The sequence below is a fragment of the Salminus brasiliensis genome, chromosome 2, assembly GCF_030463535.1.
Source record: "Salminus brasiliensis chromosome 2, fSalBra1.hap2, whole genome shotgun sequence".
Lineage (NCBI taxonomy): Eukaryota > Metazoa > Chordata > Actinopteri > Characiformes > Bryconidae > Salminus > Salminus brasiliensis.
The window spans coordinates 16,679,861-16,751,949 of NC_132879.1; the positions used below are offsets into that span (position 1 = coordinate 16,679,861).

A 72,089-nucleotide genomic window follows, 5' to 3' on the forward strand; every position below is an offset into this window, starting at 1 on the left:
AGAGCATAGTTCTTGTGAGCTAGTCTGAAGATCAAAGCTTGGGTCCAGCTTTCCCCTGGACATCTCCAGTGAGTATGTGGATTTGTTCAACTTCATCACCAGCTCACCCAATTTAACACCATCATGCACTCATTTACCAAACCAGGTGTTGGATGATAACTAATACTTATACTAATAATACTAATAATAAATAATACTAGACTCCCATGAGGAGAGCTCTGGGGGTGTTTTAATAAACACAGTGATGTCAAATCATGATTATGTTAATTGCACAGGCACCTTTTTATATTGTATTCTTTTTGGCGGGTTTGGTCTTTATCCATATCCATATATTTTACCCAATTTTCCTCTCCAGTTATTGCCAATTAACCAATCCACATGTTAGTACTCTCCCCCCTCACATGTAATGCCCCTGTCAGTGAGAGGGGGAAGACTAACACATGCCTCCCCTGGCACATGCGCAACCAGACACCGCTTCTTTCGAACTGCACCAGGTAACCAGTGTGCTGAGAGAAAAACACTGGGTACCCAGCGCTGCTGCATCAGTTAACAGACGCCCGTGCCGACCAGCATCACACTGAAGTGATGTACGGGGGGAGAGAGAACCTGCTCTCCTCAAGGCCAATTGTGCACCCTCGCACTCTGGCTGCTGGTGGCAGGCCGCATGCCCTGGGAATCCAACCAGCTCCGTAGTCAGCACAAATAAACTTTGATTTGAATTGAAAATCACAACATGCTTCTCTCACCACTGTGAATCACTTTGAATGATTCATTTTTTGCAATACAGAGATGACAGCACATACACCCGTGCCATAGAACCGGTATGAGAAGCCCACCTGGACATCCACGCATTTGAGGGCACCAGTACTTTGTTTATCTTTGTTTATCTAATCTAGGAGCTAATTTCTCTTCATGACTGAGGTTCTAGAAGAACCCTGTGTGTTTAACTCCATACAGTCTGGTGCTGCACTGACTGGCATTGTAAACACAGGAGCATGATAGTGACGGTCCTAACAAAAGATGAATGTATCTGAATCTGTTTGTGTGGATCTATGTGTGTGTGTGTGTGCTTTGTGTTAGTGCATGCGTGGGTGTGTGGAAAGGGTTGTGTGACAGGTGGATCTTCAGCAGGAGGGGCAAGCATGGGTCAACCCCATCTGGGGACCAGAACCTCGAAAGTGCACACAAACACACATGCACGCACACAACACACACACACATACAGAGGGAAAGAAACACTGTGAGAGCATCTGACACCCTCCACCCCCACAATCAGCACAGACAGAGAGGGAGAGAGAGAGAGAGAGAGAGAGAGAGAGAGAGAGAGAGAGAGAATGAACGAATGAATGGATGAATAAATGAATGGGTGAAAATAAGAGGTAATTAATTGACAAATGGAGAGTTAGACACACAGGACAAGAGACAGACAGAATAGTTTGTGTCTGTGTGTGTGTGTGTGTGTGTGTGTATGTGTGTGCAGTTGATGTTGCTGGGAGATGGACAAATTGAGTTGTGTGAAGAGAGCAGGTTGGAGGGTTTTCACAATTACACACAGACAGAACACCGAACATGACAAACGACCATCATTCAAATAGCATAGAGCTCTCTCTCTCTCTCTCTCTCTCTCTCTCTCTCTCACACACACACACACACACACATACACACAAACACATTCAATTCAATTAAAGCGTAAAGTATCACACTAAAATAAGAGAAGTTACTCTAAAGGTGCTCCAAATGGTTTTTTAAGCGATACCGTAGAAGAACCAGTTTTGGTTCCATAAATAATAATGTGGAAGTGTAAAGAACCTTCAAACCTTCTTTGTTTCACCAGAGCTTCATTTTCTTTCCTTCATCCTTTCTTTCTATACCTCTTTCTCTTTCTGATGAATGCTGACCACAGGCATCGTAACAATGAGGCAAGCAGAGCACCTGAACCCCAGACTGGTACCAGACTTACGCTTTTGCTGCCCTAATGTTTATGCAAATAAAATATCTACATTCGCTGTAAATAACTGTGCAAACATACTGGAATACTTGGCCAGAGTCAGGTAGGTATCTTTAGAATACTGGGGAAATTCATGATGATCACATACATACATACATACATACATTACATACTACTATTTACCAAAGATATGCACTAGCAGTACATAGTACGCTTTTTCTAACAGGTCCACTAATAGCACAGGATAACCAGGGTAGTAGACGGAAGGGGAGGTGCGGTGATTGCAGAAGTTCATTTAAGAAATGGTGTGAAGGTGCTTCTGAACATTTTTAAAAGTTTGTTGGGCAAAAGCATAAGATTGTGTTGAGTTTTACATACTCAGAAAAACGTAGTATTATGAACTCTAAAAGGGGTTCTTTGCCTTTGATATTATCAGGAAGAGCAACAACTTATCATCATCTGAAGACCTTTTGTAGATGCAAACCCTGTTCTGCAACCCTGGTCCTTGATGACTCTCTGCCTTGCATACTTTTTAGTAATTTAGAACCTCTGCCTGAGTTAAGTGTGTTAGAGCATGAAACCACAAAATAGACAGGACAGGGGGTCATCCAGGATCAGGGGTGGGAACCACTGCTATATGGCACTTTTTAAGGAAGGATACTGTAAAGTACCAAAAAGAGTCATTTAGTACTATATAGAATCAGTTTTGTTTAGTGTGTGAATGCAAAGCATTGTAGGAATTTGGGCCTCCTGTAATGCTAACAGCAACCTCAGCAGAAGCTAAACAATAGTAATGTGATGAAGAGAGATAATGGTGGGCAATATGCAAAAAATATTACATTATACATAATACAAATACATAAAAAATCATGATATAAAATATATATCCCAACATTTCTCTCATTTTTTCTGATGTAAAATTGAAATGGACAAAACCCAGCAGTAAAATGGTAGTACTGCATTATAAAAGGGTGTGCAAAGATAGCAATAATATAGAGAAGGAAATCAAACAGTTTATAAATACAATAACAATAATAATCAGATAATGACATAATGGGCTCAGATCTATTTCAGCTCATTTCCAAACAGTGTATGCAGTTACTATATGCTTAATTAACAGGTCTAAATCTGCATTTTTAATGACACAGTCATCAAGTGTTGTAGAAGTAGTGATGATATCCATGACACATACTGAAGAGCACATTGTGACCTAATTTATCCTAATAGCGATAATATGTCATGACATGGAACACCCCTAAAGCGAGAGTCTGAATTAGCGCTTGTGATAGACTGAAATGGCAAACAATTTGTGGGGGGGGTATGTCCTGAGGCAAGACAGGTGGGTTTTGGTTGGTTGGTTAGCTGGTGTCTGTGGCCCAGCAGGCCGGATGGAGCAGGGCTGTGGAGTGCAAGTGCTGCCAGGGCCTGGTGCAGTGAGGCTGGGGGCAGCTGGTGGATTCCACCCCTCCCACCAAACCCCCCACTGCCAGCCCACAGGAGGGGTGAGGAGGTTAAGAGCTAACGGAGACACTAACTGGATAATCGGCTTTTATTAAGTGACCTATGCTCCTCAGAGAGAGAGAGAGAGAGCGAGAGACTGAGAATGTGTGAGGGAGCGAGCAGGTGAGCAATACACTTCCCTGAATGCAAACAGAGTCATACATTTGCACACACGAAAAAAAAACAAAAAAAAACTGACCAATAGGAATTCTCCAAACTGACTTGAAATAATAAAAAAAAATATATTGACTTCCATTGAAAGGTAAGTAGGCTTTTTTCCATCTCCTGTAAAGTTGACATTTGGATATTTTTAGGTGTGACAGCAACAATATATGGTGTATATTTCTGAATCCTATTAAATCCAATGAATCCATGTTTTGTGAGTCTGCACACAGAAGGCAATAAACATAATTAGAAGCATTAGCACTATTTAAGACATACTGTAGAAAGGTCCATAGTGCCCGCCGATTGCAAACTCTGTTTCTTTTCTTTCACTCACAAACACACACATACACACACACACACACACACACACACACACACACACACACACACACATCTAAACTTTGTGTCCTGCTGGTCTTTATTATCCACTACATTCTCCTTTGTTGGATTTCAGTCATTTGCATTTATCATCTTTCATCCTTTTTGTTCTGGCCATTCAAACCCTGCAGTTACTAACCACCCCTCTTTGTTCGTAAGTATGTGAACCAGCCATGCATTCAACCATCAAACAGATCCTCTCTCTCTCTCTCTCTCTCTCTCTCTCTCTCGCTCTCTTGCTCGCTTGCTCACTTACTCACTTTCTCCCTCGCTCTCTTTCCCCTCTCTCACTTTCAATTCAATCCATTGCCCTCAAGGTGTTTGGAAAGGCAAAGGCAATTACATTCTTACATTGCAAAAATAAGGTATGATAAAAATTCAGTCTCATCTAAGAACTTCTCAGTCCAGCTCATACTGTTGAGTTCTTTCATAACTCAAAAAAACTTTCTCAGAAAAATTGATTTTTTACAATTAAAAAAGTAAATGCCTCCTCAATAGAAAGAAGCCTCGTTATCTTTTATTTTTTTTATTTATTTTTTTTTACCCTCTATCCCTGTACACTATACACTGGGAAATAGCTTATTGATGTGTTCTTATTGGGGGGTTTATATTGAAAAAGTCCTCACTCCCTTTGTTGGTAGTAGACGCTTACACTGACCAGTTGGTAAAAACTAAACACTCTTTATTTACAGCACTTGATTGAGTTCTGAGCTTCTGAATTAGAATCATCTGGCTTTGATTAGAGCTGGTATAAAAATCTGCAGAATGTTTCCTGAAAGAAATGTATTGCAATCATTTATTAACCTGAAGTTTATACTTTGAGCTTTGAGAAAGTTTCCTTCCCAGCTTGTCTTGTAGATTTTCAATAGGACTGAGCAAGGGCATCACTGAAGGTTTATGGATAGCAGGATCCAAAGGCTTGCTCCCTGCTAAGATGGCCTTCTGAGCTGCCTCCTCTCTTAAAGAGACTCTGTATCATCTACAGGTTGGGGAGTTAAGGTACATGAAATGCATAATGAATGACACTATTAACTCACTAATTAACATCTATGGCTACAGATGTGACTTAGCTGGTAGCACCCTCACTATCTGTGGAGTTGATAAAACTAGTTGGCCATGCAAATCTAATGCTAGCTAGCTTGCTAAAAGCATATAAACTGGGTAAAAAACTCAATATATTTACTGTATCTATACTGGTCATAACTTTCCACAGAAAAATATACATATAGATACCTGAATATTAATGTATGACAATTATGACCAATATAGAAACAGTAATATACAGACAGATATCTTCACTCTGTAACTACCTCCTGTTTTACTGTTTCGCTCAGTATATGATTTATAAGACTTTTAAAAACAATCTTTTGACCATCATATTGTTGTTAGTTGTTGTCCAATGTCTCTCCAGTCTCTATCTCAGCAATCCCCAGGTCCTAGCACCCTGTATCTCTGTATAATAAGTGCATGCCAATTTATAGTATGTGCTATCTCTGTAAGGCTGGTGCAGCCAAATAATGAGACAAGTATTTAAATGACCAATGTGCATTTATTTAAAGTTGAGGAAAAAACATGATTGGGTGGGAGTGGGGGTGGTTTGTGGTTGCATTGTACATCAAAATAAATTACAGACTTGCTGAGTCACTACAAAACTTTTTTCCTAACTCAAACACACACGCATGTACAATCGCGCTTGGATAAAGCCAGTGTTTAAATCAATTGAATCCGGAGCTACTAAAGCATACCCAGGTCTTTTCACAGCAGCCAAAAACACACACAACATTTGAGGATTTATGTTTTTGGTTGTTGTTGTGTTTGAGTATTAAAAATGAAGAAAGCTGCTGTTTTATCTCAGTATGACCGTTTTTGTGGAGCAGCGAATTGTTTTCATGGCAGGGTGTCCTTTAACCCCTCCTTTTACATTTATGGCATTTAGCTGACGCTCTTATCCAGAGCGACTTACAAGGTTACTGGTATTACAGAGGTGGGCCAACATAGTGTTAGGAGTCTTGCCCAAGGACTCTTATTAGTGTAGCGCAGCATAGTCACCCAGACCGGGAACCGAACCCTGAACTCCAACATGGTGTTGTTGTAACTCAATGGCAGGTGGTGGTGTTATCTGTTGCGCCACACCAACCACCTTTTCACCCCTCATTGCTCCCTAGCAGCTCAACACAATGTTCCCCACACAGAGAATTGTGTCCTAGTTCATTTGATAACACAGTTACAAGAAAATATGGAAATATCTATATATATGAAATATCTATATCTATGCTGATTTCCATATTTGTATAAGAAAGAAACATATTTTAATGTAGTTAATATAAAAAGATTTCTATTGAAAATTGTTTTTTCGTTTGTTTGTTTTAGTTTTTTTGGTGCTGCTGTTTCAGCTGTTAATTATCAGGTACTTTATTATTTGTATTATTTTTATGTGAAACTATAAAAAATAATGCTGATGATTTCAATGTATTCTGCTACACACACTTTCCTCTTCTTTTTTGGTATAAATATCAGGTTTTGCCCAAATATGGATTTGACAATTTTCTTTCCAAAGTATTGTATGAAAAACACTACCGACACACTTGGGCTCTTTTAGGGATTCGAACAACTGCTGGGTTTTGATCAGTGTTGTTTTTTTTTTTTATTATTATCTGATAAGTAAACACTGGAATTTTATACCATTTTGCACTGAATAACATTCGTTTTGAATTAATACATAATAAAAGCTGAATGCAAATGTGCTCCTCTTGCACTGTGAGTAGGGCAGAATTCCTTATTTTCTATCCGTTGCATTCTTGCTTTTTGGTGCAGGCTCGAACTGTTTGCTCTGTTTTTTCGCTTCGGGGCTACTATTAATCTCTTTCTCAGTCATCTAAGGTTTCTAAAGTGTAAATCTTAATAAAAACATGCTAGGTGCTTTTTAAAATGCGCTATTACTTACCGCCCTCAATTCATATTACTGTGCCTTTGCTGCAGTTCGGAAGGTATAAACCCCGCTGCTCATACCCTCTATCACTTTACTCTGGTTCCCCTCGCTCTCTCTCGCTCGCTCTCTCTCTCTCTCTCTCTCACACACACACACACACACACACTTTCTCTGCTCTCTCTCTCTCTCTCTCGCTCACTGTGGTGTGGAGCCCACGCGCGTCTGTCTCCTGCGTCTGGAGGAGGAAAAAAAAAAGTTGGAAAATTGATAACAGCTCAGACACGCGCAATAAAGGCTGAGCCCGCGGGCCTCCAGCCGCAGCCGCCATTATGGAAATGCGGGGCTAATTTCCCAGACAAATCGCTCCCTTTTATTCCTTTATTCTCCCGTTTTATCCGTCCCGCTCTCTCCGGAGAACAGAGCTTTTAATGTGAGGCTGCAGTGATGGATCTGCCCCGCTCCCGCAGCGCGTCGTGCGTCTGAAGCGCTGATTTCCCCCCTCTTTACACACACCCTGAAAAATATCACCAATAAAAGAATATAAATAAAGAAATAAACACAATAAAACACCCAGGCTTTGCGGAGAGCAGTTATTAATAGAGGTCTACCAGTAACATTAAAACAACAGTAACGGTGCAGTAAAGTGAGGAAAGCTGAATAAAGTTCTGCCTTTAGGGCTCGTTTTCTGAGAGGTTTTATCACAATGCAGGAATACGTTGTTTATACAAGTAACTGCATCAGCAGACCATCAACAGCATGAACCAACCAACCAATCAGTCATTTTACACAGGGATGATTCATCCTGGACAACTTTTAATGTGTATGCCTGTTTTACTGTTAGGACAAACGCCATGACTATCCATAATATTACAAATAAAGGTGCTGTAGAGGACTGAGAGTTCGGACGATGCCATAAAAGATCCACAAACGTCCTCAAAGAACCGTGTGTGTAATCGAGATGTGCGAGTGTAAAGAAGCTTATTTTAATGTAAATGATTGTTACCAATTTATCTACCAACAAATCTCTATACAGCAATGGCTCTTTGTGGAATTGCACATCCATACACTAAGACAGTTCATTAAATATAGGTACTTATATATAACACATACTGGTCATTATTTGGCTATTTAATAATAAATCATTGCCCTTGTTGTCCTTAAAATAAAAATAGAAAAATATTGTACTCTCACGTACATAGGCCACGATTAATTTCCCCCGAAATGTATTGCATTTATATGAATAAATGTTGCAAACGTAGTAATTAAACGTAGTAATTAAAAACGATACGTGAGAGAAAGAGAAATAAAGAGAAATAAGGCCACAGCGGTAGTGTGTATAAAACCAGCAAAATAACCCATCAAACGAAAAAGCAAATTGGAGGAAACAACAGTTCACACAAATGTGAAAAAGTCTGGACTTTATCCCTGAGGGAATGGTGGTGCATATGGCGCAGAAAGGCGGCCAAAGGGGCATTAAGCGGAGTGAGGCACTGGCACAGAGAGTGTCCAAACAGCACTGACCAGTCAATTATGCTCAATAACCTGTAAAAGAATCAGTGGAGATTTCACACACTGGCACTTCCACACACACACACTGACACAGAGATAACACGCACAGATTGTTATTGTTTTTTAATCGAATTGAAAATTAAAATTCACTAGGCAAAATGATCAGTGTCAAACTTCTCTAAACAAAACAAGCTGAAAAATTGGGAAAGAATCGTTTGTAAATTTACTCCAGATTAGTGTCCATATTATATTATTAAAGTAATTGGTGTTCTCTAATTATAAACGTGTTGGAATGGAATGTAGTGTTCGTGGGCAGATAAAACCTACAGATAGAGATGCTGGTGCATGGCAAGGCTCTCAGATCAACGACTAGTTTTTGTTGAGCCCAACCCAACACAGATAGTGAGATCTGTGCTGATCTCTCGTGGTTTCTGAGTGAAGAGGCTCTGCGTTACCTATTGATTAACAATGTCACGCCTAATAACTTTAACTGCAGTAAGTAGGTTAGTTAGTTAGTAGTTAGTAAATAAGACTACAAAAACAACAAAGAACCAAAGGAAGAAAGAAAAAGCTGTCCCGCCTTTTTACCATTTCTGTGTAAAATATGTAGGTGTGAAAAATATGTAAAGCTTTAAAGAAGATGATGTTGTTGAGGTTCTTTACCAAGTTATAAGGTTCTTCATATGCCGTGTGCTTTTAGGGGGGTCCACTATACGACTTCGTTCCGTTTTGCGCTTTGTTTTATGCGCTGTTGATTAGGATGATTCTAAATATGCAAAATAAAAAAATAACAAATAAGCCATTTACAAGTGCTGAAACACAGGATTAGCCGTGCTGTGCCACGTCCCCGCAGTTGTACAGCGTCTATTTCAGCACATCTTTAATATTGACCAATAGCAAGGAAAAGGTTTTAACATCTTCTACCAATGAAGACACTAGTTGGTTACTTTGAGCTGCAGAACGTGCTTTATTTTTCCCACCGGTTTTCAGAGAGCAGTTACAAACCTCGCCCTTCTGGGTTGGTATTGGCTAACAGTTCGTCCTCGGAAGCTGTCCGTCTGATACAAGCCAATCCACGCATAAATGGGCGGTGCTTTCCGGAATACGGGTGGGGGAAAAGCAGGGTTGTGATGTGAGGGGAAAACTACAATTTTTGAGAAGAGCAGTCTCGAGCTCTTCGAGGTGTGACAGGACACGCGTTACAGCAGGAGGACATTCAACATCATGAGGGGATCAAACACGATGGCCATCAAGGCTCTGAAATCACCGCAGATTCAGTCCCATTTTGCGTGATTAGACTTAATTCACCAACCGCGGGTAACATGGAAAGCGCCCAGAGCCCGAGGCCGGAGCCGTCCTGTAAAAACGCGCACGAGCCCATCCGCTTCGGGATCGACCAGATACTGGGCTCCTCGGACAGCGCCCCGGAGAGCCCCACCGGGACCACCGCAGCGCCCTTCTCTGTCCTGTCCAACCCCAGGATCTCCCTTGCGGGCTCTCTTGGGGGTTCAATGGTGTACGGGGCAAGCAGGGCGGTGGGTCACCGAGGGGTGATTAGGGTACCCGCTCACAGGCCGCTGACCGTCGCCTCCATCCCTATGGGCGCAGCAGCAGCAGCAGCAGCGGGGTTTGGGGCGCTCTGCTTCCCCTGGGTGGATCATAGCCGCAGATTCACCACCAAAGACAGGCTGGCAGGTACAGTATACCTCAGGACTCAGTGAAACTTCTTTTAAAAGTAATGCAGTTTAGTGTTTGAGGACAAAATATGGCTCAGGGTAAAACGTTTTCATTTAAACGAATTCAGATCAATCCAGATACAAGTTTAATAAATCAGTAAAGATCGTCTAACATTATGCAGTGCAATAGAAGTAAAAAAAAATCGTTATATAAAAAGTATAAATGCATATCAAACTTAAGCAAGACAATTAAACGTACAAGTAGCAAATAATGTCATACGCGATAATAAAATTCATCACGTGATAATACGTACTTTCACGTGGTCATACTATTTTTCCCATTTTTACTTTTCTGTAAGAGCGTCGTAAAAATGTATATAAAATAGAAAAACAAATGTTTAAAATATTTGGAATGGTTATATTGATAAAGAAATAGTTATATTAATAACATGCTATTGATGTGTGATAAATGATAATACAAGAATAAAGCAGTTTATCTAATAATAATAATGAACAACAACAACAACAACAACAATAATAATAATAATAATAATAATAATAATAATAATAATATGTATTGAGCAGGAAAGACTGGGATACAATAGGCTCTGGCCTTTAAATTGCTTTCTGCAGTGCTCCTCTGTCTGTGTGACATCTAACATTGCTGAGGTTACATGTCCTCGCTGGGTTTGGGTGACTATTACAGTTTTTTAGACCGTGCTGCTCTTTACCAAATCACTTCCATATAAACCCACTTTTACAGTGTGGAGCAGCAGAAGCCCACTGGAGTACTATAAGCAATCTACTGTCAAACACGAACCGATTCTTCTCAACTTATGTCACACTTATAGGCAACAGAAACCTGTGTTCAAGAATATCTATTGAAATGCAGACGTTTTTGTTCAGGAAGTGTTTACGAAATTACTATTGTGTTTTATATGAAATACCAATAACAGGTCTGGATGATGATTGAAAAAGAGCGCAATGTGAAATAATTATAGTTTTATTAAATATTCAATCCAAATAATTTTACCGTCAACTCACATGGGCTCGTTAGTAGTGGGATTAAAATAATTTTAATTATTGATTATTTTCTTTTTTTATCCTGGTTGCGGTTAGTAGCACCTCCTACAGGCCGTTCTACTGTTTCATATATATATATATGTGTGTGTGTGTGTGTGTGTGTGTGTGTGTGTGTGTGTGTGTGAATGAATTTGTATTTAGTATTCTTTCTTTCTTTCAGTGGCCAGAATTGTCTCACCTTTTTTCATCCACACTAACGCCATGCCTCGGTCATTCATTCTCCATCTTTTGCTTTGCCAGATTGCCTGGATGAGAAATTCCATTGATTCTATTATTATTCCATTCTAATGAGAAGTTTTATATAGGACTTTTCAACAAACCTTCAAAAAGTTCTATTGTTCTATTCAAGTTCTATTCAAAAGCACTATTGTTACAATTCAACGATTCTTCAGCACCATTTAGAATTCGCTAAGACTGTTGCCCTTGTTATATATATATATATATATGTGTGTGTGTGTGTGTGTGTGTGTGTGTGTGTATATGTATATATAGGCTATATTTGTTTGTTTAGAGGTTTAAAGCGAGATTTATGCCTTTTGCGTTCTTTCTTGGTTTATTTCATACAGTTCTGCTTATGACAGCAGCATGCAGAATACACGTCTCTCTGCACGCAGGATGTCTATTTTCATAAAAGACAGAAATCCAACACAGTGACTGTTCTATGCTCTATAGACTGGTGGTGAAGACCAGCATGCCTGCTTTAAATCAGACAGACTGTCAAAGACAGTGTTCTGTTTAGGTAAGTGTGTAAGGGGCCGTGGGCCTGCTTCTCACGTGACTTCCTCGAATTAGAATAAGTTAGAAAGGGGCAGCTATTAATCATGAGGGTCCTGTTATTTGACCATGCTTTCAAAATGTGTCCTCACAGTCCCTCTTTAAATAACAACAATCCACTGTATTTTAAGAATATTTTATTTCATTTCAGCAAAAAATAAAGAAGACTGTCTAAAAAGCTCATTTTAAACTTGGGTCCAGAAGCCAGCTTAGGCTTCATTGAACATATTGGACAATAACTGAATCATAACTAGACACAGTGGCGTAGGCTTTTTTACAGTCCCGTGCTTACAGTGTGTTTGAGGCACTGGTGGATGTCTTCCCTCGCCAGAAGTTTATCTCCTGCTTCAGCGAGTCCACTGAGTACGGCATGCTGCTTGCGCGGCTTCTCCTCGCGCCCCCGTGTCCATCGCTTTTGCGGTGCGTCTGAGGGTCGGAAAGTCGGCCGACGATGTTCTCGGCTCCCTCCGCGCCATTCGTCTCGCTACGGCACTGGCACTTGCACTGGCCCTGGTACAGCCCACCGAACATCACAAAGCCCCCCAGCACCTCCGTGATGCCGCCTGTGTAGCCCAGCACTATGCAGTATCCCACACGGATGTCGCTGGACGGCGAGTTGATGTAGGTCAGGATATGGTGATACCATGCCACGGGGATGATGGCCAGAACCCCGGAACTGAAGATGAGGAGGCCCCCGAGTCCTCCTACCGACCACCTCGGCTTGTCCGTCCAGCAGTGGGTCCCAATAGTGACCACGGCCAGGCCGATGAGGGTCACGATCAGACTGGCTACCATCATCCTCCGGGCCACCTCAATGATTTGGTTGTTGAAGTACTCGTTGTCCTCATGGTTGCACAGGACGTCCCGAGACGCCGTGAAGGACTTGCAGATGTCCCATATACCCTGGTGAAGCACCAGGTCCTGAGGATGCCCGCTGATGTTGTGGATGGTGCGCCAGTTTGGAGCCACCGTGCTGGTCAGGTCCAGGATCCAGCCACAGGGAACAAAGACCAAGCCTAGCAGAAGAACTCGAGGAGTTCGCATGGTGGACTTCAGAATATTCATGGTAAGAAGAGATTGCGTTTTGAAGGCTTGTTTCTGAAACTTGGAGAGGGTGGATCCCTCAAACTCCCACGGTTGAAGGCCATCACGTGGTCAGCTATTCAAAAGGCATCAATACGGCCTCGGGTTTCGATAGCGTTGTATTACAATCCACGATGAATGCTTTTGGCATCAAAGGAGCCTAATGGAAGTATACAAGTCTAGAATGTGACAAACATGTATTTTAACCTGATTAATGAAACAGTGTGGGTGCAAAGACAATCAACTTAATTTCAGTGGGTTTCAATTTCATATCTAGAACCCACCGGCTGCTCTCCGACGCGTGACTTCTTAGCCATCCAGGTCCTCAGAGCTTTGGCTGCCACACCACCTCTCCTCTTCTGCTTATAGGTTTCATCCTCATGGGGCTTCTACTTTCAGGATTTTAATATGAAGTTTTCACTCTTTTTCCATTGTAAGCCTCACTGTTCATTTTTACTGAAGTAGTTGGCAGGCTGCCACTTGCACTCCCCAAATCATAGGTACGAAATGCAGGAGACATTAAATTAATTTATATTAGAATTCGTCATCGGATTTGTTAAACGGCTGAATCGCCATCTTTTATAATTTCATAGTGCGGATTAATCTGACTTTTCTCTATATGAAAATGTTTATTTGTCCATTTTGAATGTGAGAAGACAGTAATAAGCACAGAAAGTGTATTCATATAAATATTATTACAGTTAAAATCTTAACCATCGAATTGTTTTAAACGCAATTACGTAGGCGTCAGTATATGTCAGAGATGTTCGTATATCTGTAAAATATTGTAAATAATATTGCTATATTTTATTTCATGCTATTTTTGATATTGCTGTTTAGGTTTTATTTTTACATTCTTCAATTTTACATGTTTTCTTATTATTTCGTTTTGTCGCGACTTTGAGATCAATCTCGTTTTTTTTTTTTTTTGTTAGCTTGTTTACTGGAGTTTTTTATTTTGAGAATTTGAAGGGGACTTTGAGTACAGATGATGTAGATATACATGTCTAATAAATAAAATCACATGTTAATGTTAATGTCACAATGTTAATCGTCCAGTACTGATTTTCTCTGATAGTGCTACGTAGTGACTTTAAGTCTGTAATGGTGTGGCTCAAAATAAACGATCTCTCAAGTAGAAGTGATATCGGACCAACTTATTAAAAGCAACAACACAACGCTTCCTTTGTATAGTTACGTTGTAGTTTTTTTTGTGCACACACGAATCCATTAAATCATCATAATAAAATGCTAATTTATCCTTATGTAACTGCTGATGTCATTATAAAGTGCGTTTTCTTGCGTTTTCTTGCGTTTCTTCCTCTCAGTTCCAGCTCTCCTCCCTCTGAGTCTCACCCGTAGGGTTGGTCACCCGTACCAGAACCGTACTCCGCCCAAACGAAAGAAACCGCGCACTTCCTTTAGCCGTGTGCAGATCTGTGAGTTGGAGAAGCGCTTCCACAGGCAGAAGTACCTGGCCAGCGCAGAGCGCGCGGCTCTGGCCAAGAGCCTAAAAATGACCGACGCTCAGGTCAAAACATGGTTCCAGAACCGCAGAACCAAATGGAGGTGAGTGGACACAGTGTGAGGGAGAAGTCGTTTTTATCCTGAACACTATCCATCTACCTGTTTGTCTGTCTGTCTTGTTCATTCATCCATTCATTCACGTATGAACTTCGAATCCTTTCTGTACCTCTACAGGCGACAGACGGCTGAGGAGAGGGAGGCTGAGCGACAGCAGGCCAATCGGATGCTGCTCCAGTTGCAGGCTGATGTGCTGCAGAAGTCCATCAGTGAATCCGTGTCCGTAGATCCCCTGTGTGTGCATAACTCGTCCCTGTACGCCCTGCAGAACCTGCAGCCGTGGGCTCAGGATAAACCAGGGAAACTGGCCACCGCTACTTCACTAGCCTAGAGTCTTTGGGGATGTGTAACACAGGTTTTGTACAGTCTACATGTGGTTTAAGGATGAGCAAATCTGCACAGATTACTCAAACACATTGAATTCAGTATTTACATTACACTTCAGTGACACAAGAGTGCAATTAAGGGGTTATTAAGATATTTGAATTACATTAGAATGTTAATGAAGACAATTTTTGCACCTATTGTGGAGTCAGCTCCCCCTACTAAAATAGAAACCACGGAGATCAGTCATTTCTTGAGGATTTGAGTTAAGTTGCACCAATATTCTACTCATAAAACATAGCATTTGTGACTGGGTCATGGTTTGTTAATTGGGTCATGAATCAGCAGTGAATGTATTAGTAGCATTATGTGGCGAGTGTAAGCTGTGCAGACCTTTCACAAAATACAGATATTGAAGATAGGGTAAAAAAACTGCCAACACAACAGGGTTTACTTTCCTAAGGAGATGATACTAAGGGACAGTGTCCAGACGGTCTGACACAGAAATGTCATCTTCATGCACTGTTTTGTTTGCTTGCAAAGTCTCCTGTTGCAGTGTCGTTGGCACAGTGTTTGGACTGGAACATCCAGTTACATGCTTGAATTTTGATATAAATGGGAATAGTGTGCATTTCTACAATACCGTGTTGAAGGGGAGGCTCACCATATATTTATAAAATCTGACCTATGTTTACTTCCTCTGTGACTAATCAGCAGATGAAAGAATGTTGCATATGAGCCTGTGTGAGCTTCTTTTAGTAGCAGTGTCAGGTTCCTAAATGCTCATTGTCTTTGATGTACAGGAAAATATGGTTTGGCTTTCAACATTTTAATTACAAATCCCTGCATAACTTTGTTCTTTTATCTCTTAAAAAAAGTCTTTACAAGCTTTGTTTTATCTTTTATCAAATTGCTAATGCTAAGTCATGGATTTAATATCTAAATTAGATCCACTTAAAATGTTTGAGAAGATTAGGTGAAACCCTCCTCCTTCAACTCTTTATCATATTTTCTTATTAAAGGACAAATGCTCTCAACGTTGTAAATCAGTTATCGTGATGCAGGTTGAGCCTAATCATTGGCTAAATTGTAGTGTTATATTTTTAATCTTGCTTCTCAGAGTAACTACTGGTCTAGAATCTACTCCTGTCAGTAAAGTCAACTGAAAAAGGTGTGGATTCTAATAGTAGATCAGCACATACTCTGAGAAGCCTTGTGAATATAGGTCCTGAATTCTGTGAATAGAAACAAGGCCTATATTCTAAATGCTTAGTAAATGGGTGGAAAATGTCTATTAGAAAATCTTCGTAATGTAAATACAGTGGTCTGTAAAGGTTTGGGGAGCCCTGGTCAACATTTCTGTTATTCAGAATAGCTAAGTGAGTAAAAGATGGCATATTTTCCAAAAGGCACACAGTTACACATATATTAAAGAAGTGTGTGAAGAAACTATTTGTAGCAAGATCTACTTTTTTACTCTCATCTTCTACAGTTTAAAAAGGAAAAAGAAAGCTGTAGGCACCTGCATGACCCATTTGTCCATCTTGCATGCACTGCTCTTTTGAATACAGATTTTTGAGTATGTTTAGGTCAGGGGCAACAGGGGCCATGGCTATCAGGATCATTATCCTGCTGTAGAAGTTTTATGTCTTATTGCCTTCAGCTTTTTAAAATATTGTTTTTGTCTTTTCCTGGAATTTGCTAGTATTTAAAGCATGATCTATCCACCCCATGTCTTTCATGAAATTATGCACCATTTTTCTCAAAACAGTACCTTTTCATTGTGGCCACATACATTGTCAGTCCACAAGGCAATATCCCAAGGCTTTCACCAGGCCTAAAGTTTCCATGGTTATATTTGTGCAGGTACCGCTGCACAGTCCACTGGAGTCTGCTAATTTTTCCTCAAGATCTTTTACAGCCAGACAGGGGTTTTGAATTTCCTTTCTAGAAATCTTACAAGCAGTTCTCTTAGAAGGTTGTGTTCATCTTTCAGACCTCAACTTGACCTACATCATTCCTGTTAACTGTCATTTCTTATTACATTAAGAACTGATTAAACAGATACCTGATGCTTTCTTCCCAAAGCCTCCTGCTTTGTGGGCATCAATTATTTCATTATTGTACAGTAGAGTGCTAGACAGCAGCTCTGAGGAGCCCTTGGGTGCTGATTGTTGGGACTATGGAGTCAGAGTATTTATTAAGCTGTGGAATTTGCATCACCTGGCCTTTCAAGACATAGCCCTAATAAGCTAAATATATGCATTCTGAGAGCTCAAATCTCTTGGGGTGTTTTTTCACAAGCATTTTGCACAAAATTGTGCAAAACAAAAAGAATACTCCAATCTCTGTTTAAATTGTTAAACAGAGTGTTTAATATTTAACTTTAATGCATTTTGGTGATTAGTTCATCTTCTGCTCACAGACCTATTGGCAGGAACAGACAGAACCAGAGGTGCCCAAACTTTTGCATGCCACTGTAATATTGATCATAATATCTGTTCTAAGATGTTTTGACAAATGTTGTCTTTCTTGATCTGTTTATAATTTAAGCAAAATGGGTGTAAAATATATAACACAATCAGCATTTTTCTTTGAAATTTTTTATTGTTAAATATCATTTTTTACAGCAACAAGAAAGTATGTTTCCTGTGTCTGTCTGCCTGCTCGTCTGTCTGTCTGTCTGTCTGTCTGTCTTATTTTTATCAACCTGTTTGCTTCAACAATCAAAAAAAAAACAAAGCACAAAGTCGAGCAACTAATTGACGCATCACTTTTGCACAGATTATACTGCGCAATTATTCTGCTTGAAAATAATGAACAGAGAGGTAAATATGGCCCATGAGGTGTTTCCTCTTCATCTCTCTGAAGATTCTGGTCACAGTGAGTGGAGGTATGGCTGTGTGAGTAGCGCACAGTGCTCAACCAAGTTGCTTTTCTGTACACTGTCAAAACTGGAGGAGCCAAAATGGATTTTTTTATATTATTAAAAAGACAATTTAAGATTTACTTAAACACTTTCCATAGATGGTATTTTAGAGAACAATTATTGTAGGCAAGGTGTGTGATTGTGGAAAGCCTCAAGTTCTCAGCAATTGGTAATGAACCAATATTATATTATCTTAAGGTCCTTTAAACCTTTAACTGGTTTTCATTCTCAGATGTCTTTTACAAACATGGTTCCTTAGGGAATCAAAAAATGGCCCTTCTATGGTAGTAATCCTAAAATATTTTATGGCAACTTTTTTAGCAGTGTACAATCACAACTCTCCTCTAAGAACATGATTTTTAAAACCAGTCATTAAGGTCATCCATATAGCACATGTTATTGCTCTGCTCTAGCTCCAAACACACAACTAGGGGATCTCCAGAAGATCTACCTTTCTGCAGGTTTCTGTAGGTTTCACATATCTAACTCAGCTTATTCAGCCAACCAAGCGCTTCTGAAGTTAGTAATTAGATCAGGAAGAAGTTAAGGTTGGTTCTGAAATCTGCATGAAGGTAGATCTCCAAGATCTTACAAGATCTCCACAGGCGTGGTGACCCCTAGTTAAAGAATACTAAATGCTAGTAGAGTTGTGTTGTGAGCTGGGTTAGAAGAAGTACATGAACCACCGGATAAAGACTAATAAAAATATTAACCACTACTCTTACATACTTCAAAATTGATATTTGATTGTTCATAAATGTGCATGACTTGAGTATAGGCAAATATTGATTAGTTATGAAGGACGTAGACAGTAAACCACAACTCACTATAGCTTTGCAGTAAATAGATTTGGTAGATTAAAATGGCTGGCTTGAGTTTGAATGGCTTGAACCTCTGGCTTCATAAATAGTGTCTCTCAGTCATTGACACCCAGGTAAACAATATTTATGTATCCATTTTTTCAGTATTAGTGAGACTTGAAATATACACTACTACCGTTCAAAAGTTTGGAATCAAATATTTTGTTATTTTAAATCCAATAATAATATAGCACAATGTAGATTTAAACAGTGACAACTATACAGCATTTTAGATTTTTTACTGAATATGTTAAGTATACTTGGGGGAAATGAAATTACAATCAAGTTTAAGTAATTATCTATTTAGAATCATTTTCTGTTAGGGTTTCTACCCTGAGTTTTTACCCCATAAATAATTAGGGTAACATTTCCATGATTCCCAAGGAGCTCGCTGTACATATGTCATGAGTCACAAAGAGATCCTGTCCACTGGTGGTGCTGTTTTGCCAAATACATACAACATTGAGAGTCCAATGTCACCACAGCATTCTGATTTTCTCCGCTATGGAGCTTAAAAAAAGGAAGTGATAAATGTAAACACCTGCGGGAATGGATATTGATTTTATGAGAATGTCACTCTTGATGTTCTACAGCCTTCTTTAAATTGTCTATAGCCTTATTCATTGTACTCAAACTTTTTTCTGATTTTCAGTTCCCTACTACTGAAATCTTCAAAGCCAAACATAATGTGTATATTGTAATTTATGTTTATCTGCAACCCAGTAGGCTTTATTTTACTGAAAACATTCTGTCTAAATCAAAAGATTCTAATGATTCACATGTTATTGAATGGTAGTGTTACCCATTTCAACCAAACAAACAGCTCTCACAGTATAATGTACTGCAAGTACATTATGATGTATTCCAATACATTACAAAATTGTATTAAAACAATACTAACAGGTAGGGAGGAACACACAGTCCCCACAGACCCAAGTAAAATAATGGCTTACTTATCCCAATAGACGAGCTTCTCATTGTCTACATCTTGAGAACAGGCACCATATACCTCTGATATCTCTCTTTTTAATTGCTTCACAGTGTGTGGATGTATGGCTATATGATTATTGAGCATTACTGATTTTGGTAATTCACAGCTTTCACATAGTATAACAGTGAACACAGCATTTACAATGAGTGTGACTAATGCAATGTGGCATGACTGTGTAAAAAACACACACTGACCTGCTGCCAAACCTTAATCTCTCAGATAACACCAACTTACACAGGTAGGACTTCCCCAAATATCTGACGATGTCACACAGAAAGACAGGCCGACAGAGACAGAGATGCCTGGACCTAAGACCAACCAGCAAGCACTAACACATAAATTACACTGTAATACTGTAGTACAAAAACACACAGACAACAGAAACACACACAGACCAGATTCAATACTTCAAGCAAGGAGCAGCGCAGAAATGTGGCGGCAACCTGTTTTTCCACAAATAATACAGACCAACACTATCAGAGACTCACTGTCATTGTGATGTTTTGGAAAAGGGGAGCACCACTCAAAAATAGACTAAGACAAAGTCTACAATTGAGTTTGTGTCAGTCTAATAACACTATATTGGTACATAAGACATTGCTGAACAGCCACATGTAACACACATACGCCTAGCTGATATCGGCCTAAATCCAGCGTTCCTCAGGACTAGTCATGCTAATCCTCAGTTAGCTTGATTTAGAGAAGCCTATAAATTGCCTCATATGATGTTTTCATAAGATCCTTTAGGATTTATTAAAATAGAACTCTCTCTAAAGCCATTAGCTTTGAGCTATGCTAAACACAAGCTGTATTTATCCATATGCCAACATGCTTTCTGTCCTTGCCTTAAAGGTCATGCTGAAATGTTTTATCAGCTGCAATACCGCCTACTTTCAAGAGAAGTTAGTGCTGCCGATGTTCCAATCGAAGACATCTTTAGGCCAGATGTTTTTTTTTTATAAACTATTAGCACATCAAACAGATCAAACCGTACAGTAAACATGACATTTATGTTTAAGTTGTCCTATGTAGTGTTTACTGCATCTTCCCTCACGTTAATGTCCCACATTAATCTAACCATTTCCTTCTGGTCTGTAAGTGGCTTGCAGGACAAATCTGAAAGGGCTCTGAGGCATAGAGCGTTCTGAAATGAGCAGCATCAGGAATCTGTTCTGTAGTCCTATTTAGATTTTGTAATTCAGAAAACACATGGTTTGGATAAAGAGGGAACTCAGGACACTCATACTTGTAGCAAATAGATGGATGACTTTGCCTTGTGCCTGCAATTAGTTCCTGTATGTCCTTGACAGAACAGAAAGAACCCAGATATGTATCATCAGTTGTGATCTGACCAATCACATACTCTAGTCACATTGACTTTAACTGCTCAGGCTTCAAATAGTTATCTACACCCTTCTTGTTTTCCAAAAAACATGCACTTTCCCTCCTAGAAAAAAACAGGCTATAGGATATAGCATTACAAAATTATAAGATTATTAGCTCTACTGCTTCTAGAAAAAACTATGCTCTAAACCTTATCACTGTTTTATCTGAGACACATAAAGGTCCCACACAAATAAAATAAGTGAAGCACCTTATTCTATATCGCTAACAGGCTATTTGGAACATTAAACACATGTAACCTTGAAGAGGAACAGCAACAAGGGTGAAAGTGACAAGTCTCAAAAAAAAGAACAAGGGTCAGGATTCCTGGATAACAACTTGGCAATCTGCATATTACCATGGTAACGTGATGATGCTATGCATGTCCAGCTACAGAAAGTGCTACAGGTTACCAAGGTGATATGAAGAGAATGGGATGGAGTAGCCACTTTTCCCTCTCCTCCTGGAACAGGGTTTGCAGAAAGTTTATCAGTCTTCTTATTTCTTTTCCCCCTCTGTTCATGTTCTGCCTTCCATCCTCATCTCCTTTTAAATCACATTCTCAAATAGCTGCAAAGATCTCATGATGTTTTCATCCTAAAGAGAATAGAGAGAGGAAAGGTCATAACTCTACCTATCAAAGGGAACACCGTATCACAATGGCAGGACCAGTGTTTTTATATTGCAGTGATCTATGTGAACACTGGAGGGCAGTACACATTAGGAATAGTAACACTGAAGCAACCTTTGTGGTTAGCTTATCTAGGGGTGACCAGTTAAGCAAGGCACAATTAGTCAACCTCATTTCTTTTTTTTAATTTGAAGATAATAATAGCCCCAGGGCTGATTCATCTTAAAAAATGGACAGGGTATAGCCAGGGTAAGACATACCTAAACAGACTAGCTATTGTCGCAATGATTGTTTTATACACTGATATTAAATACAACTGTCATAAAATAAGCCAGTAAAGATAGGAAAATGACAATTACTGGTTATTGTGGGATATAAAACAAAGCAAACGCACCAAAGATAAAGTAAAACTGACTCAATAAAGTGGGATACTATGGTTAGCCCTGCTTACACAGACAGAGCATACATAGTGACTAATTCTCAAATTAAACCAGGTGTGTTTGAGCAGCAAAATGACCACACTGTGCAGGAATTCAGTCCTCTGGGACTTCCTCATCCTTGCCTAATAAGAAAGAAAAATGACTGAATAAAATGACTGATACCTCTTGACATGATAGTATGAACTCATCAAGAGTGACGACACCATCTCTGTTTTTGTCCATTTTCTGCAGAGAAAAATGAGAAATGCAATGATTTCCCAAATGAGAACTATGAAAGCATTTTTAGACACATAGGAGGGTGTAGGTACGGAGGGAGAGAGGGATTAGGCAGGGAGAGAGGGTGTAGGTAGGGAGGGAGGATGGGTGTGGGTAGGGAGGGAAGGAAGGGAGGGTGTAGGTAGGGAGGGAGGATGGAAGTAGGTCGGAAGGGAGGGTATAGGTAGGGAGGGAGGGTGTAGGGAGGGAGGGAGGGAGGATGTAGGTAGAGAGGGAGGGTGTAGGTAGGGAGGGAGGATGGGTGTAGATAGAGGGTGTAGGTTGGGAGGGAGGGAGAATGGGTGTAGGTAGAGACGGAAGGAGGGGGGGGTAGGCAGGGAGATTTGACAGGTGCGTGTGAGAGAGAGAGATTAAGCAAAGAGTGAGTTATGACCTCTCCCACAGATCTTATAGGACTTTTAGCGCCTGCCTCTCCTCCGTAATCACTAGTTTATTTTAAATCGGAGGGACGTGGAAACAGCCTGAGGGTCCTTCAGGAGCGTTTGAACTGTTTGTGATGTGTCTAAATTACCCAGCGCAAAATTCTGTTCTGCACTGAATACTGAATGAACTGCCATACTGGCCATATACTATATGATCTGTCAGACCTCCTCCTGTACCAGACCTCTTCAGTTTTCTCCAGTTTCCAAGAGCCTTTTGATGGTGTACGAAAGTGTACTAATGACACTCTGGTCAATATGTCTTTCCTTGTTAAGGGTCTTTCCCTAGTCATTATAATTGCAATCCCCACATGCCCTGTTGTCTAACTACTGCAGTAGAGAGTGCAGTAACACAGTCTGGTTCAACACTGCTTTAATACATAAAGGGTTGGAAAACCTTCAATTACATCAATTTTCAAAGCTTAATTCATGTCATATCTATCAGCTGTTAAAAAAAGGCCATTGTCCATAAAAAGGCCATTTTTTATACAGTTTACATTACATTACTTCCTGCAAATGCCCTGACAGTTTACTGCTTGTCATTTTAGGTTACTGGAGTTTTCAATGTACTTTTAAAACACTAGGCTTAAATGTAAACGAAAACTGGACAAAATGGGGACGTTCTAAAACTTTTGACCAAATCTGTATATATTTTTTATGAACAGGCAGACAAATTCAGCATGATCTGTCCAATTCAAGAGACAGCATTTCTGACCTGAAAGAAAGCATCCACGTGCTGCTTGGGTGCATCTGTCTTCAGCGCAGGATATGTGTACTTCCCCATCATATCATAGATCGCTCTTACAATGTCTGTCATCTCCTGCACAGTTCAGTACACACAAAACACACACACACTCACATGTAAGATCAGCCCTGTGTGTGCTTGTTGGGAAGGATGCGGGTGATGGGTTGTTAGAATGATTGTCAGGTATTTGCACACACACATATACATACCTCCTTGTTAATATAGCCATCTTTGTTGATGTCATAAAGGTTGAACGTCCACTGCAACTTCTCCCTTGTAGAACCTCTTAATAAGATGGACAGAGCTGTTACAAAGTCCTGAGTGAGAAAGAGAAAGGGTGAGAGTAACAGAGAGAGGAGGGTTAGAAAAGACAGATGCAAGAAAGCTATGTGTATTTTTAGTCTCTTTGTAGTCACTCTAGTGAGGGTACAGAGTTGGATGAAAAGAGGTCAGGAGAAAGAGCCTTTTTGAAAAAACAGAATGACAGAAAAATAAAAAAGTGTGTGTGTTAGTGTGTGTGCTGAGGCCAGACACAGAGTGATCAGAGAAAACAGAGAGACTCACCTCAAACTTGATAGAGCCACTGTGGCCTGAGTCAAAGGCATTGAAAAGATAGTGGGCATATGTACTGGCATCTACAGGAAAGAGTGCAGAATAAATTTGTTAGGCCAATTAAGGTGCACAGGCACAACATCTTGCTTTGTATCGCACTCTTATAGACATAGTGTCTAAACTTAAAGGTATCTTTAAATTTTTGGCCTATTCAAACTAGCTGAGGTTTTTCTTGGGTAAATACCAAAGCTATATTTTAACTTTTGTAAGTCGCTCTGGATAAGAACGTCTGCTAAAAGCCTTAAATGTAAATGTAAATGTTAATGTACGTACCTCCATGAGGAAAGAACTGTGAGTAAATCTGTTTGAAGGTCTCTTCATTGACTACCCCGCTAGGACATTCCTAAGAAAGGTGACACAAAAGATGGAGAGAGAAAGAAATGCCTAAGGTTAGAATAAGGCCAAAATCTACTGTAACTTGTAATATGAAGGTGCGCAGGTCTGGCGTGTCCATATAGACAACTGTATAGGGTGGCACTTCAGCAAGGGGGGGCAAACATGTCATTACTTTATCCAGCTCTTTATGATTTTTGCCACCCTCTTCAGTGCCAGTCTAGTCCCTAAAGGGAAGTTAAATTTTACCCTATTTCCTAACTCGGTGACATGTGAGAAGAAGTGGAGGACGTGGACTAAGCAGAGTGGAACACCATATTGCAAATTAAACCAGTAGGGAAAAAAGTTAAATATTTGCTTTGTGATTAAGTTAGCTAACTAGCAAATCAGTCTGGCTGTCAAAGTCTTTCTTTGGATTAAGTGGCATCTGAATCCAAACCCAAAAAGGAGACTAAATTATTGTAAAGGGAAATAGACTGAAAACATTCTAACTGTATCCACTGCAGTGTTTTGTGAATCGGCAGCACACTTGTCTGTGTATGGTCTTTTGTGTGGTTTGGCCTATGTGCTGTGATGTTACAAATCTGCTGAGGCAAACATATTTTGCCTGAAGGTGCTCAGGAAACCCTGCAGTGTTGAATGCAACAAGTGAATTGCATAATCCGTACTCAGTATTAGTATAGTTATCAGGGTTGAGGAAATACAATATTCTCCTAATTGTCAGACAATGTTTGAAACTCTTTCTGGTCTACACAAGATATGCAGTTTTAAAGTGGTTGGCTTAGGGGTGCAGTAGCATTTCTTCCAAAAAAAACAAAAAGGGATTTTTGTGCCGTTTTTCACAATGTCAGTAATCAACAAAGGGCCTGTGTGAATAGCAGCCATCCAACCTATCCAATCTAGAAGCATTGGCCATATTTTTTTAGTTGTTGCCCAACCAACACGCTCATGTTGAATTCACATGGGTGGAACGTGGGCATGGGTTCTGAGTGGGGTTTCAGGTGGGCATGGGTTCTAAATGGGGTTGTATTTGTTGTTACTGGAACCCAGTTGGGCTTCCCAAATGGGCCCCATCATCACAGCCCACCTCAATTTGCTGAGTCCCATCTAGGCATCATGTACAGTGTACAACTCAAATGGAGCGTACATTTAACCCCTCCTGGACCCATCACTGACACTGTTGGGCATCCATATGTGAGGTCGACATAGAACCTGTGGACAAAACTTTCTGGTTTCCAATTGGGCTACCCATAGACACCTCACATCATATGGAATATCTCACTCCTGCTAATTATGCTAATACAATGACAGAATTCAAATGACATGGTTTGGTGATTTTATATGTGAAAAGTAAAAGTTTACTATGTGTAACAGTAAACAACCTTAAGTTTGGCATTTCGCACAGTTTCTCTTTTTTGCTGAATAACATAAAAAATAACTTAATTATAAATAAGTTAAATATAAATATATAAATATATAACGTAAATAAACAGTATATGTGCACTAAAAGTGTAGAAGTGGTTGGTATAGGCTAACAACACTCTCTATGGTTGTCTCTTTGGCAGGCTGGGGTCCGAATACCTGGCTGGACAAGCACATCACCATTTAGTGTGACGAACGCATCAAGATGCTGGATGCACTTCAGTCCTTCTTTCAGTTCAATAGTGCTGTTTACTTGCATGTGGGTTTAAGCTACTCTACACACCTCTGATTCCAGTTGAGAAAGACTCTGACCCTGTTTTGAGCTCCACTTAGGCTAATTTTAAATGCTTCTTTTCAACAAGGGGACATGTATCCTCCTGAACAGATTAGTCAGCTACAAATGCTATTATTTATAACCTACATACATACCCTCAGCTAGCTGTCCGTTCTGCCCTGCCCATGCCCATGCCCAGGCCCGGCTCACAAATCAGGAACACAGGCTTGTGTGTGTGTGTGTGTTTGTGTGTGTTTGGTCTATTAATACATACATTTTTAAAGCCCCTGTAGAGCACCTGTAGCTCTCTCTTGCTAAAGTTGGTCTGAGCTTCCAGCTGATCCAGGCCCTCCGGACGATGACACACCATCGTCATCTCCAAATCATCGTCCACCTTATCTGCAGAGTTAAGGAAGACAGAAAAAAAGACTGTTGAAAGGCAAAGTCAAGCTCTGGAGAGAAGCAGGGTCTTTCTGCCAAGTCCACCGGGAAACACACAAACCACTGTGTGTCCTCTACTGCTATGCCCTGAGGCTCTTCAGGGTCTAATGTTAATGGCTGGGGTAATGGGTGAAGGAGCTGTCACGCATGGCACGCATGCGCACACATGTACACAGTCATGCATAAATGACTTAAACATACATGTGTGGTCTACACATGTATGTTTAAGTCATTTATGCATAATCAGCTCTGTACAAATCTCAGAAGGTCACTGTCATGAAACCCCAGAAATAGCAACTTTACAGGAGAAGGGAAAAACATTTTGGAGCATTTCTATTGGTCCTTTCATCATGAAATGTTGAAAAAATGTAAAGATGAACTTCTAGATTTATGTTATGTCAAAAAATTCAAATAAAAAATGGAGATACATGGTTTTGACAGTGACAATGTGATTAAGTATCAAGTAAATATCTTCAATATCTACTACTACTACTACTAAAACACTGGATCCCAAAGAGCCACTGAAATACACTGAAAAACACTACACGCACACGCATTATCGTTGGGATTGTTGCTATGGGCAATATTTCACCTTCACACACTGACACTACCCAGCTCCCTCGAAAAACATGCATGCGTGCATGCACACACACATTGTACTCCTATCATAAGACAATTAGTGCAATTAGTATTAGTTTCTGCTAACATGTGTCACAGTTTACCTATCATTAATGTGTGGTTTCTGCAAGATTACTACACTGAATTAAACAGTAAGACACAGTTAACACATCGCCCAGAGTGATACACAGAAAATCACAGCAGAGAACAAGCTAAATGTAAAACCAGTACAGAGTTCATATCCATCTGCATCCATACAGTTCAATGTTTTTAAATGAACATCAGTCCATCAGTTCAATTGAACATAATAATGAACATCAGTTCATTATTATTACGTTAATTAAATTGCCCGCGTGCAATTTTCTAGAATTATATATTTATGTTAAAAAATAAGGTTAATAAAATAAACAACGTTTTAGACCTATATCTGATCCTCTACCATTTGTTTCTACTATTGTGCACGGCATTCTCAACACTTATGTCAGTCAAATCCTTAATGAATTGTAACTCCCAGTGTAACTTGCTCCAAGTACGTAAACACAAGTGTGTGTAAAGGTAACTCACCCTCTGTGTTTATCAGTCCTAGTGTGTGTAGGAGTTTCAGAGCTCCACACAGCAGGAGGACGATGGCCAAAGTGTGCAAACCGTCTCCTTCTCCGTCATCCATCTCTCACACACACCGCCTACCTCCTACTGCTGGACCTGCCTAACTCAGCTTTCTCTGTTACTACTACATTAATCACCCCTGTGTATACCCCAGCTCCCCCTCTCTCTCTCTCCCGCTCTCTCTCTCTCACTCTCTCACTCTGGGTCATTTGTTTCTCCTCTCCTCTTGTTCACCTCCAGAGATCTGACGCATGCACTTTAAACTTTTTTTAAACAATGTAATATAATAACAGCAGGGCCTGTTCTCATTACAGTAACGTGTGTGTGTGTGTGTGGGGGGGGGGGGGGGGGGCAGCCCCAGGTGTGTTCCGGACAGTAAGGACACTAAGGACAATAACAATTCATCTTTTGTGTGTTTTTTTTGTGTGTGTGTGTGTGTGTGTGTGTGTGTATAAAGGAAATATAAAGAAAAATAAATAAATAAATAAGATTTTGGTGAGCTGAGCTATCTCATTTTTGCTATATTTGTTTATATACATATTTTTACTTATTTAGGTTGTCAGGCCATTTTGTTATATTGTTTTAACATCTTCTCAGTGGCATCAGTGAAAAATGAGTATTTATACAGCACGCCTGTCAAAACAGGGGAAACCCAAGTATGTGCAGGGCGGTGGGACTCCAGGAGCAGGGATGGGGATCATAGAAATGTCCTTCTTAGTTAGTTCAGGTTTACACAATAGAAATACATGGAAAATGCGCACACACACACATCTGAGGGCATTCTTTAGTAAATATAGAACCATGACAACTCAAAGAACCCTTCGAATGCCTAAATGGTGCCTTGTTTAAAGGGTTCTTCACACTGGTGAATACAGTGGTATATAGAACCCCTTTTGAGTAAAGAGTATATAATCATAATCGTCTGTAGGACCCTGTATTTTCATTTTGATATGATGATGGTTAGAACCGCATATAAATAAATAAATATATATACAGTGAGTCCAAGAAGTATTTGATCCCTTGCTGATTTTCTTTGTTTGCCCACTAATAAAGACACTATCCTTCTGCACTTTTAATGGTAGATATATTCTAACATGGAGAGACAGAATATCAAGACAAAAATCCAGAATATAATTTTAAAGAATATATTTTAATTAATTTGTATTTCAATGAGGAAAATAAGTATTTGATCCCTCTTGCCAAACACACTCAATACTTAGTGGCAAAGCCTTTGTTTGCAAGCACAGCGGTGAGACGTTTGTTGTAGTTAACCACAAGTTTAGCACACACACCAGGGGGAATTTTGGCCCACTCTTCTTTGCAGATCCTCTCTAAATCATGAAGGTTGGTGGGCTGTCGCTTGGCAACTCTGACCTTCAGCTCCCTCCATAGATTTTCGATCGGATTGAGGTCTGGCGACTGGCTGGGCCACTCCATGACCTTAATGTGATTTTTCTTGAGCCAATCCTTTGTTGCCTTTGCTGTATGTTTAGGGTCGTTATCATGTTGGAAGACCCAACCACGGCCCATTTTCAGATCCCTGGCAGAGGGGAGGAGGTTGTCCCTCAGGATTGTGCGGTACATGGCTCCATCCATCTTCCCAGTGATGCGGTGAAGTAGCCCTGTACCCTTGGCAGAGAAACACCCCCAAAACATTATGCTTCCACCTCCATGCTTGACGGTGGGCACAGTGTTCTTGGGGTCATAGGCAGCATTTTTCTTCCTCCACACATGGCGGGTGGAGTTGAGGCCAAAAAGTTCAATTTTGGTCTCGTCTGACCACAAAACCTTCTCCCAATAACTTGGTTCATCTTTCAAATGATCATTGGCATACTTGAGGCGCGCCTCCACATGTGCTCTCTTCAGCAGGGGTACCTTTCGGGCACTGCAGGATGTGAATCCATTGTTGCGCAAAGTGTTGCCAATTGTTTCCTTGCAAACTGTGGTCCCAGCTGCCTTCAGGTCATTTGCTAACTCCTGCCGAGTGGTTGCAGGACGATTTCTGACTGTTCTCAGCATCATTGCCACCCCACGAGGCGAAATCTTCTTTGGAGCACCGGGCCGAGGTCTGTTGATTGTCATGTTATACTCTTTAAACTTTCTGATAATTGCACCAATAGTTGTTACTTTCACATCCAACACCTTACTAATCTTTTTGTAGCCCATTCCAGCTTTGTGAAGGTCAACAATTCTGACTCTGAGGTCCTGTGACAGCTCTTTGGTTTTACCCATGTTGGAGACTTGAAATCTGTGTGATCTGTCTGATTCTGTGGACAGGTGTTTTTCACACAAGTGATTAGTGAGAACAGGTGGCTTCAGGTCAGGTAACAAGTTGATTGGGAGTGTCTAACTGGTCTGTAAAAGCCAGAACTGCTAATGAATACTAAGGGATCAAATACTTATTTCACTCCATGAAATACAAATCAATTAATATATATTCCTTAGATTTATTTTCTGGATTTTCTTTTTAATATTCTGTCTCTCCATGTAAGAATACATCTACCATTAAAAGTATAGAATGATCATGTCTTTATTAGTGGGCCAACGAAGAAAATCAGCAAGGGATCAAATACTTCTTGGACTCACTGTATGTATATATATATATATATATATCCACTGTGTCATGTGACAGAGTGTGTGTACTGTGACAGAATGACGTAGGGGATGCAGTGGTTAGGGGACATTTCCAACACAGTATTTAGCGGTCATCCATGTTTTAAGCAACGAGCGGTCACTAAGGAATTAATTAGTATTAATTAGCAACACACACACAGACGCACAGATATTCCGCAGCCATTCCGACCTGCATATGTTCAGCTGTCATGGAAATATATAAAGCGCTGTCCCTGTCCCTGCACAAATGGTCAGCCCAATACTGAAAACAGTGATGACGAGCTGGTAGAATGAGTACAGCAGCACATCATATATTTCACAGCAATGCTGCTCATTGACCACTAGATGAAGACAAAGACCTACAACCAAATACCAGCCATGACTCTAAACCCTTTCATCAGGGACTATCCTAAACCAGTGGTCCCCAACGCTGGCTCAGGATGCCCACTGTCCAGCACATTTTAGTGCTGTCCTGCTTCCAGCACATCTGGCACAACTAATTAACACATCGAATCAACAAGGGAAACACAAGCATGTGCAGGGCAGTGGGCCTCCAGGACCATGGATGGTTTAGAGTGTCCTTCTTCATTAGAACTTTGCAGGTCTACACAACAGAAATACATGAAAAATCTGAGGGGATTCTTTGCTAAATATACTATTATATACTATTATATACTATATAACTATTACAAATCAAAGAACCATTTGAATGCCTAGATGGTCCTTTGCCTTGTTAAAATATTCTTCACACTGGTGAAAAACCTTTTGCAGATGGTTTCTTTAAAAACAATTTGTTACTATTGTGAAATTTTAGTAGTTTATTTAACACTTTTAGTATAGAGAGTATGTCATTATAATAGGGTTAGCCCCTGGAATGGCCATTGGGCAAGATACTGGTCTTCTCGCACTGCTCTACATGAGCCTGTGAAAAACCCCCATGATGAACATTTTTCTATTTGAATATCTCTGCTATGATGGTGGTTGGTACTGCATAGTGAGTAACACTGTGTCACCACCTGCGTATCTGTGACTGTTGTGTGGGTGATGTGTGCAGATGGTCCTCATAGGTGTTGGTCAACATACTTGCATACAATACTTGAATATGTACACTAGGGGGCAGTGTCTAAACCAAAATGCACAGAAGACAAAGAGGAAAGTCTGATGTTTCTTTCTGTCTCTTTTCCAACAATTCTCACACTATTGTTCATTCGGACACTATTGTTTAGAACTCATCCCTCCGCAACTCTAATACAAAGCCAATCAGCACTTTGGAAAACCTTGTATCTCCAAAATGACAACTTATCAGAAGAAAGAAAGAAATAATAATCTACACTGACTTTCAGTGGAAGTGGAAATGTTTAAATGTGTTTAAAAAGATCAGATTTCCACAAAGTGGAAGGTTTGACAGAGCAGCCATGATGCTGACAATTCCTTTCATTTTTCTTAAAGGGAAATCCAGCTTAGACTCTGAGTTTCTAATATGGACATGACACCAACTACAGAACAAGGCATGACTTAAGAGGTATGCATATTACAGCCTATGCAAGTTACACTTAATCACGACCACCTTTTCTGTATTTTAGCATAGACACACTTATGTGCATCTTCATGCAAATATATGCTGATTTATATAAATGCTGATTGGCTATCCAGATTGGGTAACCATAGACAAAAAGGATTGATTGGCAGAAGAGGTGTGATGTTACAGACATGTATACAATCCATTCTTATAACTCTGTAAAAACAGTGAAGTCATTTTGTTTACTTTGTGTTTGGATACTGCCCCTAGTGTTCAAGTTCATATTACATGCAATTACAAAATTCAGGTGTTTCATTCAGTCCCATTGCCACAAGTGTATAAAATCAAGCTCCTAACCATGCAGTCTGCCTTTACAACCATTAGTGCAAGAAAGATTGCTTCTAAAGAGTTTTCTGAATTTCAGTGTGGTGCTGTAACAGGATGCCACCATTGCAATAAGTCAGTTCATGAAATTTCTTCCCCCCTAGATATTCCACCATAAGCTGTAAGTGGCATTATTGATAAGTGGAAGCGGTTAGGAACCCCAGCAAGATAACGTTAAGTTACAGAGCAGGGTCTCTGAGTGCTGAGGAGCATAGTGCGCAGGGAGCAGAGAGGGCCCAACAGTGGCAGCTTGTCAAGCCCGGGTATTGATCCCACAACCCAGTCAGCAATAGCCCAGTGCTCTAACAGCTGAGCCACTACTGCCCCTCCTCTGCGCCTGTGTTTACAGATACACAGATACACAGAGGACTGTAATTAGATTAAACTTCCTACAACCTTCCACCTACTTCTGTAGTTCTAGTTCTAATGTCTTAATGCTTGCTTTGAGAAAAGTATCTCTACACACAGAATACAGAAATCATCCTGATTTTCTACAGATATACACATTAATGATCATTATGTGAACTGCATGGAGAATATACTGACATTACATATACATATACTGACTCCTATTACATAACACAGGCTGTTGCTGTTAAAGCCTTATATAAATACTTCACAGAAAAAGGAGTTTATTATGCACACATTCCCAATATAACTCTCCTCTGCCTGTCCCTTTCCTCCTCTGTCTTAGCACTCTACAGTAGTGCTTATATTCATCACAGTAATCCTGGTTATAAAGTGCTTGTTTTGCATAATCTGAATTAGCATAATCTGTGCATTACAGTATAGAAGCAACTCAAAGTGGGTCTTTGACAGTATGTGCTCAAGAGCGGATAAAAACGTGCTGCCACTGTCTCTGTTTTTCTCCAATTTCTCTCTCTCTCTCTCTTTCTCTCTCTCTCATTTTTCTGTTGTTATTTTTACAGAAACTATATGGTAAACCATTCACCCATCCACTGATGAAAAAAACAGTGTGCATCCAGGAACCAGCAGTTTTTCAAAATCGTGGGTGTGGAGATTACTAACGATCAAGTGTTGCTACTGTAATGCTCCAGCTATGACAATGGCAATAAGGGTAATAGGAGTGCCAGATGTATTACTAGGTCTACAGGAAGACCTGAGCATAACAATAATGGAAGTTTATATTTCAGACTGTTCCAGATCAACAAGGATAATAGCAATATTAATGCTAATAGTACAGCTATACTTGATCGTTTTACCCATAGATAACAATCGCAAGATGTTGTTCATATATAGACTGATTGATTTAGAATGATACAAAACAAAGAGGCCATAGATAACCTAATAGTAGGCTATGTAGACTTGAGCCTTTTAATCACAATGTTAGCTCCTGTAAACTATCTTAGCCTTTGTGATGACTTAGTGTGGTAATGGTATGACTGGCCACTATGGGTCAGTCATATTTAGTTTATGTATAAATTTGACCCTTTCTTCAGGAAGAAGGGTGTCAAATTAGAGTGGTGCTGGCTTTGTATGTTAAAGCTGTTTCAAGACACTGTGACCTGCAGTTCCTCATTCACACTGTTTAAACTGTGCACAATGTTTTTTTCCTCTGATGGCATCAGTATCAGAATGCACTGTTGGCCAGTAAAGTTGATGATATGTGGTTGAGAAGAACACAGTTAGAAGAAAAAAGGTTTATTTGCTCACTTCTCTGTGAACTCCAGCCACTGTATGGATTTCTTCAGTTATCACTAGCAGCTAGAAACCACTTACAGTTTGTGTATGAATGTTTTTACTAAATGGTTCTTTAAAGTTCCAAGGTTCTTGGTGGTATCCATCACTGTTTTCCTAGAACCAAATTTTCAGTCTAAGAACAATTTAGGAACGGATTGGAACTAGGTCTTGGATGGGAACTGGAAATACTGGCCATCATCGAGGAGAGGAATTGAAATTCACCAATATTTGGTTCCATTATTGCTGGTGACCAGGATTGCTGGTGATTTGGGTGGTGAACCATTCTCAGCACAGCAGTGATACTGATCTACTTATAGCATGGTAGTGTCTGTGGCTGATGGAAATTTTACACATCTGTAATTTCTGGTTCCCCAATTAAAACATGACTTGCCAGGAGAAGCTCAATGGTCAGAAATGGGCCACTGATGGAACTCTATGACTCTGAGAAGTTCACAAATCCATCAGTGTGTCCATCGACATGGCCTTTATATGAAACATATTAACAATCTCAGTATCAATTGGTGGGTCCAAACGTTTATTACACATACTTCTGTACCTTAAGAATGAGTCAGCTCATTTGCACTGTAGTCAATGTACAATTCAATGGAATATTATGGTTTAAATGTGTACAATAGCTTGGGGTTAGCTGAAGGGTTTACTGGTTTTATAAAAAATCTTGAAATGAAGAAACAAAGCACTGAAAAGTCTCTGCTTTTGGTTATCCCTACCTTTCATTTTTGTGTGTCAAATGCTTATAAACACAGTGTTGTTCATACTGAAGCAATGAATTATAAATACTGAGCTATGCATACTGAAGTGTGTCCAGATGGAGTTAGAATTTAATCCACGATCTACTATACTGTATGACCAGAGAGCCCCGCAGAATGAATGATTTTTACATCAGGGAGGTCAGGTAATGTAATTATTAGTATAGTATCTGTGATTTTAGTCTGTCCTGAATGCACCATGTCAGTCACTTTTACAGACTGCCTACTCCTGCATCACTAAAAAGTCTGACACCTTTTACCTCTGTAAAACAAGCCATAAAAATACCCTCAGATTATATTAATCCCATGTGAGTTTTTTTTACATTTTTTCCTAAGCACAGAAGCACTCAAGGATGCATTTAGTTTTGTTGTGCATGGCACAGATACCTCAGCTCGTTCAAATCTGTGGCAAACCTCAGTCAAATCCAGAGGACGAGCCAAAGGACACCTCAGAGGCACGCCGCTTCTGACAGATTTAAGCAAATCGTTGTAAAGTATAGCCTATAGCCCACATACGTGTTGGGAAGATGTAGCTGCATACAAAATTTCTATTATTACTGTAAGCCACGTATAACACATTTTTTTAGAGGTGATGGTAGCACATAAATCGAGTAGCCCTTCATACCTCAGGCATTTATGCAGAGATTTCTTATGCCCTGCAAATTTTTCATACTTTTGACAGTAAATTACTCCACCTCCCCATGTAAAACTAATCCTCTTCAAATAAGGCTTTACACAAACTAATATGCATACAGCCACCAAACCACCCACACACGCACAGACATAAAATGTGTGCAATGCGCGCACATACACATGCATCTTACAAACAATCTCAAAATTGATAAAATCTCTTAAAAATAAGACTTTTTTTTAAGTCTTAGCGGTCTCCATCACTGTTTTCCTAGAATAAATTTTTCATGTTAAGAACAATTTAGAAATGCCTGTTAACAGTAAAGTAGTCTCTGACTGATGCACACACATACATACACACACACACACACACACACACACCTTTATACAGCAACATAAAGCTGCCCAACACCCATAATCACCCACCCACACTTAACAGCCCCATTAAGCCTGTCCTACAGGAAGGATTTAATAAGCACTTGCACAAGAACGGACTCAAGCCCTTATCTATCAAGAGAAGGAGGAAGGGGGTGATGAAAGTGAAAGAGAGGAAGGGAAGAGGGAGCTGAAAGAGAGCAACAGAGAAGAGCAGTTTAAAAAGAATATTTTACAGCCAGGGTAGCATAAGGGCAGAGAGAGAGAAAGAGAGAGAGAGAGAGAGAGAGAGAGAGAGAGAGAGAGATTAATACGTGGAGTAGCTGGAGGCACAGAGTGGGTGGTGATTGAAGATGTGAAATATTCACCAGAGAAAAGCTACTGCCACTGCTGGAACAACCATGAAGAATATATCCCCCCTCCACACACACACATACACACACACACACACAGACACACACACACACATAATGAATATATCCCTCAGATCATGCACTCATATCAGAAAACACTGCAAAATCTTTTGATCAAACAGAGCCTGGAGCGACTGACGAAAACATACATAACACAACCTGGAAAATGTGCGCAACAACCAGCTGGCGTCTGCAACCAACACCTCCACAATCCAATATACAAACACACACTCAACACAGCACAGCCATCCAACCCTTAACGCCCCCCTTCCTCAATTCTTTTTTTCTGAAAGCAGCCATAAGTTCATGCAAAGAAATGGTTCTCTTCGGCTCTGAGCTTGCTGGCCTAGATGAATATGGCCGTTTGGGCCGTTTCAGCCCTCATCCATCAAGGTCAGCAGACCCAGAGCACAAAAGAACCATTTTTCTTTGGGCTCCAAACTCACTGCTTCGACCATCTTCCTCCGAGAGCTGATGTGTGTTTATTACTGTAATACCTTAGCATTTGATCAGAAATGATGAGCTGTTGCTATGGATACACACCTCAGATCAAAGTCTAAAGGGAAACGTGTGTAGGTACAGTCCAATTATCCCGAGCACAGCTTCATCAGCACTTGTTGATCAGGCACGGACAGCAACACGTGCTAATTAGATTGGCGTTTTTTTTTCTTCTTACAGCAGGGAGACGTGCCAGCATGCACCACTAAATCACTGCCTGTCATATTCCACTGTATCCAAGCTTCAGCAGTAGCTGGTTGACAGACACTGTCTTACACATACAAGGACTGGGTCTTGGGGAGCGCACGTATGCAACATACTCAACAGAGCAGTCAAGCATGCGAAGCCATAAGCAAATATTCAAGAGAGGAATAATGACATATTAACTGAGAAAATCAAATAAAAGTAAAAGTCATAATCTAAATAAAAATATCTAGAGCTTGAGATCCACTTCAGGCAATGTTTGGGTGGTTTATGTTCCATACATGGTCATAATTCATTGTTACATGACTGTTTTCCAACCTCTCTTTATTAAACAGGCTGTACTGTTACTGTACCTTTAAGACAGATGTCCGATATTGCACCTTATTCAAGCAGTTCAACCTAATCTCCAAATGGTGACTTTACATTAATAATATCGGGCATCTGTCTTTCATTAATGTAAAATTAATGTAATTTAAAGCTTTTGTATTACTCTGTTCATTCAGAATTATTTACACAGTATATATAGCAGCTCCATGGTTCAAAAGATGGAGGAAACAATAGACAAAAATGGAGATACATGTTTTTCACTGGACAGCAGTGATATTTATAGACTGTATGGACTTGAGTATTTACCTACTACATCTAAATCTTATTTACCCATTACCATTTCTCTTACAAACAATTATTATTAATAATTATATGTGGTATTCCTAAAAAGACACTTTTTGTGTTTCTCAGATGTTGTGAAAGTGTGGTCATATTTTATATATATTTTTTTTTATCTGAACTTAATGTCCTTAGTTTTGCATTTGTAGTACCTTACTAGTGCATTTTTACTTGGTGCCAAAAACGCTGCAAAATTTGCACTGTGCTTAAAAACTAGCAGATAAGTAAAATAGCAGTATATTAGTTATGTAACATGTAAAGCAGTCCACTCAAAAGACCAGATGTTTGCTATTTCATAAAAACATCTGTAATTTGATATCAGCCCACCTATGATCAGTGTATTATTAAGAAACATTTTTTAAGCTAAACAACCAAGGTTGCCAGGGTTTGGCAATTAGCTAGTTAGTGAAGTTTGGTTGTCTAGACTGGCATTAGTCAAATTTAGGTCTTCTTTAGGAACTGAAACCAAAAATGCCTTGTCTAACAAGTCAAGTCAAGTCAGATTTATTTGTATAGCACTTTTTACAACTGTTGTCGTCACAAAGCAGCTTTACATAAATAGTTATTAATAAAAGACAGAGACAAAGAAGAAAGGATAAAATAACGTCATGACATGGAAAAGACATGATGGATCCCCAACAAGCTCATGTATATCGGCCATATTTTCAAAAAGCAATATCAATAAATGTCAATAACCAGTAATGTCTCTGTCTGCCTACTAGTTAGCAACTGGCTTAGCTATTCATGCTGGTTACATTACTAGCTACAAGGTCTCTTTTTTATTCTAAAGGATATAGGACAGTTAACATAGCTGTAAAGTCAAACAAACAGCTCATTTGACAAAATCAATGCCTGTAGAAAACTACAGTCATCTGACAAAATTAATAATACTAATTTTGCTAGTTGATGAAGGCAGGCAGATTTAGCAGTCTCCATTTGCTCCAGCACACAACTCAAGTTTAATCCTCAGAATTTAAATCTGTTTCACCCAACGTAAGACAAAAATCCTCTGTTTTAAATTTTGCCACAATATTCAGTAATCAGTAATATATTTTTTACATTCTGCAAACCTTTTTAGGGAATAGGACTTTCATGCTAAATTCTACAGTTAATTGTAAAGAATGGGAACATTCATATGCTTAATTTAAATAGAACATACACAGAAGACATATAAATCAGTATTATGTGTACATTTATGCAGAGATATGTTGATACATTATGATACAGATGGGCTATTTTGTACATAGTGATGCTAAACAGACCGACTATGAGATGCCTGGCATGTTTTTCTCAAACTAATTATTATAAATCCACTTTAATTATGAAACATAAAAGGGTCTGACTGAAAGTGGCCTTCACTCGAGTTCTGACTCTAGCACAAAACAAATGTTAGAGGGACGAGTTACGATCAGCAAAGCCTGTAGAACAGCTCAGCTCAGTCAGACATTGGGCATGCAACTCTATTTTTTCTATATTTGATGAAGTGGTTGCATAGCTATGCCTTACTGAGTGTTAAACTGCAGGATTATTATTCAATTATTAATCTTATGACTTATTATTCAGGAAACACTATAAATAGTATCTGCTAGAAGACTGATCAAATATAATATATAATGTATGCATGCATGATATAATATATAATGGGAAGTTTGGACTTATCAGCAGATCCCTTAGGGCCAGTTTGTCAGACCCAGATGAAGTCTAAACATAGACTAAAAAGAATATTCAGACCCCAAAGAACAGTTTGGATGCTTAAATGGTTCTTTGCCTGGTTAATTGGGTCTGTTTTTAGATGGTTTCAGATAGAACCTTCTTAAAAGATTGAAACTGATGTTGGTGTGGTTGATGTAGTGCAACAGGTAACAACACTACCTGCCACTGAGCTACCACACCATGTGGGAGACTGGGGTTTAATTCCTGGTCTGGGTGACTATGCTGCACTACACCAATAAGAGTCATTGGGCAAGACTCCTAACACTACACTGGCCTCTGTAATATGAGTTACCTTGTAAGTTGTTCTGGATAAAAGTGTCAGCTGAATGCCATAAATGTAAATGAATGTAAATACATTTATTTACACAGTATCAGTATGGTCCCACATGAACAGAAGGTACTGCATTAAGCATCAGAAATAAAAAAAATCTTAAACACAAAGCTATATAAAGTAAGACCTTGTATGCACCTGGTTGTTTCATGTGACTTGGATATGGATGGTAACCTGATAAAAGCTTTTCTTAATAGTCAAATGTGTTTCAGTCTGAATGAATCTAGTCAATCTAGTCAAGTCAAGAATACTCTTGAGGAGGTAGGCATATCACTGTCAAAATCAGATCACAATCACAATTAAGAGATGAAATGAAAGTAAATGCAAAACACTGGTCAACAGAAAAGCGAGATTAGACTGCTAGAACCCATCTAAAAAGTCTGCCCTCTTCTGGATTAAGATTCTTCAGGCAGATGAAGGCAACCTTAAATTGAGTATGGTGAATGACAGAAAGGGTTCATGATCCAATGCAGTGCCACATAATCTGTCAAACATGATGAAGGCACTGCTATTGCATTAATTGGGCATTACTAGCAGACAATGGAACTGAGTCACTGGTGATTATTTAGGAAGTGACTGCAGACAGAAATAGCACAATGAACTGTGAATTGCTGTCTGCTCAGATTCAGTCCAATGCAGCAAAACAGATAGGATGATACTTCACAGTGCAGATGGACAACGACCCAAAACATACTAGCAAAAGCAGCTTAATATCTTCTTAAGGCAAAGGAATTGAATGTTATTAAATGGCCAAGTCAGTCACCTAACCTGAGTCTGGGAAAATAGAAGGGCTTGCAATGTCTAAACGGTTAATGCCATATTTTTGGTTAGACTGCTTAAAGCAAAGCTGGAAGTCTGCATTTAGCTTGATTCCTTCATTAAATTGATTGAGGTGGCACACAGACACATAGCTTGTCTAGTACCTGTAGATAAGTAGTGCCAATAGAATAGGACTGTCTGGAGCAGATAAACATGTACCTATTGGCACCATGCCTAGTACCAGGCATGGGCTAGAGGGCTATAAAGCCTTCCAGCATTGAGCGGGGGAGCAGTGGAACTGTGTTCTCTGGAATGATGGTGCTCTATCCAATGCTTTTGGGCTGAGTGGGTGGAAGATTTTGTTGCAAAATGCAGTCAAACAAAATCTATCTAGTAGATCTAGTAAAAAGCTTTCCCTGGACAGTAAAGACACTTACTCCAACCAAAGTAGGATAAACTGTTTTTTTTAAATACCCTTGATTTCAGAAGAAACAATGAATGAGTAGGTGTCTCAATACTTTAGTCAATATTGTGTATAGATAAAGCACTTTACTAGGCTATGATTATTACAGCACCGACACCATTACACAATGTTAATACAACACAAATGTTCATTCATCCAGTCAGATAGAGACAATGAGAGAAGGAGGAGGAGGAGAGTGTGAGAATGAGAGTGAACGAAAAAACAGAGAGGAGAGAGAGAGCAATTAGAATGAAGAGATCAACAGGTGACATTTCTGTCTGTTATCCATCATCTCTACCTCTGTCAACCTCTCCTTCTCTCTCTCTCTCTTTTCCTCTCTCTCCATAGTTCTACCACATCTTTCATTTTACCTTTTTGACATCATACAGCACTCAAGATCCCACCACAACAAACACACAATTCAACACACACAAACACACACACACACACACACGCATGCACACATAAACACTCCAACACTGCCACATCCACGTTGCCATGACAACAGCGCTTCCAAGGTAACAGGCAGGAAAAGAGTGTGTGTGAGTAGAGTGATAAATACCCAAAGCATGTGCACTTCAGACCCCACACACATACACACACTTTGATTAAAACATAGGCTTCATCGTTCATGCTCGGATGAAAACTTAAGTGTGTGTGTGTGTGTGTGTGTGTGTGTGTGTGTGTGTGGGTGAGAGCTAAATATTCAACAGAGGGGAGTTGTGAGAGGACGACCTGTTGCATGAGTGAAAATAAAACCACCAGTGAAGCAGGAAGATTTCAGAAACAACATGTGTGTGTGTGCTGCTCTATGTCTATGCTCTATGTATGAGTGTGTATAATTTTACGACACACTGAACATACTATGTTCAGTGTGTGCGTGTTTGTGTGTGTCTCTGTGTGTGTGTGTCCTACCTCTGGACGGTTGCCTCTGTTTGGTCTGCATGGTCAGTGTGCCAACCACTGCACCCATGTTGTCGCCGTGGAAACAAGCGTATCTGAATGGATGTTGCTCCGTCACATGTGTTTCACTCACTCTCTCTCTCTCTCTCTCTCTCTCTCTCTCTCTCTCTCTCTCACTCACTCACTCTCGCTCACTCTCCGTCTTTCCCTCATTCTTTCCTCCCTCTGCCTGACGTCTTTCTCGTCCTTGCTGTGCTCCCCTCTCCCTACACTCTTCAAGATGCTGGACCCCTCCATCCCTCCCTCCCACCTCTCTCTTTCCCTCTCCCTGTCCCTCCTTCTCTTTGAGTGCTGGAGTCATGTGGTGTGAATCAGTATCAGAGAGCCACTTTATCACACACACAGGGAGAGGGCTTACATGGGAAGGCCGACTGTAGTACTTGCAAAACATGCTCAGTACCACACACACTAACAAACACGTGTGCAGAGTCTGCAATCCTCTGATCAAACACACACACAGGAGAGAAAGATAGAGAGAGACAGAGAGAGAGAGATGGGAGTGGAGGGGTGGAAAGGGGGAGAACAGAGGGAGAGAGAGACAGTGAGTGAATGATATGTAAGAAAGAAGGGGGTATAAATATATGACGAACAGAGAGAAGGAGAGAAATAGGGAGAGAAGAAAACAATAGAAGTGGGAGAGGAATATTGGGGGAGGAAGAGACGGAGATGGAGAGAAAAAAGGGGGAGATTAGGCTGGGGAGAATAGGGGGAGGAATGGGGGAAGGGAAAATGGGTAGAAGAAAAAGAGAGTGAGAGAGATGAGGAGAGTAAAGACAGATAGGCCGAGTAAAGATAGAGAGTTGAAAGAAAGAGGGGTTGGGGTGTGTGTGTGTGTGTGGGGGGGGGGGGGGGGGTAAAAGAGATTGGGTAAGAGTGGGAGTAAGTAAAGCGATGGAGGGAAAGAGCAGTGGAGAGAGTACAGCAGCACATGCATATTTTAGTAAATAGTAAAGTGTGTGCTGTTGTTTAAGGTTTTGCATCCTATGCAGACTGAAATACCAGAGCAGCTGGAAACATGGAGACGTGTATTTTGCTATTTTAAGGTAATCAAATATCATAAACAATTGTAATCTGTACTTTGTATTTGTGTATCTGCACGTTAATCTGAAGTTACACACTTTCAAAGAATCAACGTTTTCAGCTTTCCTTAAATGGTCCTTAAACGTTTGAACGCAGCCTGTCTTCAGATTAAAACATGCGCAGCTTTCAGATCTATGACTGCATGCTGAAAAATGGAGTGAGAAACTTCCTTTCAGTTCATAAATGTTAAATCTCCGCAGTAAAGATCATCACTTCACGTGTGCTGCTAAGTGACACAGCTGTAATATGTTCATTGTTCATTTTACTTTCAGTTCTTTTAACCAATGAATCCTAATCAGACCTTCACTCAACCTCAGTTAATATCAGGAGGGTGGATGTACACTGTAAGTGTCCAAATGTAAGTGGACACCCCTCCTAATGAATTGATTCAGCTACTTTACATTGCACCCATTGCTGACAATGATGTGCAAATGCACATACACAAACACAGCTTGTCTAACTCCTGTAGAGAAGTATTGTCAATACAATAGGACTGCCTATTGGCACCATGCCTACATTGAGCTGTGGAGCAGTGGGAATATATTCTCAGGAATGAAGGGGCTTTATCCAGTAGTTTTGGGATGAGGTGGGGTGGTGATCATCCGACATACTGACCTTACAAACACTTTTGTCACTGAATGTATTTAGATCTGACAGCAATGTTCCTCTAACATCTAGTAAAAAAAAGCCTTCTTTGGACAGTAGAGACAGTTGCTCCAACAAAAGCAGGATAAACTCTTTTTTTAATGCTCTTGTCTTCAAAAGAAACAATAAATGAGCAGGCATCCCAATACTTTTGTCCACATAGTGCATGTTAAGTTAAGGGGTGTGTTACACGCTTCCATGCAACCACGATGTAATGTGGTGAGCTAAGGACAATGCACAAAACACAACCAGAAAGGCAAACAAGAGCAAGGGCAGCTCTACACCAGATTTTATTAATAGAAAAGGTGCTAGGACACTTTGATAAAAGCTTCAAAAACAAACAAAAGCAAAAACAAGCAAGAATACAAATGGAGCCATCTTCCATGGAGTCAGACGAAAGCACCAAAGAAAAATAATCTCTGAGCAACAAAAACCTAAAAATAAAGCATATCATAAATATTAAATACCTTACAAAAATACAATAAGCTGTGCCTGCCCTTTCACCTAGTGTCTCTAGATGAGTTACCTCAGTGATGGAATGTACATATTGTCGCTGTCCAATTAGAAACATGTATCTCCAAAATAGTGACTTTTCAGGAGAAGGCAAAAATGGTCTTAACTTTAAATAGAAGTCAATGTAAAATAAACACAATGTACAGCTACAGGGTTTAAACCATGGAGAAAACTATAAAACAAACAAAAATGGAGATACATGTTTTTCATTGGACAGCAGCGATATGCACACAGGCTATTCTGTCCACTCCCAAGGCAATCTTCAGCTCTCAGACCATATATACTAAACAAAAATAAACCATCCAAAAGTGTTTCACACTGCAAACGAACCGAACCATGGTTTAGTTGATCCGAAACTGAGACCACGTTTTTTAGTCCTTTGGTCTGCACCGGGGTTCGTGGCAGCTTTCACACTTGCTATTTTGGTTCGTACCCAACAAGGTAGGCGTGAAAGCATCCTTAAACTGGTATAAAACCTTTACATTTCATAAAAGCGTAGTTTTTATATAGCCCTTTTTTTTAGAGTCTGTCTCAATGGTCACCAACTCAGCTTTTAGAGATCTGCATTCCTGAAGATGATCAGTCTCCAGAAGCTAATAGACACCATGTAATTGCTGCCTTTAGAAGTGATTAATTAGATGACTGAGGTGAATTCTGCTGGAAGGTGCTGTAGATTTGGTGACTACTACTTTAGCTGAGACAAACGCAGCATACTGGGCTGTTTGTGGACTTTTCTCATGCAGATGAATTGTTATTGCACTTAAAAGCACTGACAAAGACAGTCATTCAGTGGTCCCATGTAAAAGGTCTCTGTTCTAGGGAAGCTTTGAGTCAGAACTGTTCACAGTGATGTGACAGGCACCAGAAATCTATGTTGATAACAGCAGGTGACTAACGCCAGGCACTAGACGTCTTCCTCACAGACTATGACACCTCACAGACACCTGGGTGAGACTGGTCGCATATCTCTTACTGCTGCCTCCTCGATTTCTCTCACCTCCATCCTTCAGTCTATAATTCAAAAGTCCACCGTATTTAACATTATACTAGTTCTAGAGAGGAACAGGGGTGTTATTAGACCCAGTTTACTGAGGCATGTGACCCAGTAAAACGTTGCTGGGGAACAGTAATATATATATATATATATATATATATATATATATATATATATATATATATATATATATATATATATATATTCACTTTGATGTCAATTTTATACTAGACTTTCAGTCAGAGCCAGTTTATATATATTTTTGCCATAGAGTGATGGACATTCATAAATATTTAATAATATAATATAAGAAAGTCAGCCATGCCACAGACAAGATAATAGTAGCTTACAGCTATATGTTTTGGTTCTAGACGCTTTCTAACCTATCAAACATACATATTAGACCACTAAAGCAATATTTTATGCATGAATGTGACAGTAATATTACTTATATAATAATAATTAATATATATATGTATATATATATATGTGTGTGTGTATATATATATATATATATATATATATATATGTGTATATATATAACAATAATAATAAAAATAATAATAATAATAGTAGTAGTAATAACAACGCAGTTAAGTCCCACAGTGGGGAAATTCTCAGTGTACCAGCAGAAAGGGATAGCAAGACACTCAGATGCAAAAATGTAGAAAAATTACCAATATATACACAATATACATAATAGAAATAAAAAAGCAATAACAATATTATTTACAGATTATTTACAGTTAATTGCAAATTACTCTTAATTGCACATGGGGGGGTTCACATTGTATTGTGATATGAAGTGAGGTGGAGCTACAGTTTCTCATCAATAAACTACTCTGAATGACTTATTTGTGTGTCACCAATGGAACTATGCAGACATTTCTAAACTCTCAGCCTTCCACATAATTCTAATTCTACTTCACCACTGGAGAAACTATCAACTTAAGACATGTTCTCCTCTTTAGAACATCTAAAACACTGCGAAGATGTACTATAACCACTGCATGAGATATTTTACAATGGAGAACAACCTCTCTGTCTTACTGACTCACCAGGTGTAATCAGTCTCTTCTATCCCACTATCTCTGCTTTTCATCAGTCCCTCTGCCTCTCCTCACTCTTCTGGCCCTCTGACTCAGTTGAAGGGAGAAATTTCATCTCCTCCAGACGGGGGCTGAGCGTTTGATCTGTTACACCGAGCTTCAGCTCACAGAACTTTTTAGATTACCTTTTTCCCCCTCTTTTCATGTTTTAACTGTCTTTGAAGCTATAAAACCCACATAAAACATCTCCTTTGGAAGAAAATGTCTCCTCATTGTCCCATCAAGTCCCATTAAAATTCCCTACATGAAACATACAGCTTTCAAGACTCACATTACACAGTGTCTGAACAGACAGCAGACAGCAGACAGCAGAACACAATGCAGTTACACGCCAAACAAGTGGAAATTGTAAAGCCTAACCGCTGATTGCACTTCACCACACACTGTATAGCAGCGAGCACTCAAACCTCACTGCCAAAGTGTGTCATGCTCCTGGTATTGAGAAAGGGGAGATAGAGGAGAGAGCGGGCGCACAAGAAAGAGAGGTGTCTCTAGGGAGCAGTGAAATGACTACAGCCCTATTTACTACCGCTAGACCACCAGAATGAGCAACAAGAATGCTTTGAGAAAAGAAGAGGGACAGAGGGATGAAGAGGACAGTGATCCCTCTATATATTCTCCACAGAATCAAAAAGGAAGGAATATATAAAAACTCTTGTAAGATTATAAATGGTTTATTTAGCTCTTTCTCCTCTGTAGAAATCAACAGTAATTACCAGTGATTGTATACCTCTTCGGGGTATAACAAACTGCCTCTAGCTACGTATTTAGTGCTCAGAATACCTGTACATGTGCAGTTATGATATTAGTAATATGTGTGTATATATACTGTATATTCACACAGTCATATCAGAATATTATGACCTCCCCTGGTTTGGAATGAACTCGGCTCAGGACATCACAGATGCCACGTGCCAGGATTAGCTGCACACTATATATAAATAAATATAAATAAATAAATAAATAAATGAATTGAAAAATAAACTTAAAGATCAAACTGGTTTATGCTGGCCTGGCTTGATAGTGTATACTGTTTTGTCTAGCAGGGCAGTGCAAATGGCTGAGAAGGTTTTGTTATGTCAGTGACAATATATACGATTTAGCTTACCAGTTATTGTGAATTATTAGTCAGCTAATCATACAGCAGTGCTAGCTCATCTACATGGATTGAACGGCGATTTTCTTACCTTCCAACGTTTGTTGTAAATTATATCAACGTTTTAAAAATAAAACTGAACTCGTATTTCTGAAAGCAACTATGGTAATAAAGCAGATTTGCTTATTTTTGTCGAGTAGTTTGTATTTGGACCAGTTTTTAAAGAAACATGGTTTTATGTAAGAGCTCAGTGAGGCAGTGTTCAGGTCATGCCACTAGAGCAATCCACTGACAGTCCAAATACTTTACTAAAGCATCCTTTTCTGGATTTTGACAGATCTTGTTGCCATGTAGATTTAAAATCTGTTCAGTTCTGCAAGTATGTTTACTGGGGTCATAAGGTACAGAAGGTCAGAATCAAGGGCAGCAGAGAGAAATGGACACACAACAAAGTTTATCTTAAAGTTTTGTCTCGAGTGAAAAAGCTTAAAGCACAAGTAAGTTAGCAAGTTGTATAAGGAACTGACTGCATTAAAGAGCGTAAGTGAGGTCAGGATGTTGGATGACCACCATCCCACCTCATCCCCAACTCCTCAACTTATCAAGTATTGGATAGAGCACCAACCATCATTCCAGAGAACACAGTTCCACTGCTCCACTGCTCAGTGCTGGAGTTTTCTTTTACATTAGCCCATGCCTGGTATTAGTCATGGTGCCAATAGGTTCATGTTCATCTTCCCAAGAGAGTCCTATTCGATTGGCAATGCTTCTCTGTGAGAACATGACAAGCTGTGTGTGTGCATTTGCACATCTGTGTCAGCAGCTGAATGTAGTAGCTGTGAAGGAGCTGAATGCATTCATTAGAAGAGGTGTCTATAAACCTTTAGACATAAAGTGTAGTGTGGCATTAAAAGTCCATCTAATTAATCTGATGTAGCCCCCTAGTACAGTTTCACACCAATGGACACCAAAAGCCTCTCTACAGAAAAGAGCAGACAATTTCCAGTTATTAGCCTGATGCTAATTATTCCCTCTCCCAGTTACACAAAACTATTATCAGTTTCAATATGGACCATTAATCACCTTGATGCTCATGCCCTCTTGCTGTAATTATGCTATAGTATTCTAGGGTTTTTAGCCAGCAAGATTTGATTATAGGTTTGCAGCTTGTGAGACAGTGACCTTGAGCTTCTATTCCGTCTGCTACAGACAAGAAAGTCATAGCACAGGCTAGGCATAAGAAAACAGAAGAGTGGAGAGAGAGAGAGGGAGAGAGGGAGAGAGAGGGGGAGAGAGAGAGAGAATAACACATAAAGAAAAAGCAGTGCATAAATTAGATACATGAATAGCCTGCTAATCAAACAAGTGATTCTCAGTCCTGATGTCTCTAATTAACTAACTATCCAAATAAACACTACAGTATTCGGGCAGTGATACTCCACCATAAGGGTTGACAATCACTGCCCTGCTTAAATCACCGCCTACTGTTATTAAGCATGAACAGAAAATGTTGTGGGGAAAGTATCTTACTGCTAGAGGCACAGCTGTGTTTATGTGAAACATGATAAGTTATGCTGTAAAATAGCATATTAAGACTTTTATGCATTGGTTTGTTTACTTAGATTTAGCAATATTGAGTTCTTAACTAATTCATTCAGAATAAACAATCATAATAATAACAATAAAGACACTCAGAATAGAAGCAAACTAAAGCAAGTGCCTTTTTTCCCCTGTCATCTTATTGCAATATTTTATTTAGTAAGTAAGTCATAATGTGCTATTCTTTTATTGGCTAATATGTTTAGTGCACACTGAAAATGCTGAATCTGATACCATCTAACCAATAAAGCAAACTTCACTGAAAAATCACTGTTTTGAATATATATTACCTGTCCCAATAAAAATAAAATGAAAAATGAAAATGAGTTGCATCAGTAGCTTGACACACTGTGTGTTGATGGAGAGAGACAGAGAGAGAGAGAGAGAGAGAGAGAGAGAGAGAGAGAGAGAGAGAGAGAGAGAGAGAGAAGAGAGGGACATATTTTCTATGAGGTCCACTTATATTTACATTTGTTTGGCTTTATGTTCCAAACATGGTCATAATTCATTTGTACATGGACATTTTAAAGGTTTAAATGCTACATTTCTGTTTATGTTCCTTTAAGACTAAAATATGATAAATGACCATGATGTATTTTGCCTTATTTAAAATGACTGAATGTCGGAAACATACCGAATGCTGCCTACTGAGGCAGGATGGCATAACCCAGGCATGTCTGAATCAAAGTCCAGTATTGTATTCATCTTAAAGTATATTTCATTTGGTTACAAATGCTAAAGGCTCACGCCAACACAGCTAAACAAAGCTAACAGTGGATTGTTGATACTTTGGCAAACTTTGGCAAAGCATCGACTCAGCTTCCTTCAGTTTCGAACAAAGCCAACAGTTAAAACGGTCGTTTGAATGGACGGGGCTAAACTGCAGTAGGCTGAATAGGCGGGAATATGTAAATGAGCTGTTTCAGAAACATAGATTTTAAATGGGGCTGTTTTTTGCAGCTTTGTTTTCATATGAAGCAAAAGCTAAACAGCTAAAAGCAGGAGTTAGCTTGGCATTTACAGTATATACATTATGTCAGAGGCTGTGAAAAGAATGAAGAAGATGCTGTCTGAGGAAAAAGGAGAGTAAACAAGTGGAAGACTGTCTTTTACTCATTGATGGGAGCTAAATTAGATAAAAAGATGCAAGATAGATGCCGAGCTGACTGATTATATTAGCTGGCTGAATTGTCTTGTGTTGTTGCATTTGATTGATGTGTGCTGCGTTAGCAAAGTTGTTGACTCGATAGTTTTTGATCATAAGCATAAGGCAGCAAATTTCCACCATTTTCAGCCCATTTCACCGAGGTTTAGCCGCTAGCTAGACATCTTGAGGTGATGTTAGCAAACATCCTAGATAACACACTCCGACATCAGTACTGGTAATAAGTCCTCTTGTGTCAGTTGCTGACTAGTTGTGTGGGCTTGCCTGCCACCTAAGATTTACTTTCTGTCAGTGGATTTTTAATTATGACAGTATGTGAATTAGACTATGCAACAGTTGGGGAAGGTAAAGAAAAGCGAGACCTGCATCAATGCTCCTTTCAATGCTTAAATGGTCATTTGCTAGGCAAAGTAGTTCATCAGATAAAAAAGGGGACCACCCTGATTAGCATTTCTATATGTTATAGTCAGGTGTTAGTCGCACATTGTCTCTAGTTTAGGTTTCTTGAGACCGACATGTTACTCTACCTTATCAGTCCACATGTTTATTGACATGTATAGTGCTGGTACTTTCTCCTTTAGCTTGTTAACACATGCACTTGTAGAACTGTCCATTAGGGGAGGGTCTCAAAGTGTGATTTGCATTCATGACAGTGGTGTAAAAGTCAATTACACCCGCAACTGAAGAGGAAGCCCAGAAGCCAAAAATTGCCAATTCTCACATAATGCTGGCTTAAATAATAAATAACAAAACTACAATTGAACATGTATAACTATTTTTGTCTTGATTGATTCTATCAAATTTGTTGATCACCCAGCCTCAGTAACAGATGAATGCATAGGTCTGTTTTCTGCTCCTGTGAATCTGTGCGAATTACTTCACGGTTGGGGTGTGATTCTATAGAGTGAGATGTTTGTACACTCTCCCCCCTCTATCGGCACACCTTCTTCAATACAGACTAATCAAAAAGCATACAGCATGTTATTATCACCACACAGTCCCCAAGGAGTCATCTCTCATTTGCTCTCTCTCTCTCTTTCTGTCTGGAATCTCTCAGCTCGAGTTTTCCCTCCAGCTTTCCAGCATCATTCGCTTTATCTATCAGATTTTCCCCTCACTCTCTCTATAATGACCTGATTTCTCTTTCCCTCTCTCACTCTCTATTACCTCTCTGTCTCATTTGCAGGCTGATGGACAGCCCATAGTTCAGAGCGGTGTGTCCTTATGTAATGAATGAATCAGACATGCTATATGTATGACATGGTTGGCTGCTGCTTTCACAGCTTCCCAGATCTCATTTACACTTGTTACAAAAGTCAGAAGATGGAGCTAGAGAGGAAGGGGGGAGAGACAGAGAGAAAGAGACCAGGAGTGAGAAAGTAGGTGAGACATTTGATTTTTCCTCAACCCGTTTGCTCAACAGCCCAGAAAATAACCCTTTTACAACTCCTCCATGTCTTGCTCAGGTTTCTCTTCTACTTCCACTCCTCTCATCCACTCCTTTCCTCTGACCCATATGAATCATCTCCACTCATTCTTTCCATCAGTGCTTATCTAACCTGCTCAAAGTGCCATTCAAATAGAGTGTCTGCTGGAATCGGGTGATTGCACCGCCTGTGACATCACCCGAACTTCCTTGCTCCTCAACCCACTTCATCACTAGATGAGAGGTGTGGCATCTTATGGTGTTTTGTTGGCAGATCAAGCCATGTTTTGTGGTTCTCCACCTATCTCTTTGTGGTTCTCTGTCTATCTCTCTCTGTCTGTCCAGTATTTGCTTGTCTATCTCACTATCTCACTCTCTCTTTCTGATTAGTGTTTGTATATCTTGTACTGAGTCTTGTATGAATCTATTTTTTCATACCAACTGATAATGGCCCAAAGTGACCTTTCCATTGTTTGGACTTTAGGAATCATCTAACAATAATGATCTGAAGTTACTAGTAACAGAATCTTCTCTCATTAGCACTGATGTTAGTGTTAAGGACATTTATCCTTTTCCTGTAAACTTACTTTACAACTTGCGACTTTACACAGGGTTCTGTTACTACATCAGTGATGTGTGTACATAATGTGTGTAATGTCACTGAGTAATGAGGAAATGTAATCAAGAGCCCAAATAAATGAAGTTTTAGTGGGAATTTAGTGTTACAAAAGGACAAATGCAGAAATATGTAAATGTGTACACACACTCACACAGTGAAATGAATAAGTGCTTTAATATTGGGGTTATACACACACATGCACACATACACACATGCACACATACATGACATACATGACAATGCATTATATTTCTGGACCTCTCTCTCTCCCTCCACCCCCCACCCCCCACACACACACAATGATTTAGTGTTAAGCACAGAGCAGTAGAATACCATAGCCTTTTATAGAGGCAGAGCACATAGTATATTTACACAAACTCACCCAGCAGCTGTGAGCTAAGATGTGCAGTGAATGAATAGATGAATTCTCTCACTCACACACACATACGCACATACACAAACACACACAAGATTAACATCTGTAAGCAAGAGTGACACACACTGATTATATATATATATAAATATGTGTGTGTAATATATACACACACATAGATCCCTGTACTCTAAGAAACACACCCACAGTGTGTATAGTTGGATTCACTCACACAGATGTGTTAAAACTATTCTAGCACAGATAATTTATGTCATACATGAAAGAATACACTCTAACAGTGAGCGAGAGACAGAGAAAGAGAGCAAGCGAGAGACAGAGAGAGAGAGAGAAGCTGCTCTTACCTTTGCGATAGTCCACCTGTTTGCTCTGCATTGAAAAAGTCCCCATGACGAGCCCCATGTCTGTTGTCTACAGATGAATGTGTGTCTATGTGTGTGTGTGTGTGTGTGTGTGTGTGTGTGTGTGTGTGTGCACGGGTGTGCACGCACGTTTTAGTGTGTCTGTTCTTCAAATTTCGTCCGTCTTCCAGGAGCCACCTAAGATTTACCTCTCATCCTCCGATGGTGTCTGGCATCTGTGTGTGTGTGTGTGTGTGTGTGAGTGTGTGTTTTCTAATTCTCTCTTTGTCTGCTATTGAGCTTATGGCTGCACATCATTCCTTAAATGTCTTCTTTTCTGCCTCCCTCTTTTCCTTTCTCTCTCCTTGCATCCACTCCGTTCTCTCACTCTTGCTTCACCACCCTCCTTCTCCCTCTCCCCCTCTTTCTCTCTCGCTCGACAAATATATCTTCAATCCAGCCTCTCTCGACCCTCTTATTCTGTGCATATAAATCTTGCTGTCACTCAAAAATTCTCTGTCTGTCTCTCTCTCTCTTTTAATTATCCCACCCTGAAGTTGGAGAGAGGTAGACACAGTCAGACGCACAGAGATAGGAGTTCTGATGGACAGACAGGCAGACGAAATAAAATGAGGGAAACGTTGGGATGTTCTGAGGGAGAACGTCTGTCAGACGAATATTAAGTGAGTGAAAGGAAAAGATGTGAGCTGTGCATATTCAGGTGTGTGTGTGTGTGTGCGAGAGGCACAAACATTGTTGTTAAAGAGGGTGTAATCAGGCATCTTTCTTTTCAGATGTAAAACTCTGTGCCCATGTGTGTATGTGTGTGTGTGTGTGTGTGTGTGTGTGTAACTAGCTCATTGCCCTTGAGCAAAATGACAGCATACACTTTAAAAGACAGACAGTAAAAAGCCTTCACTGTTTCTGCGCTCATCCCTCTCTCGTTTCCTCCTCTTTTCCCTCTCGTCTCTTCTTCTCCTTGACTCTGAGAGCTCAGTGCTCAGCCCTGCCATGCAATATGGATGAGAAATGTGCATTTCATTCATGGAGAGGTTGTAAGCAACACGCAAGCACAAAAGCCCCCGACAAGAAGCGATCATTTCCTAATAGTTTTATTTGGCTGCTGTGGGAAAGGCTGTCCTGGAAAAGTCCACTGGCATGTTATTTTTTTCATTTTTATTCTAGTTGTATACTTCTTCCCAAATTCCTCTTTACAACATATGCTATTTGGACAAAAGTATTGGGACACCTGCTCATTCATTGTTTTTTTTTTTAAATCAAGTTTAAAAAAAATTATCTTGCATTTGTTGGAGCAGCCATGTCTACTGTACAGAGAATTCTTTCTACTAGATTTTGGAGCACTGCTATGAGAATGTGAGTGCATTCAGTGATGAGTGATGAGTGAGATCAGGATGTTGGACGATCAGCACCCCACCTCATCCCCCAACTCCCCAACTCATCCCATCCAAAATCTATGGATGGAGCGCCATAATTCCAGAGAACACTGCAGAGTTCCTCTACTCTACAGCTCAATTCTAAGGGGGGGGGGGGTTATACCCCTCTAGTCCACACTTGGCATTAGGCACAATTCCAATAAGTTCATGTTCATCTGCTCCAGTAAGCCCTATTCTATTGGCAGTACTTCTTTACAGGGACTAGACAAGCTGTGTGTGCATTTGCACATCTGTGTCAGCAATAGGTGCAACTTAAGGTCATGAAATATATTCAATAGTTATTGTAATAAACTATGACACTCACAATATATGTTTAGTATGTGAATCGAATGCTTTAACACTGCAGGTATAAACAAACAGCACATTTAGACCAATCACAGATGCACACTCCTGCACTCACCACTCAGACCTAACTGTCACTAAGTTGGTATCCCCAAGGGTTCCTTTTCAGTACCTATAGTTGTATCTATAGTAGAAAACAAAACCATATCATATATATGTAACCATATATATATATATATATATATATATATATATACACACATATATATATATATATATATATATATATATATATATATATATATATATATATATATACATATATATATATATATGGTTAGTTCTAGAATTGGGGGTGTATTTTGCATTTCCCAGTAAAAAAAAATGTTTTGTTATTTGTTTAAAGTGATCTTTATTAAATCAGTAACTAATTATTGCCTGATGTATAGTCCAAACATAATATACCAACTAAATCTTTCCCACACCACACATTACTGACTGATTCATACATAACAGTTATAAAAATCAACTGCATGCATAAAATATTTCCTCTGCCTTATATGCAATTTTAAGATTAGCACTAATTTTGTTCTATGGTTTGTTCTATAAAGTACTGACAAAGAAGAGTTCTTTGCATTGTAAAAATTGTGGAACCTTTTTTGTTTTTTGTAAGCTTCTATACAAAAAACATCTACAAGAAGCTTTCATTGTATTTGAAGGAGCATTGTACCTGGCAGAGGAACATTTAAGCATTTTAGGCAGCTTTCTGCAAGAATTTGTATTTTTTTGCTACTGGGTTCCTCCTATGTTTGTGTAGTGTATTTCACTTTCACATTATGGTCATAAATACAGATCCACTGATAAAGTAAAATGTGGGTGGCAAGCTAGCCAACAGACCAGTACCAATGTTTGAATTGGTGATCTGTTTGATATATTGTTAATCATATGTTAATAAGTTCGTGTCTCAGTGTCTAGCTAGCAGCTAAACCTATGACGAAATGGGGTGACTTGGCATAAGATCAAAAAGTAGCAATTCGTCTACTTTGCTAATAAAGCAAATCATCAGTCGAGGGCTATAATACAAGACAAGTCAGCCAACTAATGCATTACTACTTATTACTCAGAAAGAAGGTCAGCTCAGTATCTGTCTTACATCCTTTTATCTTCTTTTTTACTTGCCGACAAGTAAAAGCTAGTCTGAGGTGGACTCTTGTCTGCTCTCCTGTTTATCTTTTCTCTTCCTCATTTCCCCCCAACAACGTTGATCTCTTCACAGCCTCTGCCACAATGTCCATTCTGGAAATACCAAGCTAACTTCTTCCTACAGCTAGCTGAAGACCCATAGTTGTTGGTGTGTGACGTGTGTTGTAAAGAATTACACGGTTCCTGCAAGAGGTCCCATATATGCTTCAAGTTATAGCACAGTATATTGCCTCCCAGGCCCAAAGTAACAATAACAGAAAAGCCATTTTTCAGCTTACATGTCTGCGTATAATCACAATGATTTTGAGATTGTTTTTAAGGTAAAACTGCTTAATAATGTTCCTTCATATGGTTCTTCGGTTATCACGGGTCTATTGTAGAACCCTTGAAAAAGCACTTTTGCTATAAGTGTATTTACAAAGAGCATCATTGAGCGTTGCTATATACTAATAGCTACAACAATTAGTGTATAGGAACTGCATGCAACATGCCAGTCAGCCAGGACAGAGACAGACACAGATGAGCTCACTGCAAACCCCTAAGAGACCTTTATAAACATCAAAACGAAACTTATAGAAACAAACAAACATAATTATAAGGTTCAAAAGGGGCTCTACTGGGGTGCCTGCTCTACGCCAGTTAACTTGTCCATCTGAGTTTCTGCTCCCATGTGCTTCCCTCTTCGTGTAAGGACTGCGCTAACCTTTTTATGCTGGGGCTCATCCTGATCGGACCCGGGTGCCCAGCATTAGGGAGGTGGGCATGGTACCGAGGGGGCTGGCCACCAGACCCCTACCTTCTCAGCACCACATTTACTTTTTAGGTTTGTGTCTGTATACTGCATATTGTGCATCATGAGAATATGCTAATTTTTGCCATATTGACCACCCTTAAGGCACACACCCGGTACAGACACACAGACACAAGGGGAGCGACCTCTAATGCCTCTCCTTCTGCTGTTTATTCTCCTCATGTAGGGAATGAAGTTCCTGTGTGGCCGTAGATAGAGCCCTAAGCCTATTGCTATTCCCTGCATGACTTTAGTTAAAACAACAGCCACCCCGCCCTGCTGCCGCATTCAGTTCCACATGCCAATAATAAAGTCATTAAGGCCAAAGCAGCTATTACACATACTGATTTACCTCAACGGATAATCAATTCTGCTACAGTACAGAGAGAGAGGGAGGGAGAGAGAGAGAGACACAGAGAGAGAAAGGAGACACAAGTATGAGAATGAAGGAGAGAAATAAAGCAGGGATATATAAACAATAATGTGAGCGGGGGTCTTCTTGTTGTGTGAGGCACAGAGCATAATTAAAAGCAGATTATGTGTTTGATCTTAACATAAAGTGTTTGATCTTAAAATAAATATATATTTATTTATTTATTTTTATTTTATTTATTTTTTTGTTTAAGGAAGTTATTTTGGTTTAGTACAACTTTAACCTCCCCTCTCAGACCTTATTTACATCATTAGGGCTATGGCTTGTTCACATACATACTTTGGCTGAGTCTGTAACATAAGAAATGCTGCCCTCTTAGACATAATTACAAGGCGAGATGGCACTCAGTCATTCCTGAATCTAAGTTTAGTAATCTAGCCTTCTATTTTATTGGGTGAAAACAGCTAATGACAACACAGGGAAATGCTCATATATAGCAGTGAGCTGTCGTTACTTTGGCAATGTCAGGACATCACTACACTGCCTTCTAAGACAATGTGGACAGCAAGGCATCAAGTCAGCTAGCTACCTCTATTTTCAGACACAGCATCTGATCTCTTGAAACCAAGTCTCAACAACAATCAGTAGCTATTAGCTTCTCTAAGCACCTGCCTAGCACACTAGCATATCACACTGTTTCATCAGAAGAAACCAAAGGAACATCTAAACAAGTCTAGTGTCCAGTGGACTGATGGAGTTTAAATACAACATTTTGGACACAATTAGCAAAGATATGTTTGGAAAAAAAAGTAAAATGCAGAGTTTCATGATAAGAATGCCTCTTTAATTCTTAAGGATGGGGGTGGATTGATCATGCTTTGAGCACTGGTGTAGCCAGTGGGGCATATTTCGGTTAGATTCACCATAAAACACCTCTGTTTTGGAAATATTTTGAAATAGTGTACAATTACTGAATTTGTTTAACTGGAACGTGGGTGTGACAGCATTCCCAGACCCTGGCATCACAGACCCCGACTTCCAGGATAAATGGAATGCAGCAATAGGCCCATTATTAAACATAAAGTAATAGTACTCTGTAAACAATGGTAGTTTCTCATATTAATATTTTATCATTAATAGAAAGCATTTTGTTCCTGGACAGCCTCTTACTGTGACCTTTAATGTGTCTCCATCAGTTGGGTAACTTCATTCAGTTTTGTCATTGGCAGAAAGAAAATTCACTTCTAATGCTAAATGACTCTGAATACTGTGCCAAAGCTGTATTAGAGAGTGCTTCTGTGGTCTGTGGTTGCATGTTAAGCAGAGTGTCCAATATATTATCGCAGGTTAAGAAGCTTTCGTACTGTCATTATTAAATCATTGTACATGCACAGAAGTTCAGAGACAGCCTCAATACATTAAATGCTTGCCAATGTCAGAACAGTATTACACACAGTAACAAATAGCTCCTTAAAATGAATAGCACAAAAGGTAAGTGAATTAGCTGGCTAATCTAATAAAACTACTTAGTTCTCTTTCGGTAAGTGAATTAACTACCTCAGAATACCCCAGGAGAGATAGTAAATGTTAGACTACATTGCTAGTTCACAGACTCCCAGATTCACAAATTATTTAGTAGCTCATTCATTAGACCTCTTCTCCACTTCTTCCTGATCAGGGCCACGGTGGGTGTGGAGCACATGCGCAAATCATCAGACACAAGGCAGAGAATCCCCCTGGACAGGGCATCAGTCTGTATTCTGGAAACCAGAATATCTGGAGGACACCCAAGACCAGAGAGAGGATTGAACCCACAAGCCCAGGCCTCTGGAGCTATAGGACACGACTCACACATCATTTCTCAACTATAACAAGTAAAGTAACAGTTTAAAAAAATGAATGCACTCATACAATACACTTCCAACACTTGCAGCAAAGGTCTCACACATCTTTTTCTCCAACATGTTTTTTAGAGTGACCAAAAAGGTTCTTCTATGGCAGTGTTTAAAGAACTATGTAATGGCATCTAAATCTAAATCACTTTTAAAGCAGCTTTACGCAAGAATGGACATTTGTTGCTCCTACATTCAGATTTTGCACCACTCTTAAAGGACACACATCATGCATTTTATAAGCTCAGCTACAGAACCATCATTAAACATAAAATAAGAGCATGGACTGAAGCCTTGGAGTCATATTTTACACAGCGTTATGCACACCTTGCAAGAGTTTTCTTGCCTACTTTACCAGCAGTGGAGCATCAACATGATTTAAGCTGTTTTTTCTAAAGGCAAAAAATGCTACCTAATGCTGCTTTAAAACATCACTTAACCTTGTTAGAATTCTTACAATATTGTGAATTTATTCCATTTTTTTTTTTTTTTTTTTTTGCTTTGCTTCTTCACCAGCAAGTTCAAAAATTGATTTGAAAGGAATTTTAATGGAATTTTTATTGTCCAGTGTTTAGATTCACCAATCATATTTTTTCTCAGTTTGCAGAGAGAAGTCATTACATTTGAAGATCTTTTAAGTTCTCTCATACTTGCCAATCTGGCACTCGTGTACCAATCTGTGTCATATGTCTGCTTGGATCTTTTATTGTTAATCATTGATCCAAGTACGTAAAGCCTGTCCACTACTTCTATTCCTTCAACAATAGTGGTAAAGTTTGTGTCCTGGCATGTGTTTCCTTCATGTTGAACTTCATATTATGTCTTCTCACTTTGTTCCTTAACTTTATTTACGAGGACCTTTAGATATATAATGTGATCATCAACATATTAAAGGTTACTGATCCCTGTGAACAGATCATATGGAGTATACATTTTAAATAACAGCCGCCTCAACATTAGGCAGAACAAGCAGTCAAGCCGTGAGCGCGCATGCTGCCGTTCTTTCTTTCACTCCGCTGCTGCAGTGAGGACACTAACGCTAGAGCTTTGTTAGTTTACTCAGAGATGGAAGAACCGTCTTCACCACCTTCAAATACTTGTATGTGGCCGAATGGTTTAGTTTTTTTTTACAGAGAGTTAAGCTCAGTTTGTTAAGCTGCTCTCCTCACTTGTTTTTATAGATAAAGCACTTGTATGTGGCAGATTGACTCAATTCTGTTTAGGCTTTCTTTTGGATGAGTTAGTTTAAAGAGCTAACTGAAGGCTTTATGTACACAAACTCTGTCTTGTACATTTCTGTCCTTGTACTACAGCCAAAGGAATTGTGACAATCCTTAAGTCTGCATTTGAAATAATATAAATAATGATATTCAAACTTTTGACTGCTTCAGTAATAACCACAAACACAAGACTTTTACTTCAGTAGCAAATTTGAGAATTAACTGCTTGCAGTACTTCAGTACAAAAAATGTTGAATACTTTAGTACTTCCACTTACATATGGTGCATAAAAAACACTTCTACTCGAGTCACTTTTTGGATGGAGCTCTTGTACTTTTACTCAAGTCTGGGTCTCTAGTACAGTATACATGTCTGTAAGCAATACATTTACTTGAGGGCAGTTCAAGGGCAGTCAAAAGTTGTATCGAAGCGTACGATCATACAGAACAACAAACATGGCGACGGTGGAGGAGGCTGTGATAATGTACTACAACAGTGATCATGTCTTACTTGAACTATTGGCTACTCTATGATTTCCAGTGGTGCTGCTCCATTCCATCCATATTGGTAAGCTTTTGCAGAACATGTACGGACCAAAGGTTCCGTCTGTATCAGTATCTGTATTTGATGTTAAGCATAAATGAGATTTTAAACTTTTAAGTGTCATGCTCTGGGCTTGTGTTGTAGCCAGGAACATGCCAAAAACCTCAATGATCTTAAGAAGCACAAGCTAAAGGTTTTGCTTTGGTCCTCAGAGCCCCCCAACCTTAACATCCTCAAAAATATGTGGATAGACCTCAGACCTTAAGCAAGATGCAATCTCCCCACCAAAAAGAAATATAGGCCTTTTAGTTGACAGGTTTAGTTAGGGCCGTTAGATCTTCTTAATTTTGCGCTATGAATGTTGTCATCCATATATGAAACGTTCCTGATATTCCACCAATCTTGAAACCTCTATCATCTTCATCCAGTCCTGCTTTTCTCATTATATGTACAGCACACAGCATATTTTAATAGCCATTTCCATGGAGTTCATTTTCAGGCCTTAATTTGATGCCCTTTGTAATATCCATGCAGAGGCCTGCGCACAGCATGAAATGATGGTAGCAAAGGGAACCTTTAAAAAACATCTCTCTTTTAATTTTGAAAGCATATTGAGAAGGAATTTAAATTGAGCGTGGGTTGATTAAATATGGCTGAGTAGAAAGAGCTCTCGCGCACACACACAGGCACACATGTAAGCACATTCCCACACTCACGCATGCACATATGCTCATTGGTTATTCAGACAATGGACTGTTACAAAGAGCTGAGGAGAAAAAGGCAGAAATGGCAGAGAGTCAATAACACAACACATTCCTCCATCAAAGGAGGACAAAAAAAGAGGAGAGCAAGAGGAGAGAAGAGAGAGAGATGAACAAAGACAAAGAGATAAAGGAACTGAGATAAAGAACAGATTTGTGAGAGACAAATGAAGGCAAGTGAAGTATGACTGCTGCAGTAACCCTGAGTTTAAACCCAGTGAAGAAGAGAAATGCCAGAGAAAGAGTTATGGTAAAGCAGTAGGAGTAAAGATATAGCCTACAGACGGACAGCAGAGTAATACAGCACACTGACTTATGGGCTGCATGACAAATTTAACTTGAGCTGGACAACGTTATTCCCTTTTGTTCATATTTCATCCTGAATGAAATATGAACAGCTGCCATATGACTGTTTTAAAGGGACTCTTGCTTTGCCTTTAGGCAATAGCCTATAGACTAGCATTGTGTGTATGCACGTGCACATATGTATGATGGACTGGTCAGTCACTTTACATTAGACACATGCATACTAAATATTATATATACACTCTATGAAAAATAAAGATGCATCAAAGTAATGATCTGTGAGTGATGCTGTAGAGGAACCAAATCTGGTTCCACAAAGAACCACGTCTGTAATAGGGTCGTGTGAGTGGGAACAACCTTTTCTTTTACATTAAACAAACTAAAAGAGGGTATTTCACGGAAATGCTCGACAACATTTTCAACCTCCTATAAACCCAGTATTCATAATGCATTTATAACGCATTATATGGGGTACAGAACACCCCACAATGACTATTACATGCCTGTGTAATTACTTATAAACACTTGTAGCAACCTACATAACACTTTATAATGCATTATATTATTTGTTCATAAGAAAACTGTATATACTAATGTTGTAATGCACTATAACACAGGTTTACTATGCTTCACTGTTGCAACTTGTCAAAGAACATCTCAGGGTAACTGAATGGGAGCACTGGCTTGGTAGAATGCACAGGTTTAGGATCCTCTGACAATTTTCTTTTTGGGACTATACAAAATCATAAAAACAGCCATGAGCAATTCATCCACAGTGTTGTATGTATGTTTGTGTGTGCTATATGATCTTAGAATATTTCAAGATTTTGAGAAACTGCCAGTTTAATCTAAATAAAATTACAAAACCAGTAAAGAACACTTATAATGCTTTGTAAAATGTTAAGTCTTAAAACAAACTTTAAAATTAAATGTAATGGCATCACTAAAACACTTCACTTACAGACAGTAAAGAGCACTTATAATTAGTCTTGGGCAATATAACAGTAATACCAGATACCGCAGTATTTAAAAATGTTGACAGTATCTCAGAAAGAGAGCGGTATTTCAAAATTACAACGTCTCTGATATCTCAGATTTCAGTCTTTTCAATATGCCTGAAAACAGGGACCTCAACTTTCTGATCTCCGGTACGAGGCTTTATTCTCTATAAGTGTGTGATTTGAGCCTGAGGTAGCTAGAAATAGGTCTGTGCTGTTGTGTTTAGCCTTAGCCAGACTTATCTAGCTACGGCAGAACAGTCTCTCATTTCGGCTCCCAATCTGTTACTCCCAACACCAGCCGCTCAGCTTCTTCCTCTCAGACACAAAGCTTTTTTAGGGTCAACACCTGAGTCAGTAGCTTAGCAGTTAGTCAACAGCAACTTCACTGGGCTGTCTTATCAAGCCGAAAGACATTACGCCAGCCAATCAGAATCGGGCTGCATTGAAGAGGCCTGTATCTGCTTGACAGGTTTCTAACCCTGACTTATTTTTGCTGTTTCACAGAAGCAATAGGTCAGTCACAAGAGACAGATAGTGTTGCATTCGGCTCCTTAAAGGCAGAGTGAGTAGCATTTGTCGGTTGCTGTTTAAACACATCATTCAAAGTTGGCCCCTCCGGGAGAGAGAGAGAGAGAGTGCAGAGGTGGTTGAGGGAACTAGAGAGTGAATGAAGAGAGGGAGCGTGTGAGAACAGAGCAATGAGTCCGGAAAAAATCGTTTCTTCAGCGGTTAGGTTCTAAAGCACAAACAAACACAGCAGTAACACATCCACACATCCCTGCGGGAAGGATGTTGTTGACTTGGAATAAAATCTCTCTACATTGACTTTCACTGAAAGTTAAGAAGGTTTTTTCCTTCTTAAAGTGTAAAGTTGTTTGAAGATTCAACTCTTTCGCTCAATTGATTCCTTAATGATTTGGAAAATGTTCTCACATCTGCATGAAAACAACCATTGTGTAACTGTACAGTTAATAAGTTACATAAGTTCCCTGGACAAAATATTAGTCACCTTATGTGTTTAAGGTGATAATAACTTCAGGCTCCTGCATTAAGATGATTAGGCTATAAATACCTGCGGGGTGTGTGACGGGATTCATAGATTGAGAAGAGGTGGTACAGAGCAGTGAGTGTCTTGTTTCCGGTGTAGAAAATGGGTTGCAAAGCAGATGTTTATGATTGGCAAAAAGGAGTGACTGCATTTGGGCATGCCAAAGGCCATAGTGTGAAGGAAGTAGCTGAATTTGTAGGTGTACCAAAGCTTACGGTCATATGGGTATACCAGCAGTGGCAGAAATCCCACTGTACCGGAAATTCTTGAATTGTAGATGAAAGTCAAAGCTGGCAGACAGGGAACGCCAGCATGTTTTACAGCTTGTAAATGAAAATCACTTCGCTTGCAAGCAAGAATTACAGTTGGCACAATGCCATCAGGTGGGTGACATTCTCCTACCAGTCGTCAAACCCAGACTTGTCCATCAGACTGCCAGATAGAGAAGCGTGATTCCTCACTCCACAGAACATGTTTCCCCTGCTCCTGAGTCCAGTGGTGGTATGCTTTACACCACTCAATGTAGCACCAGGGATTGTGCCTGGTGATGTAAGGCTTGCATGGAGCTGCTTGATGATGGCAACCCATGCTATGAAACATCTGGCACACAGTTTTTGTGCTGATGCTAATGCCAGAGGAGGTCTGGAACACTGAAGTTATTGGTGTCAGCAGAAACCATGTGGTCTGTTGCTGTGGCTCCCAGACACTAGGTGCTTGATTTAATACACCTGTGAATGAAACACCTGAATTCAGTGATTAAGAGGTGTGTCCCAATACTTTTGTCTATATAGTGGATGTCATTTTAGCATTAAGTACAGGAGTAATACATCATATTTCATCTGTATCTGTTGCATCTACACCACAGGCCTGATCAGAAACAGAACAAAAAAACTTGTTCACTGGAAATACAGCCCAGTGGGCAGCTGCTGGAGGATGTCTGTGGAAATGGACAGCAACTCCAGATTTCTTTTAAGATATAGACAGCTTTGGGTTTTTTTCTTGTAAGACACTTGAAAGTGTCTATTTCCCAGACCGAGAATGAGAATACCTCTATACAAAGTAGGATTGTTAATAGTAAAACGCCATTAGTGTTGAAATTAAGTCCAAGATTAGGTTTAGTCATGTCTGAGAAAGTAACTGTACCTACTGTGTTTTCCAGACACCAATTAAGTCATGAACTCTTTTTGCCATCCAATCAAGAATCTCCATTCAGAATTTTGTGTAGGCCAGGACTAAGCCTAACCCCAGTCTGGGAAACCGGCCCCAAATGTTTAAGGAAATCTGTCTCACTGTAGACCTACACAGTAATTGACAAGTGATGTCTTTCCTCTATAAAACTGGAGAACTTTGCAGAATGCCTTTGTTTCTTCTTCTAAGGAATGCTGTTGTTCTGACTGGATGAGTGGAGTAGGTAACACGATGCTGTCTAACAGAGTGTCAACACTCAATCTCTTGGTTTTAATAATGTCTCAAAATTAACAGACACACACAGACACACCGCTCAAGGTTGAGTTGTCTGTGCAAGAGTGGCTCAGGTGGTGGAGCGGTATGACCCCCTTGTGTCAGCTGAAGCGTTAATTATGATGAATTATCATTTCAATATCGAAGACACACAGGGACCCTGCAGGTAGACAGATAATTATGTGACAGCATTTTAAACACGTCCCACACACCCTCTCTCTCTCTCTCTCCCTCTCTCTCTCCCTCTCTCTCTCTCTCTCTCTCTCTCTCCCTCTCTCTCTCTCTCTCTCTCTCCCTCTCTCTCTCTCTCTCTCTCTCTCTCCATTTCTCTGTAATTCTCTCTCTCTCTTACATACAGACTAGCACACAGTTAGAATATCACTACCAGGCGGTCTATCTCCACTGTGGAATGTGGTTTTGATCTGAGCTGTGGATTTGGTTCCCTGAATGACTCACATGAGTGTAATATTAAATGTAACATTTGAACCTGTTACATGGATCAACTGCAACTGCAACATCATCTTTGCAGTGCCTAAACTGCACAACAGTACACCTTATAAACTCTTCCTCATTAGGCTCATTTGCACATCAGGTTTGCACTTTATTCATATGTTCACTTCTTTGCACTTCTAGTTTGATGTGAGCTGCACTTCACTGGCTTGTACTTGCAATTTCCTAACAACCATAAAGTTGAATCTAAGCAGTAGAAACCCTAAAACGATGGCACATGCAATAGCAGGCTGCTTACATACAGTCTCTGCAATCAGCTGTCCAAACTGAACCAAAATGAGTGCTGATCTCAACGTTTTTCATTTACCAAAAAAACATCAGGAGTAGAACCAGGACACTTCCTTTAGCAGCACACTCATCATTATAGAGCATGTAGTTGTGTGTGCGTTTGTCTCCCTCTAGCGTTAGTATGGAGAACTGTACTTTAAGATGGGAACAGCTGTGGGAGAAGACACGATCCTGACCTCTAGTGGTTAACACCAGTCACAATATGTACATGAGCACCATCATGTGATTCTTTCCTCGCCCAATGGACCAAAACACCATACCCAGGTCATCTCATCAGTTACTTATTAGACAGAATCAGTGAAAACATCAAATTGCTGCAGTTCTCAGTTTGACAATCCTGTTTTGAAATGAACAGAAATCTCATCTACTGACAGACTGACAGGCTGTAGACCACCAGATATTGCTGAAAAAGCAAGGAACTGTAAATACTCAGTTACATTACAAGTTTAAAGACATTTAGAAAGAGGCTTTGTACTTACGCAACAGGAAATCAGACCCTACTCACTGTGCAGTAATTATCATTAAAGGTTTACCCAAACCAGCCTTATTCAAGAGTTTGGAAGTGAAGACAAAATAATAATGAAAATAAAATTTAAAAAATCTTGTGGGTGACCCTTTATTTCAGAACATTCTTAATTTCCTTCACCTGAGCTTGCCTGAGAACAACAACAAAAAATGTTCCCTATAGATCAACCCTATAGCTAAAAAGTATGTCATATATGATACATTATATAAAAAACAAGATCATATAAAAAAACATCAGATCCTATCTATTAAATCATATTTTCAATTGCAAAAAAATATGTATATAGTGGTAATGTTCCTTTAAAATATAATCTTCATCATTTGAAACCAACCAAGACCCAGTATAACATCTTAGTGTTAGGATCATCTTAACTAGTAGAGAGTGAGTTAGTGTGTGCTGTAGCGTGATGCTCACTTCACCATGTCTACCACTCTTCTACTTTCTAACATCTTTGTGTTTCTAGAAGTTTTCTGAAATCCCAGCCAGATTGATTATGTTGGATCTGAACTGTGCATGGCGAATCAAAGTCCACAAAAGTGTTCAATAGTTAACTCCGCTAACTTACCCAAACCCTCTGATTTTTCAAGTAGAAATCTGTGGGTCCCTTACCTAAGCTAACCTCAGTGTGCTAGCCAGCTAGCCATGTAAACTAGCCATGTAAGATAAGCCAAATGGTTTGAGAAGACTGGAAATAACATGCAGTATATAGACACAAATTGTTGAGTCATTTTTTGTTTAGACCCATGGGGCCCAATTTTAGCGATCATAGGCAATCCGTCAACAGCACACCACACAGCTTGACCATTTAGAGCGGGTCAGTGTATCTTTGCTATCGCTATCGCAACGATGGGAAAGTACGCATTACACAGCTTGAAATGCACAAAAGACATGCACTAAGTCTCTTAATTAATCATGGGTGTGTTTGGGGCATAACGTGCAATCACAGTGTCACTTGCTGTTATTTCAATGGCGCAAAGCGGGGGTGTACGCATGTTGACAATGAACGTCTGACTGTTGATGTCTGCATAGGTTGTTTTCAGTCAGTGGCGCACCTGTGTTTTCCATTGCCAAGATAGCAATACACCAGAAATTTACCTGAACACACCTCTTCTTGAGACCACCACACCATCAGCGTAGATACAGTACATTCACAATCACCACTGCTATTTAAACGAGGCAGGCAGAATGCGTGAACATAGACTGTTGGCTGTAAGATAGCAATGAGGGTGTAACATAGGGCCCTTGGTCTTTCCCTTTTCTTTCTTTTTGTAGACTGTAGCTTGCTAATTAGCAAGCCTTTAGAGTAAAGTAATGAAGTTCTATCAGCATTCATGTGTGACAAATGTAAAGTAGTTCAAATAGTTCACTACAGTTTAACCATTTATTCATATTTTAAAAAGGGTGCTGCTGCTGAAGTCGATGTCGATGTTCACTCCTTCCTTTTTTACTTGAGCTAAGATCAATTACAACATGCAGTACATTTATTCATCCACTATGTGGCAGTGTAAAGTATTGCCAAAGTTGGTCCTTGAAGCTGGCAAAGTGACAGGAGCGCTTCTGTTCAGACAGAAAGGCATAGTGTAACTGAGGTTAAACACAGACCACTCAACCTGCCCAGAAACGTCCCACTGACTCTCTTACTGATGTCACTGAGATTGTAAAGCCTCAACATTCTGGTGTGTGTGTGTGTGTTGGGTGCTGAATAAAGCTGACTATGTGTACAGAGAGACAGTGAAAGTTAAACATGCGCACTGAGGAATAACAAAGATTGAGCTCAAGACAAGAATAAAAGATCTCATGATAACATTCATCAAGCTATGAGATTCTGTCTTGCAGTCTATTGCATCAGTCTAATGTGTATTATGATTCTGCATTATGTTTTACACTCTCTCTCTCTCTCGCTCACTCTCTCTCTCTCTCACACACACACACACACACACACACACACACACACACACATACACACACACTTCAGTGTCCATTATGCTTGGTTGACGTCCTTCATGTCCCCTGAGGACTTTCACACTTAAAGAGTGGCGAACAAAATCAATGGACCTTCACAACTAAAGCGTGTTGACACCTTGAGACAATCAAACACACACACACATACAGACACACACATACTCACAAACACACACACACACACACACACACGTCTGCATCTCTGTTTAGACTCATATCTCCTTAGGGAACAGGCAGTGTAGCATCTGCATCTGAGTACATCAGATTAAGCACCACACACACCGCACACACACTACACAAACCCAAGTGTGTGTGTGCGTCTGTGTGTGGAGTGGTCTAATGAGTATTGAAGCCACAGCAGCACCCCTATGACATCAGCATTCAGCTGAACAACAGTAGCCTCAAAAATGACTTGGAATACAGACTTGTAATGATCAAATTAAGGATTTTTAATTTCATCAATTTTAATGTGTAAAATGTGATTAAGAAATATGAGGCTGTGTGTTCTGAGGAAATGCACACACTGTTCTATCTTCAGATATATAGCAGGTCCATGTATGATCTGATAATGTACTGTGGAAAGTTCTCCTCTGTTAACCTGAAGGTGGACCATCCGTCCACTGATTCACTGATTAAAGAAGCTCTTTTGGATGTGCTGTGATTCTCAGTTTAGCTTCAGTCTGAGGTCTGTGATGACCACTCAGATGTTCTGACACTCTTGTGTAGATTGTGTAGAATTAGACCAAACAATCTCTCTATCATTAAGAACGTGGGAAGAAGATCTCAGAGTTACTCCCACAGCCACAGTTACTCACACATTTAACATGTCTAACAACACTAACCTCCACCTTATACAATACACGCTCATTCACAGAGTATGCTGTATAAAATGGGAATAGTAGACACTGATCACTAACCATCCCAGACAATTATATACATGATATTATGGTACTGCACACCCATCAAACGCCCCTGGCAACTTGTCAGTCAATTACTTCCACTGTTAAAACAACCCACCCGAGAAACTTACTAACAGAACACATAGCAATGAAAAAAATCAACATCCATCAATAATATATCTTATGAACATTTAAAAAAAAAACATGGTCAGCACTTAACAACCTTCTAGAACCACCAGATTAAACAGAACATCAGAATAACAACAGGAAAAAGAAAAACAGTCCATGCTTGCGCTTGCTGTAGGACACCATCAGGCTGTAACATGAAGAGGTCTGTACAGAACAGCTACAGTGCAGGAGCCTCAGAGCTGTTCTCTACGTCACTGTCAAGAGGTGGAATTCATGGTTTCTGGGTCAAGGCCATTTCACTGAAACCACCAGCCTAACATCTCTCTTCTTTTGCTTTGAGACAGACATTTTTGTATTCCCAATGTTTGTTTTGTTTTATTTTGATATTTGATAAGCACAGCAGAGCCACATGCTAACCTCTGCCTAAACAGTAGCACACATTCTTTACCCCTTCTGACTTACATTTACAGCATTTGGCTGAAGCTCTTATCCAGAGCCACTTACTTTTGAATCATGTTACACATGTGAGTGAATTTAGAGTTAGAAGTTTTGCCCAAGGACAAGGTGAGCTTGTCTAGTCAGGGAACTGAACCCTACTCTGCCATGTCAAAGGCAGTATTGTTACCTACTACACTATTAAGAATAAAGGTGCTACAAATGGTCCTTGGAGTGATTCTATAAAGGGACCACTTTTAGTTCCAGAAGGAGCCATGTTTGTGATCTGGATATGTGTGTGAAGAACCCTTAAACTGATAAAGAACCTTTACAAAATAGTCTGATCCAGATCCAGACCCCCAGTAATCGCTGTTGGATCAAAAACAACTGCACGAAGACCCTTGAGAGGAGGTAGTTTTGGTCTGGTCCCAAAGAACTCTGGAGCAGTTTGTTTACTATGAGCGCGTGATCTGACATTAATCCAACCCAACTATCAGGTGTACTCCACAAGTTTGAGCTAAAAGCTCCCATTTATCCAGATGTTAACCTGACATATTTCCCAGATAATTACTATATAATTACTCTGCACAAATGCCATCTGTGCCGTTCCTCCATGTTAAACTGCACAGAAACATGCACTAGTCCAAAACACAGGACCCTCTTCCTGTATTTACTTTCTTGCTCCTGCCACAGACAGGTCTGATTAATAAGGAGAGAGTTTACAGACTCTTTAACTGACTGTGCAAACAAGCTATAGGCGTGGAAACACCCTAAGAGTGTCATGTAATGCTTTGCTGGCAGTAGTTAAAAAAATGTTTACAATTAAATTGAATAAACTGAACTACTGCTATAGCAAACTGTCCAAACAGCACACACAACTTGGACTGCCCAGGGAACTGAAGGGAAACTGTGATGACTAGAGCAGACATATAATAAACATTATCTATTAGGACTAAAAGTGTCTTTCATTTGTGTGCCAAAATTGATGTGCCCCTAAATATTGAGCTGCGGTGTGGCAAATGACCTATAAGTCATCAGCTGAGTGAGTGAGTGAGTGTGTGTGTGTGTGTGTGTGTGTGTGTTCCTCCTAATGTTTCCTCTTGTTCACAGCACAATAGATTCAGTGCAATGAGATAATGAATCAGCAATAAACTAGTCTCTCTCTCTCTCTCTCTCTCTCTTTTTCTCTTCACACCCCTTTATCTTCAGAAGTATGAAATGAGATGAGTGTGGTGGTCTGGGTGAGTGATTTATTGTTCTTTTTTCAAAAAAAAGTACAGTATCTGCCCAATCTCTTCTCTGATAAGACACTCTTGTCATATTGAGCTTTCCCTCAATCTGCCTTTAATCACTGGAGCTTTAATAAAAACCAGTGATCAACATCTCTATTCATTCCAACCCATCAAACACACCAGTTGTCACTAATAAGGGGTTTGACTAGCTGGATCTGGTGAGCTGGATTAGATTTGGATTTCCTGAACCTATATATCTTGACTACAGTCAAGATGTATGTACACCAATCAGCCACAACATTAAAACATTAAAAAGATGATGTGTTGAAAGCTGGAAAAATGGACAAGTGTGTGGATCTGAGACACTTTGACTGGGCCAGAGCATCTCCAAAACATCAGGCAGGTCTTGTGTGGTGTTCCCAATATACAGTGTTTAGTACCTATCAGAAGTGCTCCAAGAAAGGACAACTGGTGATCTGGTGAAAGGATCATGGGAGCCCAAAATTCATTGACACGGTCAATGAAAGACACACCTCACAACTACCAGACTTAAAGGATCTGCCTCTAACATCTTGGTGCCAGATACCACAGGGCACATTCAGAGGTCTTGTTGAGTCCAGAGATGTTTTAGCAGCACAAGGGGGACGATTGTGGCTGATTGGTGTATATTGCATTTCTTTCTAATTTCAAATCGCTGAGATTTCTACTTTCATTCTTTACAATTGGAGTACAATTGAATTTCAGAATTTTGTTTAATGCCAGTGTGCACTTGAATATTGAGTTTGCGTAAATGCCTTTGATTATTAGGTCAGATCCAACTAAGAGTCATCTGAAAGTTAGGAGCTTTAAGACTATAACATAATT

The 72,089-nt window shown here is 39.7% G+C and overlaps 3 protein-coding genes across 5 annotated transcripts; 1 reads left to right on the forward strand and 2 right to left on the reverse strand.

The window, feature by feature from the left end:
- The first annotated feature begins 9,751 nt into the window (after nt 1-9,751).
- On the forward strand, nt 9,752-14,960 carry LOC140549850 (T-cell leukemia homeobox protein 3-like). Its single transcript, XM_072673594.1, has 3 exons — nt 9,752-10,124; nt 14,374-14,614; nt 14,747-14,960. Exons 1-3 carry the CDS (start codon nt 9,752-9,754, stop codon nt 14,958-14,960), a joined length of 828 nt encoding a protein of 275 aa, XP_072529695.1.
- LOC140549849 (claudin-23-like) lies at nt 12,251-13,012 on the reverse strand. The gene has a single exon (XM_072673593.1). It carries the CDS (start codon nt 13,004-13,006, stop codon nt 12,251-12,253), a length of 756 nt encoding a protein of 251 aa, XP_072529694.1. The 5' UTR covers nt 13,007-13,012.
- Nucleotides 14,961-17,540: 2,580 nt separating the features above from the next.
- kcnip1a (Kv channel interacting protein 1 a) lies at nt 17,541-53,328 on the reverse strand. 3 transcript variants are annotated; one of them, XM_072668745.1, is made up of 8 exons: nt 52,914-53,328; nt 26,543-26,667; nt 24,513-24,582; nt 24,192-24,262; nt 23,837-23,944; nt 23,598-23,702; nt 22,350-22,412; nt 17,541-21,713 (listed from the first exon to the last, which is right to left on the reverse strand). In XM_072668745.1, the coding sequence occupies exons 1-8, from the start codon at nt 52,969-52,971 to the stop codon at nt 21,666-21,668; spliced, it is 648 nt and encodes a 215-aa protein (XP_072524846.1). In that variant the 5' UTR covers nt 52,972-53,328; the 3' UTR covers nt 17,541-21,665. The 3 variants fall into 3 exon arrangements, with proteins under 3 accessions (XP_072524846.1, XP_072524839.1, XP_072524832.1); XM_072668738.1 differs by lacking the exon at nt 52,914-53,328 and adding an exon at nt 41,885-42,129; XM_072668731.1 differs by lacking the exon at nt 52,914-53,328 and adding an exon at nt 27,892-28,097.
- Between the last annotated feature and the right edge of the window lie 18,761 nt (nt 53,329-72,089).

Bases quoted from the DNA above. Each gene is read 5' to 3' on its own strand.
- kcnip1a (XM_072668731.1), bottom strand. From the start codon at position 27,994: ATGGATGACGGAGAAGGAGACGGTTTGCACACTTTGGCCATCGTCCTC. The intron at 24,583-26,542 runs GTATGTATTAAT...CACCTTTCTTAG, and splicing joins TCTACAGGGGCTTTAAAAAT to GAATGTCCTAGCGGGGTAGT. The intron at 23,703-23,836 runs GTATGTATATGT...TGAACTGTGCAG, and splicing joins ATGGCTATATTAACAAGGAG to GAGATGACAGACATTGTAAG.
- LOC140549849 (XM_072673593.1), bottom strand. From the start codon at position 13,006: ATGCGAACTCCTCGAGTTCTTCTGCTAGGCTTGGTCTTTGTTCCCTGT.
- LOC140549850 (XM_072673594.1), top strand. From the start codon at position 9,752: ATGGAAAGCGCCCAGAGCCCGAGGCCGGAGCCGTCCTGTAAAAACGCG. The intron at 10,125-14,373 runs GTACAGTATACC...TCTTCCTCTCAG, and splicing joins CACCAAAGACAGGCTGGCAG to TTCCAGCTCTCCTCCCTCTG. The intron at 14,615-14,746 runs GTGAGTGGACAC...GTACCTCTACAG, and splicing joins AACCGCAGAACCAAATGGAG to GCGACAGACGGCTGAGGAGA.